At 37.2% G+C, this 60948-nt stretch overlaps 3 protein-coding genes and 1 pseudogene across 7 annotated transcripts in view; 3 read left to right on the top strand and 1 right to left on the bottom strand.

Annotated features, from left to right (window-relative positions):
• The first annotated feature begins 6457 nt into the window (after positions 1-6457).
• LOC132129685 (calsyntenin-1-like) lies at positions 6458-47853 on the top strand. Of its 4 annotated transcripts, XM_059541349.1 has the most exons (19): positions 6458-6736; positions 24560-24682; positions 28368-28397; positions 29775-29970; positions 31924-32132; positions 33665-33814; positions 33919-34104; positions 34311-34559; positions 35555-35676; positions 36129-36291; positions 37378-37428; positions 38703-38860; positions 43934-44082; positions 44262-44500; positions 45051-45221; positions 45403-45548; positions 45671-45806; positions 46233-46417; positions 47622-47853. In XM_059541349.1, exons 1-19 carry the CDS (start codon positions 6655-6657, stop codon positions 47808-47810), a joined length of 2934 nt encoding a protein of 977 aa, XP_059397332.1. In that variant the 5' UTR covers positions 6458-6654; the 3' UTR covers positions 47811-47853. The 4 variants fall into 4 exon arrangements, with proteins under 4 accessions (XP_059397332.1, XP_059397334.1, XP_059397333.1 ...); XM_059541351.1 differs by lacking the exon at positions 37378-37428; XM_059541350.1 differs by lacking the exon at positions 28368-28397 and having other exon boundaries at positions 6459-6736.
• A 3982-nt stretch (positions 47854-51835) lies between these two features.
• LOC132129034 (protein LZIC-like) lies at positions 51836-52450 on the bottom strand (annotated as a pseudogene).
• Positions 52451-54452: 2002 nt separating this feature from the next.
• On the top strand, positions 54453-55928 carry rbp7a (retinol binding protein 7a, cellular). Its single transcript, XM_059540776.1, has 4 exons — positions 54453-54583; positions 54764-54942; positions 55235-55336; positions 55422-55928. The coding sequence occupies exons 1-4, from the start codon at positions 54511-54513 to the stop codon at positions 55473-55475; spliced, it is 408 nt and encodes a 135-aa protein (XP_059396759.1). The 5' UTR covers positions 54453-54510; the 3' UTR covers positions 55476-55928.
• Positions 55929-56857: 929 nt separating this feature from the next.
• LOC132129635 (ubiquitin conjugation factor E4 B-like) overlaps positions 56858-60948 on the top strand; it is a 22355-nt gene continuing 18264 nt past the window's right edge. The window contains exons 1-2 of one of the 2 annotated variants that reach the window (XM_059541277.1): positions 56858-57189; positions 58897-59104. In XM_059541277.1, the coding sequence (XP_059397260.1) occupies positions 57166-57189; positions 58897-59104 (232 nt within the window). In that variant the 5' untranslated portion in view covers positions 56858-57165. The remainder of the gene's footprint in view (positions 57190-58896; positions 59105-60948) is intronic. The other variant, XM_059541278.1, reaches the window with a different exon arrangement.

The following is a 60948-nucleotide window of genomic DNA, read 5'->3' as shown; positions in this document are numbered from 1 at the left end:
AGAAGGGACCACTTATCCCAGGCGAGGGGCACCATATGGCACCCCAACCCAGAGCCTTGGGACCTGCATGTGTGGCAGATCAATGTGGAGTATATCAGCAAGTGCTGCAGACAATAGCAGAGGCTAGAGCCCCTTCGACGAGGCGTTTATACACTCTGAAGTGGAAAGTATTTGCTAACTGGTGTGTTGACAAAAATGAGGACCCCAGGAGTTGTGATATCTCCATTATTCTGACCTTCCTACAGGAACGTCTGGATGCTGGCAGTTCCCCATCTACAGTGAAAGTCTACGTGGCCGCTATCGCCATTTTCCGTGACTTGCTAGATGGCCATTCAGTGGGGAGGCACCCCCTGATAACGAGCTTTCTTTGGGGAGCTAGGCGGCTTAATCCACCCCGCCTTCGTCAGATGCCGGTCTGGGACCTGTTAGTGCTTAGTGCTTAGTGCTTAATTCAAGCATTTTGCCCCGAGGAGGACAGTAATTCAGTGTCTCAGAAGTGCGCTTTGTGCCCCGTGCATGCCCTGCGTGCATATGTGAACAGAACTAGCCAGTTTAGAACTTCAGAGCAGCTTTTCGTCTGCTACGCGGTTGCCAAGAAGGGCAGCACGCTGTCGAAGCAGAGGCTATCACACTGGATAGTGGAGGCTGTGCGTCTAGCTTATGCTTCCCGGGGAACCGCCTGCCCAATCGGGGTGCACGCCCACTCCACAAGGAGTTTGGCGTCGTCATGGGGTTGGGGAAAAGGCATGTCTATTCAGGACATTTGTTTCGCAGCGGGCTGGTCGTCTCGCAACACGTTTGCGAGATTCTATAATTTGGACATTCCCACGTTCGCATCACATGTGCTGTCAGTGCAGGAGGAGGGAGTTGAGCAGTCATTGGACTAGGCTATGGGCACGCCTCGCCTGGTGCGTGCCCTAGCCATGGTTTCGACCAGGTCATATAGACAACGTCAGTTATTTTAGTAATAGCTGCAGTTGAGGTATTCATTCACTATCTAATGTGGCCCCTTTATTATGCCCGCATTATAAGCCGGCAGTGTATTCCCAAACACCAACATATTGCTGCATTTTCCCCATATCACACCAGTGTTGCTTTTCCTGGTGCACTGGATTGCGATGGTGTAGGAGCTGATTTGGCTCTGTGCCAAGAGGTGTTTCAACCAGGTCCGGTACCCGACCTAGAGCTAATGCGCTGTAAGAACTCGTGCTTATGCTCTTCTGTGGCTCGATGCGAGTTGGGCCGGACAGTATTTCCCACACGGCGGGGGTTTTATTGTTCCCCATACGTAATGTCGAGGGACCACCTCGATAAGGGATGGTCTCTGGTTACTCACGTAACCTTAGTTCCCTGAGAGGAGGGAACGAGACATTACGTAACCTGTTGTGTGGAAAACCTTCCAGCCTCATAACTCTCGTTCAGTCGAAGATTCTGATGTTTTTGGCACCCCCGTCACCTATATTGTTGGCTGTCAGCCAATCAGGTGAGTGCGAGGGCGCCATTGGCTATTTGCAAGCAAAAGAGTTATTCAATCAGACTTCATAATTCGAGGAAATGGATTTCTCCATATGTAATGTCTCGTTCCCTCCTCTCAGGGAACTAAGGTTACATGAGTAACCGGAGACGTTTTCAAAGCCAACACACTTACAAAACACACAGGAGCGTTTACATGTGAGATCTTACCAGTATTGCCAGATTGGAAATGTCAAGAATGGTTTTCAAGAATACAGCTCCTGTCTGCAGTTCTGTTTTGACTCTGACACACCCTGTCTTGTTTTTTGAGGACACCTTTGCCAGGCAACAGATGAAAATGTTCTCCACAGCAGAGCAGCAACACCTCAGAAGAGAAAATCTCGATAAATGGCAGGCCTCTGACAGCTCGGTTTCACACAGTTTGCGAGTGTGTGACATGTTTGTACAAGAAGATCTCTTCAGCTGCTTAAAATGCTTTGCATGCCAATCTAAAATATGATATTGGCCTATCATTTGAGCATGAAAGTATAAATCAGCAATCAATTGCAGCTAGGCTATATAAATACAGTTTTGATCTCTGTAGTCTCCTTTCTCAATGCCAGGGAAGCTTCCTGAAAAAGAAGATACATCCTAAGTTTCATGCTCTCTTTTAAAGCGACAGTTCACCCATAAAATGTAATTCTGTCATCATTTATTTACCTTCATGCTGTCTCAAAATTATATGACGTTTTTCTTCTATGGAACACATACGGAGATGTTTTAAAGACTGCGCTAGTCACTATTTTCCATACAATCAATTGGTCCACATGATTATATACATTATGAAGAAGTATTTTGAGAGCTTTATGGGAGAAACTGACCATGTCTTCTTCATCTGTAGCCAAGCTAATGGGGAACATTCTGAGAAATTTGGTTGAAATTTTTGAGAATGAATTATTGAGTAATTAAGTTCTTCTAATCATCAAGACATGGGATCAACTTTGGACTGATCCAATAAACCTCAATTTCAGACTGTGAATGAATTATTTAGACCAGTATAATGAACTAAATCAACCAATTCAATGACAAGTTCTGACTGAAAAGAATGATTCGTTTACAAATCAGACATTGCTATAAATGACGGTTTCTTATTATGACAGATGTTTCATTTTTGTATGATCTGTTCCGCTAAGGAGACAGGGTTTAATAGGTAAATGACCTTGAGCAGTTGTACAGAAAGCTGATTTGAATTTGGTGTGATGATTGGAATGAATGAATGAATCATAATAGTGATGCTTTGAATACCCTCCGTTCAATATGCATGAAATAGACTTGAGGCAAAGCTAATAGGATGATCCTCCACAATCTATGGACTCATTTAATCACAAATTATTATTGTGTAATCCAATAATCCAATAATTACTCTGGATTAAAGATTCATACTGCTAGAGAAACTATAGAATAGAAAAGAACAGAATGTCACACTACAGCTTAAATATAAAGATGGTATCAGGAGGATAATTTCAGACTTTAGCAGTGTGAACTGAACGTCTGTCGCCGTTATATGACTGAATAAGTGCATCAATCTTTTTTAACTCCAGTTCTTCCTCTCTCTTTTGTTCGTGCCTCTCACAGGACCACACACAAGAGCCAAAGAGCTGAAAGCCTATTATCTACGAAACTTTCTGCAGGGTACTGTTATCTGTTTTCATGTCTCAATGCTAGTTTTAAAGACACCCACAACTGAGTGTTTCTCATCTTTTGTGGATTCAAAATCAGGGCAGATTAAAGAACAAACAAATTCTCACACTGGATTTCAAAAACAAAGAAACTTTATGGTTTAAAAAGAGTTAGGGAGGAAAATTGGACCTCTATTATAATCCAAAGGGAATCACTGCACAAAATAGACTTAGAAACAGCACAACAGAGGCGAGTGCTCAATATAGCACTGATAAAACTAATAATGCATTCAGAGCCATTACGATTTACAGTTTTCATAATAACGTCTATTTATGTGACAGGTTTGTGGAAAAATAAACTTTCATGAAGAACCAAGATGGTCAGTTGATTTACCCGATATATTTACATTCATATTATTTAGAAATGATTCCATATACATTACCATCCAAATGTATCGTAATGCTTATTCTGTAGGTAAAAACGGCCTAACCATCGACTACAATTGGAGGTTAGTTTATGTTGTAGGACATTCACCAGGCTTTTCATGCACTGGTAGGCAGAAGACTGTGGTCTTTCATAAAGACTGAAAGAGACAGAGAGAGTGGACTGAATACAAGGACTGAAATATTGTCATTGTCAAACCAAGGAGATGACAAGTAGCATTACATTTGAGACGAGAGAGATTTTCTTGAGGTTTTCTCCACAGGTCTTTATGTTGTTTTGTTGTATAAAAACATCAACAGCAACTCTCTTTATTTCTTATTCAGTGTATTTATCTCACTAGAACGAGGCCAATATCCAAAGGTCACTTCAAATAAGACAACTGCTCTATATGTTCAAATCACTTTACATCAGTCATCTAATGCATCTGCACTGATCTAACTTTATTGTGTTAGCATATAATTGTGCATACCTGTATTCTAACTAACACACACTTGCATAAAAAAAACATGCATTTTATTTTTCCAAAATCCTCCTTCACAAAAGAGCTCAGATCACCATGACTGCCTATTCTGCAGTCTGTTACTATTGAAAACGGGAAAAAAGATAGAGGCTGAAGCTTGGTATAGAGGAAGAACAGTGGCGTATCATCACTTTTCTGAAGTGATAAACTCTAGTCCTAAATCCCATCGTCTCTGAAGGGAAGGCCTTACATGAGGAGATTCTCTCTGGCTTTGAGACAGGGATGCTGAATCAAGTTGGGAGAATTGAATGATTTGAGTCTGAGGATATGGTGTCTTTGATGTGTTGAGATGTTTTTTGAGAAGTGCTGTGATTCCTTGTATACTGTGATGACTCACTGGTGAAATGGTGGAGAAAGATGAAAAACTAAAGGAAAAAACAACAACGGATCAGCATGTAATCACAGCCACAGGTGGGCTCAGCATGCAAACACAGCTCATGATACTGAGGAAAAATACCCATTATATCATTGGAACATCAGACATTTTTGTTGAATTTGTATAGCTGAAAGAGATTTCTTTGCTTTTCATTTTGCAAACCTGTTATTTTGTATATACATCTCTTTTGAGGGAATCTCAGTGTGCAGAATGTTTTGTGTTTTCATTGCTAATTCTGGGGGTGAATATAATCAAGTTAGGCCTGACGGTGACTCATGCTATAATCAATGTCTATAATCATGTTCTTTTTATGACATCAATTTCAGTGCTTTCATCAGATTGTGTTTCAGGAAGCTGTCAGGCCCTGTGCCCTTTGTTCCCTGTTTTATTTTGCATTGATGAACATGAAATTACCTTACTTGATTCTAAAGAATAGAGAAAAGCTTATGTTATTTGCATCTCTCTCTCTCTCTTTCTCTCTGTAATGGTGAATAAATTCAATAAATACATGTGGTTGTATATCCTACTGGTGGTGGATTAATTAATTTACCATAAGAGACCAACTAAAACTTAAGTATTAATGTTCCTACAGAGTATGGGGTAACATTAAGAACATTTTTTGTTTAATTTAGAAATTAAATAAGTAACGATTAGCATTTCAGTCAGTATGAAATAGTGGATGCTGTGTGTATCCTGAAATGCTCATAATTCAAAAATATCAATAGAAGACTGGTGGGCCACTGCCATTAAGACAACCACAATAAACATAATATCATAAAAAATAATAGAAGTTTGGTACTATATAAAATAAAGACGCAATGACACAGTTAGCCAGCAGATTCTGAAAGGAAAGGTCAATAACCATAACTTCCTCAAAGATGTCTGACCTCTCACCTCATTTGAGAAAATGCATGTTTCCAGACCTGTACTTCACTATCCCTCACCTTCTGCCTTGACTTTCCCACCCCAGATGTGATTTAGTGTTCTTTTAAAATGTCCTTCAAAATTAAACAAAAAGCAACTCAAAACATATAACCATATGCTGGATAAACTGGATGAAATGCAGCTTTTGTCAGCTGCTTTGAGCTTTAAAAATGATATTTCACATTATTCTTGATTCTTCGAAATCTTGTAATATCTTCTGAATGGCACATTCAACAAAATCTATTCAGCCAAGTAGGCTAGCTGGATCATTCACAGCAGGCCTGCTCACAATTTTAAAGATGGAAATCATATATAGCTTTCTTTAATAAACAGTAAGTCAGCATGGGGCTGAATAAATAATTTAACTTTGGGTCAAGAAGATGTTGTCATTTTCTTTTTATCTCCAGTTGTTAGCATACTGATTACCTAATACAAAACGTTTCAAACAAAACCCTGCAAATTTAACAGTTTTAACTGATAATATATTATAGTCTTTCCGGCCCTTCAACTTCACTTTCTATTCAAAGCCTTGTGTGTTATCCCTTCAACCAACAAAAAGCCAGGTCCTAATGCTGCCTTTGCTTAATTGTCAGAAAATACTAGTAATTGTAGATTTTTGGGTACAAGACTAAAAGAAACTACCTAATGATCTCAAGTGCAGCCATTGGGCCTATTAATGATAACCTTGATATGGCTGCATAAGTCAACCAATAGGATGTTACATCATTTTTGTGGGTAACAACCACCACAAACATGAGCAAGTGTTATGGATTTTATTAATTCTGAGCTGTTTTGTGGTATTAGTTTGTTCGACTGCACTATGATAATTTTAAAATGTCAAAAGGTGGTTAGGAAATACCAAAGCTGACACCCTCATACCAACTAACTCTAATAATCACGGAGATCACACTGTTTTACACACCGCATCTTTTCGATCCACACCCTCTTTTAGAGGTTGACTATGCAAAGGACAAAGCGGGCGGCCCGCACTCCCACTATAGCAGTCGTGACGTCAGCCCGTCGCCGCTCCCGTTGGATCATCCGCGGAGCGGCGAGAGAGAGAGAGAGACTGAACGGTGATTGAGAGAGAAGAGAGCTGAACTGCGGTGGCGGCAGCCATCTTAAACCTACCGCACTAATCCGAGATATACATCTTCTGGATATTTTTTGCAACACTGAGCTAAATCAGATTTTGCCGGGCGAGAGGAGACAGAATAAGAGTGCTTAAATCCTTTGCTGTTTTTATTACGAAGACGGGATGCGGATCCGCGGGATGAAACCTTCCGCTTCTGCGGTAGCTCTGCTTTTAGGACTATTATGCGCGGTGGAGGCAGCCAAAGGTAAGATTCAAGACCTTGTTTTGTTTATAATGAAAATATATTTTTTATATGTAAATGTTTATATTTTCTGGTATGCCAAGATAGTAAAATATATATTATTAATGTTCCCGTAAGTATCCTCGGTGCAGTTTCTAGACAATGTTCTGAAATAATCGCTTAATCTCAGTGTGTGGATGTTGCGTCCAGCAGTCTCGTGCGCGCTGCACATCGCAGTTTATTAAAAACCAACCTCTGCACTTAATTCTCCGTCTCGTACTGAAAAAAATGTCATGAAATAATTGCCGTTGCCTGTCAGCTGTGAAATGTCCATTCTCCTTTACGGTTCCGCTTCACTTGACAGCTATTTTTGAGTGTCAATTCTTCAACACACGAGTCTTCTGTGCACACACCCCGCGGCCGAGACTTCAGCCTGCAGTTATTTGTACATCAGTAGTGTTCAGTGCTTGGAAATCAAACTTGATTTCTACTCCATTCTCAAAGGCAGCGTGGGACGCTTTATACGATAACGAAGTTGTTTGAATTTGTTATAAATAGCGATAAAATTATGTGTGTCGTCCGCATTGCAGATCCTCTGTGAAATACTATGGGTTTAAAAATTCATCTTTGAAATGGCTCACGCGCAGCTAAATATGACTGAAGGACATCGCTGCAGGTGCACGCGCAGACATCACACAGATGTGCCAAACATTTGCTTGTGAAACGCTGCCTTTAGAAATATCCTGCCGTGCACTTACCTTGTTCATTATTCTCTAATTTACAAGTGCGAATTACTTTTAAGGTTAGACCTTAGTATGTGGATGTTATTAAAGAAATTTAGCAGTTAAGAAACAATTAAATTGTTTGTTTACATGGGTCAATGACGTCTTTTTGTTGTCTAATTATCCTATAGCCTATAATATACAAAAATACACTATTTTCTTTTTACTTAAAAGGCATTTTGAATTATTTTTTTGAGAGGTCAGAAATTCAAAATGTGTTTAAGGTGCAAGTAAAAGATTTTGAAGGCTACTAGATGGTCACAGCACTTTTGTAGATATTGGGTGAATGGCTTTGTAGAAAACAGAACAAAAAAAATTAACATTATTTCTAAGGTCTTGTCACATTTAAGAGCAGGATTTTTTTGGACATCAAATCCTTATTTGTATTTGACCCACATACAAATCAAATCTTGGATATCATCGTTCGTTATTAGGAGTGCTAATAATCGTCAGTCATTATGTTGTTGCCATGTGATTGTGAGACAGCTGGGAATGCATAATTCATGGTTGAGACTTAATTTATAACTTTGTATGTATATGTGACCATCTTGACTTCTGAAGCTTTTTTTAATAGTTTGATCTGTGGTTTTCACATATTTTACAATTTACATCAAGTAATTAACCAACATCAGTTAATGTCCTTGAAATCAAACATTGAATGCATTAGTATTACCTTGACCTTCATAGGCAGAGCAATAGGAACAATTATTAACATGACATTAGCTAAATAGAAAAATGACGCATATTCATAAACAACAACAAAGGTCTGGTTTACCAGACACTGGGTCAAATATTGCATTTGTATTATCCATACCAGGGACTAGTTACTCTGCATTTAAATACAATTGAGTTTGATTGGACGCAGAGGCATTGATGTCAACAACAAGTCATATGAGACATTTTCTTCTCTCTTTCTCTCTTTTTTAAAATGAATAAGCATATTCATCCACAACTCTTATCAGAACAGACCTCCAATCCATTTTTTGGGTTGCACACCACCACCAACAGAACCACTGGTATAGGTTTACTTGCTTTACCAAAAATGTCTTCAGTCTGGTGTGTTGCATAAATTTGCAGTCAAAATTGCAATAATTTTGTGCAGTCTCTAACAATTTATGACTTGTTAGGATTATGATTACAATACTAAAGTACTCTTTGGATCTGTGGATTTTGCTAGTTTTTCATCACTGGAAAATTGAGATCGCAATTGAGATTAGCAAAGTCCTTCATTTTCTCTCTTTTACAGAGTCTGTGTATTCACAAATTTAAATGTCCACCTCCACAAATTATTACCACGCCTCACTCAGTGTTTATTAGCCTTGGATAACTTTATTATCCTTGATGCATTTGACAGGGTCTCTTTTGAGTTTGACTAGCTTTGTTTAAACACACCTGCTCCCTTCCCTGCTGTAATCAGTTGAGTGAAAATCCCACCTTCACACTGAATTACACTCCCCAAACGATCACGAGATGTATAGGGATCTCTAAAGTAATATTGCATTTGTTTAGTGGATATTTTTACGGTTTAATTATAAAACTTCTTCGAAAGGCTGCCATATTTTCTGTTTCTGGAGAATGCTGAGAGGTTAATTTAATGCTTTAATTAAAGCTCTGCTCAAAAAGCAGTTAGTTAGTTATCAGATTATATCAGAGAAGCTGTTACCAAAGTATATCAGAGAAGCTAACTTTCCCCCTGCAGCTTATAACAGTGATTTATTTCTAGAATTTGGCTTCTAGTGACAGAAGGTTGTTCGTTTGGTACAAACATTGATACATTTGTCTGGTTAGACGTGCACAATTTCTCATGTTAAGGAAAAATGAGATGAATATTCATTTCGTAGCTTAGTTCACAACATTTCAGATTGGAGAAGGTTAACAGCTGCTTTGTTCGACTCTCATGGCCCCTGGTGAAATGTTTTGTCTGTTTCAGCAAAGTGAATCCTGTAGCAGAAGAATGTCTTAACTTACAGATGGCTTGATGGATAATCTTCCCATAGGAACTAAAACACTTTTGATGTGTTGGTTTTGCAGATAGCTAGACGTCCATTAGGAGCTTTTTGCTTCAGTGTAGGGCCCATTAATTCTGGGAACAGTGGGAAGAGAATATACACAGCATAGAGGATGGATAAAATAAGCTGAGCAGACTTTCTCTCAGGAGGAGGTATTGGACTCATTGTTCCTCATGGTGAAGCAGGGAATGCACGGGGAATGTTGTTGATGCACGCTGCTCGAACGTAATTACTTTTAAGCTTTTAGTGTTTATTTGAAGTGTTTTGAAAGCATTTGGCTCATTCATTTATGAAGTTATTATGTTTTCTAATGGAAACATTGTTTTAGTTTCTCTTCCGAGTCTGTTGCCCTGTGTATTGCAGTCGTTTAATATGTGTAATCTGTTGTGCTGTTTATTCATGGAATTTGTACTCTGGGAAACAAAGGGTCTCTTGGCAGAGAGCTCAGAGCCGCGTGCCACAATAAGCACGTCACAATGCGCCCACTGTTAGACGCAATTATGTATCTTGAATTCCAAGGACTTTATAAGCATAACAGATAACAATGCATTGCTCATCTTTTTTTTTTAAATTGCTGCATTTTCACTTTTAGTGCAGCCAGTGTGAGAAAATTTCTTCAGACAATCAGCCCTTAGTCAACGTGGTGGCTGGGCAGTCAGTGATAATTTCATTGACCGCTTTGCGAGCTGAATTGAGTCAGTGATCTGTCAAGAATAGGTCATTATGTGCTGAATATTAGGTCTGTTTCTTTGACTCGTATGGTAGCTGCTTGACTGCTATTGCTGATCTTTCTAAAACAACACTGTGCATTTGAAGTATACAGGCCAAATTGCGTGTATGTGTTTGTATATTGTAATAGAAGATCTTTCTTTTCTGTGCTATGGTAAGTACTGGGTAAGGATGTGCTAAACGGCGTATTACAAAATAAATTAGAAGGTTAGTGGTTTGAATAACAAGTTCTTTAAACTTATCGGCCTGTAAACTGGATTGAAAGTCTGTATATTTCAAAATCATCTGTCCTCAGATTTGTTTCTTAGAGTGGATGTGAACTTAAAGTGAGTCATTAAGTATAAGTATAAATTACATACTCTACCATTCATAGGTCCCGGGTCGGTAAGTCTCTCATTGGACAGTAACCCTACCCATAACATCATTACCTGCTTACAATTTTAGGTCAACCCAGTCCACATGCTGAGTGCTCTGAAGAGAGCCCATCCATTCAGTGTCTGTCATGGTTTGTGCTCTTTGTTTAGCCTGATAAATGTGACCCTCTGCTTCATCGCGTCAGCCCCACAGCTCCATGGGAACAGGTAACCAGAGAGTAGGTGTTACCTGTGGATAGAGGCCTCTAGAGACATGAAAAGCAGCTCTGTGTTCTATAGCGACGGCTCACTTTCACTCTCACTGGGCCTTTGTGCGCTCCATACTGAGCTGTGATTGAGCACCATTCACACGCCCTGCCCCCGGCCTCCCCAAAAACGCCTGGGCCTTGTCGTGCTGTTGCGACTGCTCCGCTGGACAAACAGATACTTCCTTGAGTACACACTGACCCCCTATTTTGGTTTGGCTATGAACCCTTCCTACTGGGAGATATATTGGGCAGTAGAGCCAAGAGATTTTCCTTATGAGACTTATACCTCTATTAGGGCTGCTCCGATCACGATCGGCCGATCATTAATGCGCATCTCGTCAGTAAAGCCGGTTCTCTTATCAGCAGTACATTCCATCAGGTGCGTGATTTCACATAGAGCAGCTGTTACTACACAGCGCCGTTGTTAACTGAGAAGATGCGCAAATAAACGCTGAAAATGAACGTGGATTTGCGCAGCTTCTCAGTTAACAATGGCTCTGTGTAGTAACAGCTGCTCTATGTGAAATCAGCACCTGATGGAATTTACCGCTGATTAGAGAACCGGCTTTACTGACGAGATGCACATTAACGATCGGCCGATCGAGATCGGAGCAGCCCTAACCTCTATGAAGAATCAATTTCCTGACTGATGAGGTCTGTTTTAACAGGTAGTGCTTTATTTGTTTGCAAACTTTTAAGTGTGGCTGTCAATTTTAGACCAACTTAAAATTTGTTTAAGTCCAGGTACCAATTAAATTCAAGTAGTAAAAGTTATTAGGTGCTTCATTCTCCCTTCAGAAATTCACATGATGCTTTTGAATATTTGTTGGGTGAATCATTATCATAGATGAGCTAAATTATGGATATGTCTAGTAATTATTATTACTGGTTATTACATTGTCTTTTGGCTGTGAGGAAATTTGTAAAAAAAAATCATATACAAATATATTTAATATTATTTTATTATAATATTTTTTAAAAAATTGCAGGAACCAGGATCTAAATAAAGTTTTGGGTAAAAAAATGTCCCTCAGAAAGTCCCTGCTGCTGATTTGCGTCATCGTGGACATCACACTCCCGAGTCGAATATGCAAAGTCTGAACTACCGAGGATGCAAGTCCGAAATTTGCATACTTTTGTATTGAGAAAAGCGCGCAGACGTCACCACATATGTCACCAGACTATTCGCATAATCTTCACGGTACTTTAGACCGCGGTGGAAACGCAGAAAGCAACAAGTCTGGGGGGAAAATAGTTCCTGGGGAAAAAAGATCCTGGTACAATTGTTTCTTTCAGAAGTAACTGCAAATCCATCAAGTGTGAAATCCAATCCATTTTCAAGTCTGCTGAGGTGTCGATCAGTAGTTATCTTTTACTACCACCGATAGATCTTGAAATGTGAAGCAGCTGTGTGCTCTGTGAGAACTGCAGCTCGCTTGCTCTCGAGATGAGAACGGAGGCGTCTGTGGTGATAATTGACAAAGGCTGCAGTAGATCGCACTCTGGGTGTGATCACTGTCATGAAAAGGTTTCTAGGCCATACTGACCGGAAATAGCCACCCTTCGTTAAACCATTTAAACATGCTGTGTGTGTACAGGACACCGGAGGAAGTTGGGGCTCGGCAGTATATCGACGATATATCTATTTATATTTTTTTATAAACAATATGGTGCAAGAGAATAGCCTACTGTTTTATTGATATACAGTAGTTTGATATGAGCTAGTGTTGTCACGATACCAAAATTGTTTCGATACCGATACCTAGTCAAAGAATTGCGATTTGGATACTTTTTCGATACTTTTCCTGAAAAGGGAAAATACACCCTTAAATATCATTGCTGTGCTTTATTTTAAAACCGAGACAACATTCTAATCATATAAAACACTCATAAATGAACATATGAACAGCAGATATATTAAACATTTGAACAAAATATGAAATATCAAAGTATAAAAAATAAATTAGAGCAATGACATTCAAGGTAAAGAAAGAATAAATTTAGCAGCATTATCTCAGTTATCATAAGAAACATAAGAGTAATAAATTTATCTTGATTCTGAACTTTGAATAAAAATATGAACAGCGATTATATTAAACAATGTTTCTGAACTCAGAAGATTTAATGTCAAAAGATAAACAATATCAATTTAAGCAATGGCATTCAACTAAAAAAAAAAAGCAAATAAAATTTAGCAGCAATATCTCAGATATTGTAACTTATTCTGTCAGTTGTGCAATCTTTTCTTTCAGAGGAGAAAACTCAGCTAGTGAGCTTTAATGAGCGTCATCTTTTTCTACCAGTCGTGGACCGGTGGCCACAGTATCACTTGTGCTCACACATGCAGCCTAGTGATGCGCGGGTCGGGTTTTTTTCCAACCCGCGGGTCCCGCTTTTATGAAATTATTTGGCCCGCGGCCGCCCCAGCCCGCAAAGAAAGTAACATTTCTTTACCCACCGCGACCCGCGCATCTGGGACATCACGGAAGATACGTTTCTACTTAGACCTTCGTATTGTAACCTTATCAAAGAACCTAATAAAATATGAAAATATATATTCCAAATATTTAATATAGGCTATATGAAATTGCACTAGTGATTGTTCGTCCGTGAAGGAATCGTTCTCGTTCAGGTAATCCACTGATTCATATTTCTCATTCACTGAAGTTCCTCTCTCCACAGCAGCACGCGAGCACGGCGCTATTAGCAGCGCATGCGCAGCTCATGAACAGCTCTGTGAACTGTTTCATCCTGTCAAAGAGTTACTCAAGATGTGACAGAGCATGTGATTTGTTGAATGGAGTGAACCCAGATCGAGAGATCTTCTCATTCATGGATGAGTTGAATGAACTGATACATCTCATTATGAACTAAATGAATGAGTATACACGGTCAGTGAGCCAAGTATGTAAATCTCTTCATTGAATGAGCTCCACATGTGTGCACCAAACAGACAGAGCGCAATGAAATAGGAGCGCAAGAATTCTAACTAAAATATAGAGTTTGCTGAAATATTTGTAGTTGGAAAATAAATGTAACGTGTAGAATTTTAAACCTACAAGTAAGTGTATTTTTAATCAGTGTCTTCAGGATCATTAGAAAATCACAGGTAGGTGAGTTTGATCAAGGTTGGAGCTAAACTCTGCAGCACATTGGCCCTCCAGGACAAGATTTGAATAACCCTGCTGTAAAGTGACTATAATGGGGTAATCAACATAGGCAAACACAATTAGTCTGTGCTTTTGTTTTTTATTTATTTTCATATTTAGTTTAGTGAATTTAACTTATGCATTAGAAGCATTATTTTTGTTTTTAAATTGTAAGGTTAGAATGTAATGTGATTTTAACCGTTTTTGTACATATATATGTATATAGCCTATGTGCTTTATTTCATAGCTTTTAATTTGTATTGTTTTGTTGGACAACATTGGGCAGGATGTGAATTTTTTTATATATAATATCACCCAGACTTAGAGGAAGCCCTGTGAAGATCTTTCAGATAAAGAAAAAAAGGAAAAAAAATTCTAATGGTCTAAAGTGTCATTTTGGATGTTATTTTAGCTATTTATGTGGTTTTGTTTCCCGGTTGTTCAGGCTGTTCTGTCTGTAAAGATCTAGAGGGATTCCAGCAGATGGATGAACAAGCATGGCTGACACCATAACCTTTGGCCTCACCTCATCAATCAAATCATAATGCAACAAACACGCATTCACACTCTGCTATTGTTTTGGAGGTCTGCCAGTTTAATGCAGATCTCCAAAAATATTATCCAGTCTCGCTCTCCATTTTAAGATGCCCATTCACCGGCGTGTACCCAACCCCCCATGTCAAATAATGGTAAAAATTAGGTTGAAGAAAGTATGTGGCTTAATTGCTTTATGCTCAACTGCAATAGAAAGTATTTCCTACGGTTTACTGACCTAGCAGCTAATTCATTGCTTCTGTTTGCCATAACTAAAGACTGTTGTTAGCCCTGTAGAGTTCAAGTGAAGAACAGCAGGAAAAAGTCTTGATGGTTTCCTTTGGAGTGCCACCACCCAACAAGTGATATTCTCAAATCTTCTCAAATCTTTAGCAAGAGTAATAGGCATGTGTTCAATGATATCATTGTAAACAATATTTTTGCAAAAGTTTAAAGCCACGGTTTGTAATGTTAATTATATGCTTTTGTCAGTCAAAATCAGAGGTGGGTAGTAACGAGTTACATTTACTTCGTTACATTTACTTGAGTAAATTTATATATATATATATACATACACACACACACACACATACATACATTACATACATTTTATCTATATATCTAAATAAAAATAGACTCAGTATATATGACCCAAAGTAACTAGTAACTAACTACTTGAGTAGATTTTTTTTCCGATACTTTTTTTACTCTTACTCAAGTAACTATTCAGACTAGTACTTTTACTTGAGTAAATATTTCTATAAGTACTTTTACTTGAGTACAGTTTTTGGGTACTCTACCCACCTCTGGTCAAAATAACGTCTTTGAATTATGTACATTTGAAGAGTTTTCTTGACAAATATTGATAAAAGCAATTTATTAGAATAAATGTGTTTGCCAGTTGTATGTAATTTGATTGATTTTTAATTCAAATAACAAATTTCTATACTTAATTACATTTACCTGAATTATTTTTTTAAAAGTCTCTTGTGAACAATAATTCAGGCTTCCCTTTCTTGTTCCAGAAAAGTGAGAAATGAGAATAGCCTACTTTGACCATAATTTATCGGTGTGTACTTAAAACCGTCTTACAGTAAACTTTTGACTTAAGCATATGTGATACACCACAGCACTTTGTAAAGTTGTACAAGTCTGTGACCTTGTAAGTGAATGAAACAGGAGCATCTCATTATGGGATTAGGTGTCAGTGGGTTAACATGGTGCCTAACAGGATTGCTTGCCAGGCATAGCACAATAGTGCCTGGCCCAGACCCCCATCTGTGCTCAGCGCATGCTGTCTGACAAGAGCCCCTGCTGTAATATTTGTCATCGATCAGATGACGTAGTGATAGCTTCCTATCTGGTCATGGTGACGCAATCTGACTGGATGGCTGTGCTGGATAAAGCACGTAAAAGACTGTGACTAGGCTATTCTCTGCTTGCCAACTCCAATATGTAATGTGTTTGGATATAAAGCCGCTGGCTTGTTCCAGATTCCTCTGCTTTAGTATGACAGACAGGGTTTATTTATCCCTTTAGACATGCAAAAAACGCACACACACAGGACCCGGTTAGTCTGATGTTCTTAAGTATTTGTCTAAGATCTCCTAATCTTGTGTGCTGCTGGGATGGAGGCAGTTTTAGGCCAACAGTGTTTCCTCACTCGGCTGCATCATTAGCCACTAATTTGTGCCTGCTAGCATTAGAAGATTTGATTACGGCTAAAAGTAGGTGCTCTTGCTCTTATGACCATGTTCTATAGATTGGTGAGGGAGGTCATTTATGTGCTAGGATTCTGTTGTCACCCAATGAAATTATAAAACAATTGATACGTAGTAATAATAATAATAATGTGTGATTTTAATATTAACCTTAACATCCAAAAATGAAATTTTAACCACTATTATATTATTACTTTCTATTCTGTTCCAGACTGCTTCAGCCTTCAAAACAACTTCAAATATACATATTACTGTCCTTTAACTTTGCTGTCAATTAATAATTTTGAATGAAAACAACATATTTACTCCACTGTGATCAAGTGTTAGTATTGCTTTAATGCACCAGTTAATAAAACACTCTGCTGCATCAACCTCTTCAGACATTGAATGACAAAACTGAGAGCTTTTCCATCTATAGTGACCTTTAGCCTTTTTGGTGTGTTGTACTCATTTTAGCCTATTTATCAAACAATTCTATCTGTTGCTTTTGTCGCAAGTTCCGCAAAAGTTGCATTGTGTTGCTGTTGTGCAAGGATCTAAAGTGTTTCTATGCAAAATGAATGTAAAAACAGCCAACTGGCTGCCTTCCGTCCCAAACGCTTGCCTTGTGCCAAAGCTGCAGGGCACTCAGAAATTCTATCAACCACATCAGAGCTCTTTCAGTAATCAGATTAATTCTCTTCCAGCCTGGTAAGCAGCCCTTCCGTTTTGATACACGCTCGTTTAGTTTATAATGATGCACACCAGAAATCAGTGTGGGCTTTTCAAACATAACATAAGCTGTTTTAAATGGTTCATTAAGGGCTTCAAGGAAGTTTAAAGAAGAAAATGATTGCCGTTTGATTGGTAAATGTGTTTTTGGTGAGAGAAGGAGTGATATGTGTGTCATATGTTATATGAGTGTGTGTGGGAGTGTGGCCAGTGTTTAGCAGGTGTTTGGCTGCTGTGTTTAGTGGTTTTTTCTAGCTGGGATCACTGCCATGGCTGAATGCTCTCCAAGAGGTCTCAAGGTCCCTTATTGAGATGTACCAAAACATTTTCAAATAAAGACTCATTCATTAAATTGTTGTCCATTGAGCATCTTTATAATTCACACCATGTTGCCTGTTCGTGAACAGGTTCTCAGGGGCGCCCCCAAGGGGTGGCCAGGGGTGGCCATGGCCACCCCTGTATAAACTCTGGCCACCCCTGCGGCCACCCCTAGGATTATTTACAGTGGGTCCTATTAATTTAAATGCAGAATGTAAATTCACAATAGTTTAAGAAGTGAAAAAAAAGTGCAGCACCTGCTGCAGCCACAGTTTTGCGTCTCTGAGCACAGGGCCGGCCCGCGGTATAGGCAAATGCTAAGGGCGCCACTCATCCATAGGGGCGCCAGAATGAGTGAACCAGTGAATTTTTTTTACATATATATTTTTTTATAATAGGCTACTATTTAAAAACCATTAATTCGAAATACTACCAAATAAAGCAAAAAAAAAAAAAAAAAAAAAAAAAAGTCCGCCTATTCAATCTTCCCCTATCCATCGAGTGCTTGAAGTGCGTCAGAAACAGAGCGCGCGCGATCAGTTGTTGGTAATTTGTTGTGTAGCGTGCCCGACGCCGCATCCAATGTAGACAGCACTGCTTTTGTTAACACACAGCTCGTAGAAACGGCCTGGCAGCTCGCGCCAGTTCTAGACACGGTGAAAGTTTCCTGATTGTGACGGAAGGCCGAATTTACATGACACATTATAAATGAGCATAGTCTGCGATAGATACAGTGCCAAAAAGAAGAGAAGAGGATAAAGACAGAGGTAAAGAGATGTAGTGAAAGAACAATTTATTGCATAGGAGTAAGATACTATAATTTCATGGCAGTTATTTTTACCTTAAACTTAATGTTAGCAGTTGTTCTGAGTTCTGAGTCCCCAGACTGTGATTTTGTACAATCATGTCAGTTTTAAGACGCATTTTTTATTATCACTTTTTTTATTAATGTTTTACTCTACAGTTGTGCAGGGGATACAGTACAAGCCAAAAGTTTGGAAACATTACTATTTTTAATGTTTTTGAAAGAAGTTTCTTCTGCTCATCAAGCCTGCATTTATTTGATCAAAAATACAGAAAAAAATGTAATATTGTGATATATTATTACAATTTAAAATAATTTGTTTTCAATTTATTATACTTTAAAGTATCATTTATTTCTGTGATGCAAAGCTGAATTTTCAGCATCATTACTCCATTCTTCAGTGTCACATGTGACATCCGGTCTATCACATGATCCTTTAGAAATCATTCTAATATTCTGTTTTATTATGAGTGTTGGAAACAGTTCTGCTGTAATGTGTGTGTGTGTGTGTGTGTGTATATATATATATATATATATATATATATATATATATATATATATATATATATATATATATATATATATATACAACCCGAATTCCGGAAAAGTTGGGACGTTTTTTAAATTTTAATAAAATGAAAACTAAAAGACTTTCAAATCACATGAGCCAATATTTTATTCACAATAGAACATAGATAACATAGCAAATGTTTAAACTGAGAAAGTTTACAATTTTATGCACAAAATGAGCTCATTTCAATTTTGATTTCTGCTACAGGTCTCAAAATAGTTGGAACGGGGCATGTTTACCATGGTGTAGCATCTCCTTTTCTTTTCAAAACAGTTTGAAGACGTCTGGGCATCGAGGCTATGAGTTGCTGGAGTTTTGCTGTTGGAATTTGGTCCCATTCTTGCCTTATATAGATTTCCAGCTGCTGAAGAGTTTGTGGTCGTCTTTGACGTATTTTTCGTTTAATGATGCGCCAAATGTTCTCTATAGGTGAAAGATCTGGACTGCAGGCAGGCCAGGTTAGCACCCGGACTCTTCTACGACGAAGCCATGCTGTTGTTATAGCTGCAGTATGTGGTTTTGCATTGTCCTGCTGAAATAAACAAGGCCTTCCCTGAAATAGACGTTGTTTGGAGGGAAGCATATGTTGCTCTAAAACCTTTATATACCTTTCAGCATTCACAGAGCCTTCCAAAACATGCAAGCTGCCCATACCGTATGCACTTATGCACCCCCATACCATCAGAGATGCTGGCTTTTGAACTGAACGCTGATAACATGCTGGAAGGTCTCCCTCCTCTTTAGCCCGGAGGACACGGCGTCCGTGATTTCCAACAAGAATGTCAAATTTGGACTCGTCTGACCATAAAACACTATTCCACTTTGAAATAGTCCATTTTAAATGAGCCTTGGCCCACAGGACACGACGGCACTTCTGGACCATGTTCACATATGGCTTCCTTTTTGCATGATAGAGCTTTAGTTGGCATCTGCTGATGGCACGGCGGATTGTGTTTACCGACAGTGGTTTCTGAAAGTATTCCTGGGCCCATTTAGTAATGTCATTGACACAATCATGCCGATGAGTGATGCAGTGTCGTCTGAGAGCCCGAAGACCACGGGCATCCAATAAAGGTCTCCTGCCTTGTCCCTTACGCACAGAGATTTCTCCAGTTTCTCTGAATCTTTTGATGATGTTATGCACTGTAGATGATGAGATTTGCAAAGCCTTTGCAATTTGACGTTGAGGAACATTGTTTTTAAAGTTTTCCACAATTTTTTTACGCAGTCTTTCACAGATTGGAGAGCCTCTGCCCATCTTTACTTCTGAGAGACTCTGCTTCTCTAAGACAAAGCTTTTATAGCTAATCATGTTACAGACCTGATATCAATTAACTTAATCACTAGATGTTCTCCCAGCTGAATCTTTTCAAAACTGCTTGCTTTTTTAGCCATTTGTTGCCCCCGTGCCAACTTTTTTGAGACCTGTAGCAGGCATTAAATTTTAAATTAGCTAATTAAGTGGATAAAAGTGTAAAATTTCTCAGTTTAAACATTTGCTACGTTATCTATGTTCTATTGTGAATAAAATATTGGCTCATGTGATTTGAAATTCCTTTAGTTTTCATTTTATTGAAATTTAAAAAACATCCCAACTTTTCCGGAATTCGGGTTGTATATATATATATATATATATATATATATATATATATATATATATATATATATATATATGCTAAATCATGAACACAATGACAGGGTGAAATGGGATGTGATGCATGGGGCGCCAGGTAAAATCTTTCCTAGGGCAGCAAATTGGTCAGGGCCGGCCCTGTCTGAGCAACATTAAAGTGTTTCGTTCCTGAATGAATCAACCGTTTAAATGATTCGGTTCAATCGCAATGACTCACTTATTAACAGTGACTCGCTGCCACCTATTGGCGGTTTTAATTTCACATTTAATGGAACCTTTTCATTTTTTTAAATAATTTCAAACATCAGTTTTCAATGTTTTATCTTTAAAATATCAAAACATTATTTGTTCATTTGTAACTGCAGGTTAAAGTATTCCATGTTCCACGGAGCTGCATTAAACAGTGTGTAAAAACATCTAAATGGCACTTCAGATGCAGCTTCTGTTTTATCTACATTGCAAAGATCAATTTTGTTGATACTGATTGCATTTGCTTGGTAACAGCCCAAATGCAAGTATTTGACCTAAAATATGGTGCACACTTTTAGAAACAATGGTGTAAAGGTAAAAAATAAAAAACTCAGGTGTCTGCACAATTAAAAATAAGATATCAGCACAATAACACTCAGCAAAATAGTGTAATTATCGTTGTCGATAAAATCCTAGAACTCACAGAGATATAACTTTTTGTCTATATTGCAAACCCTTATTTTTTTTTCTTTATTTTAATGTGCCACCCCCAAAATTTACTGTGGCCTCATTTGGCCACCCCTGTTAACATTTTCTGGGGGCGCCACTGCAGGTTCTTAGTGATTAGTATTTATTTTCATGTTAATATGTGATGATAAACGTGTTATCAGATTTTTCTGTGGCAGAAGGGTAAGTGAGTACAAGCAGATCTTTGTTGATGTAAACCAAGCTTAACCTCGAGTGTTTGACCACTCAGCTACAAATGTCCCATGTTCCTGCTTTGATTTACTTTCTAAGGCATTTTCAAATAGTGTAGCTTTTATAAGCTTTTAATTTACTGAGGAGCCAAAGCCATATCTAGTCACCACAATAAAATAAGGTGTGTTTCTATCTAATTTGCTAATTGAATTATCGGAAAAAAACTGTTTGTGAATAAGGTCGTATTTCAAAATTGCTCTACTGTTCAAAGGTTTGGGGTCAGTAAGATGTTTTAATGTTTTTGAATGAAGTCTCTTATGCTCACCGAAGCAGAATTTACTTATTCAAAAATACACTAAAACAATGATTGAAATATTATTGCAAATTAAAATAACTGTTTTCCATTGTAATACATTTCGAAATGTACTGTAATATATTTATTCACTTATTCCTGAATTTTCAGCATCATTACTCTAGCCTTCAGTGTTGCATGGTCCTACAGAAATCATCCTAATATGCTGATTTGGTGCTCAAAAAATATTTATCATTATTATTATCAAGGTTGAAAACAGCTTATAATTTTTGGGGGAAACAGTGATACATTTTCTTCAGTATTCTTTGATAAATATCATGTTTAAAAGAACATCATTTTGAATGGTAGTGTATGGAAAATTAGCTGTTGAGACTTCAACATCCTAGTATCCTAGTAACCATCCTTATCTCCATGGCAGCACCCTAGTAACATTCTACAACACTTTAGCATCTTGGCGCTTAGTTTTGCATGGGCAACAACCAAACTATTTCTTCCATTTCTAATTAGTTAAATTGATACTTATCCTTGATTCAGAATAGCTTTTAATTTTCCCCTCAAGTGTTCATCTTTAAGAAATCACATTTAAGTGAGGTATACAATGTTATGTTCTGGTCTTGTTCTCATTATTAGTAGCGTTATGCCCCAACATGCCCTTTCAGCATGTGAATTACCTCGGCTCTTAAGGTTTTATAAACCTGGGATTTTAAAGCAGATTATCAGGCTAGTCTGGTCTGACAATCTGTCCACAGACAACCTGCTGCAGCAGCACCCTTAGGTCACATGAACCCTCTTTACTAAGATGATTTATGAGCCAGATCACAAATTTCACAGACAATACCAAGTCTTGGACTTCTCAGCTCTTGTTGTATGGATACAAAGCATGATTCTAATGCTGTGTTTGTGTAGCATTGATAGACATGTACAATTGTCGGTTCCTGAACCATGCACAGTTTTAAATCACAAATGTATTGCAGCTGAAAATTAACAGGGTAGAGAAACATGAAAATGAAGCGGCAGTTCTGTCAAGCATGCAGTTTTTTAGAAGGTGTGAAATTGGATCTGGCGTGTAATATGAATGGAGGTGAGCATTATGGTGTTATTGCTGTGGAGGTTATATCCTTCAATTAGTGTCACTGATCAGGCTTCTGCCTGCGAGGCGAGTCGTAAGACATCGGTGCACAGGAACCACGCTGAAGCCAATAAATCATCCGCATACACTCCAGCTGCTGCACACAGAGCAGATATTTTCAGACAGCAATTCTGAACAGTAAAAGGGATGGGAGCTGTTAGCAAAGTGGATGTTGATGGATTGTAATGCACAAGAGTCATGGATTTAGTTTATTATGTTTAGCTTGAGTGAAGATATTTTTCAGTCAAAGTGTATTTTCGTATGATTACAGATGTTAGATTTATTCACTTAGCAGTAGGGTTTGCCTGATAGACGATGTCATCGCCGATGGCTGACAGACATCACAATGTTGAGCCGGCATCGTGATGGGGTGAAGACTAAAATATCTAGTGGAAAATGTATGTTTTTAATGATTTAATTGTTTTCAATGTTTTGGCAGATGGACATCTAACTTCTGCATAGCGATTGTCTGCAAGCTGTGGCAACGACATAAATAAAACAGGAACAAAAACTTAATTGACCTAAATTTTATTTAATTTGCTTATAAAACATTCATCACCGAAATGCCAGGAACAAACAGACACACTTGCACAACTCGAGAAACAAACTGCATCCACTGATCCCTTAACGCTGCGCTCTTTGGGAAGCTGAACAAGGTTCACATAATGAAAACATATAACAAAAACATAATGACAAATCCTTCTCGAGCAAGTCCTGTGCAGCTCTGTCGACGACGTCCGTAACACGAATGAAGCATGCCGAAGGTGTTCTCTTGCTCTCGCTCGGTTGATGCATACACGTGCTCTTCCTGGAGAAGTCCCATACAAGGAATTCCGCCCTTTATGACATCATACAGGGCCACGCTTGAAAAAAACTTTCCGAAGCTTATATTTGGTACAGAAATACCCTCATATGTCCAACTGTTTTTTTTTTTTTTTTACTTTGGCTATGTTTTGCTTATGAAACCAACTCTTTAATAGTGTAAATAAGTCAGAATGCATGAAATAGCATTAGACCCCCTCTTTTTTATTATATAATGTATAAATTTACTCTAATACTGTACTTTGGTACTGCTAATATTGTTAGATCCTTTATGAAAAATGTTTCTCATCTTTTTCCTCAATCACTTAATGTAATAAATCTGTACTTTGGGACTGCGAAGACCATGAAAAATAAGCAATATACACAGAAACTAGTGAACCGTTATTCTGCATTATAGCTTATACTAAATTTTGTACTGGTAGTCTGTATTGTCCAAATAGTATAATTATAATCTGTTTATAATTATGGTTAAATATCAGCTAAGTGCTCGCTGAAGAGCTATGTCTTTTAGCTTGTTTGTTAACAGCTGATTCAGTCAGACAGCCTTGTGGATGGACCCTGCTGTAGACGACATCAGTCTGAGCTCATTTTGTTTCCCTACGGCCTCCTGCTTCCTGCTGCTGCATCACTGTCAGGTCTGCACACAATGAGATCAGCTCTGCAAGAGTGTCCCCTTTCACCCAGCAACTGCTGATGTACTCACATTTCAGGTAGAGGCACTGATTAGCCGTTGAAGAGAGCAATCTGCCCTTCACATCAACCTCTGCGTCCGGACAGTGCAGTTACTGCAGTGATTCTGCAGTCTCAAGCTAAAGCACACTGTATCTGTCCTCTCTGCTTTCAAAGCTCAGAGCCTTCAGTCAACACTAATGAGTCGCTGAGCTTCTGTCTGCTCTCAGCCGAACAAACTGCGGCGGCAAATGTCACTGCGCACTACTTCTTCGTTATGTCAGTGTGTGATTTTGTGCCCTGGCTTTTATCTGGCGTACAGTTGTGCTGAAACATAGTGCATCCTCACAGAAACCAAAATAATTGGTTGTTGTCTGGGCTTGGTTTTATTCAGCAATAAAATTTATTTCTATGTTCCTGTTTTTTTTCTTCCTGCCAACAGTAAATAAGCACAAGCCATGGATTGAGACCACGTATCATGGTATCGTAACGGAAAATGATGACAAAGTTCTCCTGGACCCTCCGCTGATAGCCCTGGATAAAGATGCCCCGTTGCGCTATGCAGGTAAGATCCTCCATCTTCTGGTCTCATATGAGGCTGTCAGCCATTTTGCTTCCTCATGCTTTCCAAACCATGAAGAGAGAGTTCACCTAAAAGTGAAAGTTCTGTCATTATTTCTTCCATTAAAATGATTTTCTTTTCTAAGTGTGCTTTTCTGTGTAATTAAAAGTGAATGGGAACTGGGGCTGTCAAGCTCCCAAATAACAAAAAAGTGTGATAAAAGCAGTTAATATGGTTTGAGCATTATATTCCAAGACTTTTTTTAGCCAAACAATAGCTTTGCGGGATAATCAGAAAAATTTCACCCATTATCTATTAAAAATGTTCCCTTTGCTACATAGTTATCGTTAACTAAAACTAAAACCATAAAATAAAATCCATTATTTGAAATAAACATTAACTGAAAAAAAAAAGTTTTTATTTCAGCATGCTGCCAATGCAACTTTCTTCATTTAAAAGCCTAATAAAAACAATAGACAAATAAATAAAAAAATACTGAAATTTACAAAAACACACAACATAATTGTTAAAATTAAAAGTAGATTTTTTGACATGATTCATTTGAAACTCCATTGGTTCTTTTTTTTTCATGTGAGCAGACATTGTTGGCATCAATCTTATTTGATGTTTTTTTTATTTATTAATTTTTTTTGTCATATTGGACTTTGACACCCTCAGTTCCCATTCACTGAGCAGGAGAATCTTTAAAAATGCACCGTTTACACAGATGTCATCATACAACTCTGGAAATGGACTAATGACAGAATTTTCATTTTTATCATAAGAAGTGTGTTGCAGTGAGGACCGTGGAGTATATGCACCCAATTTGTCTCCAGTTATTAAAGCTGTCAAATGAGGGTGCATTGATGTTATTCATGTTTTCATAGAAAAGTCAACAGAAGGTTTCAAAAGGTAACTTATCATTTTGAATATTTAGCTCCCTAGGAAAAAAAGTATTTTGTGAATTTGTTTTGAATGATTTTTCTCTTGCTCTGGACTCTTGATTCTTTAGTGTGATAATGTATTGATGGTATGATTTCCTACTTCCATTTTGTCAATTATCCTTTGTAAACTGTATTAAAGCATAACATAGCTCTATAACAAACCATAACTTTATTTTGAATAAAAGACCTAATATCTTCAGCTTGCTGTTGAACTTGTTATAATGTACTGATGTGATTGGTGAAGTCAGCTCTTGTTGGTAATTAGGTTTGTAGATATTCTTATTAATGGTTTCTAATGGTCTAGCTTCTTGAGTTTATATCTGTTTGTGTCCCTAGACATTAAGCAGTAAATGTAGCACAAAACTGAATTTCTAATACGCTGGGTTCCACTGATCCCTACAAAATCCTGGTGCGAGCTATGATGGATGTTGGTGGTGTGCTTTTCTCTTATCTTTTTTTCCACATATTGGATAGAATACGTTTGAAGATCCAATTGAGGCATTTTTAAGCATGCTGGAGTAATAAGCACATATTTAATTAGTACAGATGAAGATAGGCAGTCTAGAAACCTTTCATTTTATTAATTTGCCCCTTCATTTGCCAGTCAGAGCTCTTCTGACTCTATCAAGATCAGTGAAATTTCTTCTTACTCTGCTTGTTTCCTGTGAGAGGGAATGTGCAGCCCTAGCATTGGCTCTGGCCATTTTTAATCACTTAGAGATTTACTTTGACCTTCTTTTAAATCTCTTTATGCACTGGTCCATTGTCATCGCACTCCCTCCTTTCTTACGGTTTTAGTTCCAGTCCTTGTTATTCTCCTGGTGCACCCTTTATATGGGACACTGCTATCAAATGAGTGGCAAAGATTTGGGAGGAAGATGGGTCCACAAGTACTAATGTGGTTTACCTTGAGTTATTTGTATAAATATCAAAGCACTTAGGTAATTTTTCACTGATAATCTTCCCCTCAAGCCGCAGCGCCTCATAAATGTATAATTCCTCCGATAGTTCATAAGCAATCATTTCAGTAAGCGTTGTTTGTGTGAGCCAGCAGTGCAGACATTTGGCACACTGATTATATTAACAAGCTTTCTTAAATTGACTTTGAAGCATCACATGGCTGTGTGGGTGACTGCCGCATTCTTAGCATCTCCACTGCCATGCTGACTAACTCACTTTACTCTGATCAGAGAACTTATGTGCCATTTACATTCATTTATACCAGACCATGTTGCTAAAGTTAACCTTAGAATTGCTGATGTACACAAGCATCCATATAGCTTTTCATTAATGGCAGAAATGTACTTATTGTATTGTTTTTGCAAAAAAATAATCACATTAATTATTTAAATACAATGTTTTATTAACTATTTTCTTTTTTCTATTTTCCAAGTTGCTTCAAAGGTTACAGTGTCCCATTAGGGGCAGACATGCAGCATCATTATCGATGTTCTGCTGGTCTATTATAAACCAGATCCAAGCATCAATTTCCACCGCTGAAACGTGATGTACTCTATAGAGGGCTCTTACATTCCTATCAGTTCCAGTCTGTTGTCAATTTCAATATTTCCTCTGACTCATTGCGAGCGAGTCCTTTAACTTTTTAGACCTCTAAAACGAAGCAGCAATGAAGCAGCAAATCAAATAAACAATTAAGTCCCTCCGCTAGTCTTTTTTTTTTCTCTCTCTTCACTGCTATTCTTACATCTTCATTGATTCCTCTGTGCAATATGGCAGTCTGAGGGAACGAATCAATATTCATTGTGTTTTGCCTGATGGGAAATGGAGGGTTATTGGAGTTGGCAGTCGGCATGCAGGCTGAAGCGCCAGTCTGGGTTTTAGGGGAAGTGTGGGGATATACAGTCATTAAAGCTCCAGAATGCACTGATGAGGCACAAAACTTCCACCGCATGACTTGCTCTGAACAGCAGATCCTAATGGAAAATCCATCTCTAATTGTGAGGGTAAAAACAGGGTGGACAGGTCCACCAGCAGAGGCCACCGATAGGGTCAAACTGGACCCTTTAGCAGTCAGCCGAGCAGAATTTTTTGTTGTTGTTGTTTTTAAATAACGGTGGCTAATTTTAGTGCCTCAACAGGGACTCTTTGACAATTTCCTCCAGTGGTCAAGGCTGTTTTTGGTGTTTCTGTGACTGTTAATGTGGACTCTTCAAAGTATATTGTTTTATGTTGTATAAAGTCATAATATGGCTCAGAAAACCCTCAGAAATAACTTGATGCAGATTGCTACAAATGTTAGGGTCTGTGAGATACTGCAGTGCAAAGAGTCTAAAAGCGTGCAAATCTTTTAGTGATGATGCAAATGCACTTTTTTTTTTAAAGTTTTGAATCAATTCACTGAAATAGACAGGTGGAACCGATCCATAGAAACGAGTCCCAACTTTAATGGCTTTTTTTTTTTTTTAAGTCAGAGGCACTATTAAATCATACCTGTCCCTATGCTTTCATAAAGACGTTGTGACACACACTTCAAGAATCCTAATCGCCACATTAAAAGCTGTTTATATATTCACAGAGTTGTTTAATTTTATATTGTAGCAAAGTGATCATAAATATTCAATATATATTTGCCCAACCTTAGGCTCTCCCAATGTGGAGTCAAATGAGGTATTTAGAGTCCTCGGCTGCTTCTGTGACATCTGTCTTCTCTTTCTTGTCTGTGTTTCTGTGCATTTCTTTCTTTCTCTGACTGACCTGGGTTTATCTTTTCTCCCTTCTTGTAGAGAGTTTTGAGGTGACCTTCACCAAAGAAGGTGATGATGGGCTCTTTCTACTGCCTTGTAACCGTTTTATTAACCCACTAACGCAAATACAAAAGAAATTGGCACTTCATATGGAGACTTCTATCATGCACTTTTTAATCTCTTCCCAGTTCTTCTTTTTGGTTTTGTTTTCTGTTTTCTCTCACCTTTGAATTTGTTGGAAACAAAAATTTTGCAACTGGATGACAAGTGTGATACGGGGATAACAGAATCTAGAAATATCTATGCATGAGACATCCATTGAAGTTTGCAGATCCTAACAGTACTTCAGCTCCAAAACAGAAAAAAAATATAGGGGGGAAAATGCACGTACACCAGATTCTCAGGGGGGACGTCAGTCTGAACGTCTTCTGAAAGTTTGTTTTTCAGAGTCTTTGTAAAATGGTTCACTTTTAGCACTACAGATCTTAAATCTGTGAGACTCTGATGTTTCAGAGTTCAGTTCCTGCTCAAAAACGACTTTGCTGAGATTGTTAAATGATGCAAACTCTCTGCTGTCCGGTCTGTGGTGTTGGTTTGATCTCTAGTTCGAGCCTCTTCACCTTCTCCTCCACTAATCTGAAATACACGCATGGCAACTACTGCTGATTGATGTGGATGTCAGGCAAATGGATATTTCTAACCCCGACTCTCATCCAGCCTTTAAGTTTACTGCCTCTGCTCCTTTATTTTGTTTTATTGTTTCATTCTTTCCGTTTTTTAAAGGTTTGAGAGAGACAACATTGCACAGGAAGACTTCCTTCATACCAAAATCTAGTTTTAAGGGGGAATTTAAACTCCAAATGAGGGGGTTTTGCTCGTTTGTATATTTGCTTTGATTTGTGAACTTCGGATGCTGGATCTCTGTCATAAATCCTTCTCATCGCCCCATGATTAACTTAACATTTTAACCTTGCTTTCTTCTCTAAATGTGTTATTTTTAAGCAAAAATCTGAATTAAACAACTTAAGTACTTCTTTAAATATGTTCTGCTATTAAAAACAACAGATATCTGTTCATTGGTTCATATCATTTCCTTCCTGTCCTTGTAAGTATTCCTGTGAAATGCCTGTCCACATTCTTGGTTTCTTACTGCATGACTGGATGCAATGTGATCAAATGGCTTTGATCAGGCACTCAGTATCCCTCTTTTAACTCTCCCTTCCACTTCCCCAAATACTCACCCCATCCCACAGAGGTTCTGGCTTCCTCCACAGACACCTTCACCTCCCACTTCCCACCTCCCCTCAGTGTTTCAATCCCTTTGGCTGTTTTTATTTGAGTGTGGCGTGTTATGAGTTTCGTTGTGGGTTTCTTTTATCTCATGAACAGCAGCTGGGGCTTTGACTCACGGGTGGGCTTGACTAAACACGTGTGTGCCGTTTGCAGGGGAGATCTGCGGCTTCAGGATTCACGGGCAGAACGTACCGTTCGAAGCGGTGGTGTTGGATAAGTCTACTGGCGAGGGTGTGATCCGGGCCAAGGATAAACTGGATTGTGAGCTGCAAAAGGAGCATACCTTCACCATCCAGGCCTATGACTGTGGAGAGGGACCTGATGGCGGCAACATGAAGAAATCTCACAAGTGCGTATCTGATTTAGCAGCTTTTATTGATAAAATAGAGAGAACTGGAAATAATGGAGGGAATGGCACTAGAATGGAGGTAAAATGGTCCGCATAAGCGTCCTATTTGCTTCTCTGTGTCAAAATATGATTAAAAGTGCAGAGTTGGTAAGATTTTTGCATACATATATTTGACCAAAAATGCAGTAAATATTGTGAAATATTAAAATCATTTAAAATAAAATAATAGTTTTCTATTTTAATATATTTTGAAATGTCATTTTCAGGATCAAATAGTCCTTCAGAGATAATTATTATAAGTGATTTGGCGCTCAATAAACATTTTTCTTTTAATTATTATCAATGTTGAAAACAGTTGTGCTGTTTAATATTTTTCTGGAAACCATGACTTTGTGTCTTTTGTAACATTATAAATGTCTTTCACTTTTGATAAGTTTAATTCATCTTTGCCGATTAAAATTATTGTTAAATTAATTATTAATTATTATTAATATGCGAATTAATTGTTAGTTCATTAATTAATAATCAAAAAAATAAATTCTTATTGACCCCAAACTTTTGAATGTTGTGTATATGATATGATGTATATGCAAATAAAACAAAAATGATTGAAGCATGATTTACAAGAAAATGCTATTCCTGTTTTCCTGCTTCAAAATTTCACACTTAATTCAACATGTTGCTTAATGTTTATTTGTAATTTACTAGCAATTTCTGATTGAAAAGTTTCTACACCATTTTTTTTCAGTGAAAAAATTAATTAATGAATTTTCTTAAACACTATGGTTAAGTCAGCTGTAAGTTAAGTTTTACATTGGCTGTATTGCATACAAGATTTGCTGCACACGACAACTTTATATTAATAATATTCATGATTGAAAAATTTGTAATTGTGACCCTGGACCACAAAACCAGTCTTAAGTCGCTGGGGTATATTTTTAGCAATAGCCCAAAATACATTGTATGGGTCAAAATTATCGATTTTTCTTTTATGTCAAAAATCATTAGGATATTAAGTAAAGATCATGTTACATGAAAGATATTTTGTAAATTTCCAACTGTAAATATATCAAAACTTAATTTTTGATTAGTAATATCGGTAACACTTTGTTTTAAGGTGTCTTTATTACACGTATTACATGTACCTACTATTATAGTTACAATTAATAACGCATAATTACATTCAAGTAACCCTAAACCAAACCCTAATCCTAACCCTAACCATATAGGAAGTACATGTAGTTAATTAATATTACTCCGTACTTAAAAGTATAACTACCCCGTAACAAGGACACCTTAAAATAAAGTGTAACCCGTAATATCTATTGCTAAGAATTCATTTGGACAAATTTAAAGGTGATTTTTCTCAGAATTTTGTTTTTTTTGCACCCTCAGATTCCAGATTTTCAAATAGTTGTATCTCGGATAAATATTGTCAGATCCTATTAAACCATACATCAATGGAAAGCTTATTTATTCAGGTTTCAGATGATATATAAATCTCAATTTCGAAAAATTGACACTTAAGACAATTTAGTAAACCTATTCTATTATATTATATTCTATTCTATTCCCACTTGTAGTTCAGTTAAAAAAGGTAATTAAAGGCCATACACCAATTATGTTTAGATCTATCATGTATATAGAGAACATATAGAGATTCATTTGACCCATTCTTTTTTATTTGATGTTGTCTTTTAATTTCTTATATATATATATATATATATATTACTTAATATATGTATATATATATATATTTGTGGCATTCAGCAGCCATAGACCCATGATGACACATTTAAAATATATCAACACTAGAGGGTCCTTTGAAAGACTGTCCCATCAGATCATGAATAAATTGATCATCCATCTGTTAACAATCAAGAATTGCGTCACTGGCCTGCTTGTTCCCGCTTGTCCAATTCTAGTTTGTTAATCAAGCTTGATGTCCCCTAGGGCTACCGTCCACATCCAAGTAAATGACATGAACGAGTATTCACCGGTGTTCAAAGACAAGTCCTACAAAGCCACAGTGATCGAGGGCAAAAAGTATGACAGCATCCTGAAGGTGGAGGCTGTGGACGCTGACTGCTCTTTCCAGTTCAGTCAGATCTGCAGCTATGAGATTGTCACCCCCGATGTGCCCTTTACCATTGACAAGGATGGTAAGTGTTGCCAATTCAGATCTCCTGCCAAAACTACAGTGATACAGTGATATTGACTTCTAGGTCATTGTTATTTATGTGCCTATAAAATAGATTTGTGGAAACAAGCATCCATTTTAGGATCAGTAGCATATCTTATGTTGACATTAGCAATCTGTCACCTTTAGTTTTGGCCTGAATTTAAGCATGATCATTTCGATTTGGCTTACCTAGCTGTAGGGCTGGGTATTGTTCATACTAGTTCCTAACGATACTTTTTTTCGATACCATATGTTTTAAAATCCATTTCAACATCAACACAAATACATTAAACACAAAACTTTTATTTTTCACCTTAATTAAAACAAATTCTGGTAACACTTCACACTCAGGATAACATTATTAATACAACTGGTTGTGCTTTTTGAATAGGGGTGCGCCAGCAGACACTCAGGATTGGTATCAATCCTTACTTGGCCAAAATTAACAAAAAAAGAGAAACTTTTTTGCCACAACATGAACAAATTATAAATAAATAAATAAACAAATGACATTGTGTACAGGCTAATATTGAACCAACTAAAATGCAAAGGAATGTTAAAAAAAAACCTTTTTAGTGCAAAATCAAACTGTATTTGTAGCAAACCTTTAAAAATAAACCCTGTGACTGCTCTGTGGCACTCATCTCATCTTTGCGTGGACATTTTCCCTCTTGCTGCCAGTGTGAAGGGATTGGCACCTTCTGGTATTGTCTTCCTATTCCTAACATCAGGGTGGACCGGTGCAGAGGCTAATGTGAAGGGGGAAATAACGGCGATAACGCTACAGCAATCGACTAGCAGCACAAGCTAACATTCATAAAGTTGTAGTCAACGTCATGGGGATGCATTCGGTTTAAGTAGTGAAATTCAGGAGCAAACGCCCCTGTTTTGATGTCATTTATTAATTTAATATTTAAGTATACAGTTTGGGGATTTTAACCAATAGGGCAACTGATCCTCCGTTGAAAAAAAAAGAACAGCAGCTGTTCATTTAGCGACTCCTAGTGAGCGATATTCAAGCTGATTCAAGCGTTTTAAACAATTCGCGCGTGTTCGGAGCTTGCTACACACACAATTATCTCAAAATAATTGTCTCTGCAAGTATTCTCGTAAACACAGTCGGTTATGTTTTAAGTGAACGTATACAGTGGCCTGCTGCTCAGAGAAATTCGCTGTACCGGATAAATCTGTCTCTCTCTCTCTCTCTGTTATTTAGACGACGTCAAGATATGCAATGGAGTAGACCAAACTAAACAGGGAGGGAGGGCAAAACACTAATCCAAACAAATGCTTCATTAAATTGGTGGTATTGCCGGCTTTGGTTGCAATACTCTTATCGCATATGTTGCACTTTGCTGACTCGGCATCCACTTTTATAAAGTGTAGCCACACTTTAGACCTCTTTGGCATTGTAAAACGGAAACGTTTTGAGAAAAAACAACTACACTAGCCCTACCTACTAGCCCTACCTAGCTGGTGAGGTCATTGCTTTTTAATTCTCCTTATAAACAGGCAACATCAAGAACACAGAGAAGCTGAACTACAGCAAGGAACGCATGTACAAACTCACTGTGACCGCATATGACTGCGGTAAAAACCGCGCATCTGAGGACGTTCTTGTGAAAATCAACATCAAGCCCACCTGCAAACCAAGCTGGCAAGGTATCAAAGAACTCTGGATCTTTTGTCCCTCATTGTAAAGCATTACTAAATACTCGTTGTGAGTCTGTTTTGTGAAAGACACATTTTCTCTTTGATGTTGATAGGATTTAATAAAAGGATTGAATATGAGCCTGGTACAGGAAGTCTAGCCCTGTTCCCCAGCATGCACCTGGAGACCTGCGAGGAGCCAATCACTTCCATTCAGGCCAGCATCATGCTGGAGACTAATCACATCGGCAAGGGTTGTGACCGCGACACATACTCCGAAAAATCCCTGCACAAGCTGTGCGGTGAGTCCAGATATCCTTACTGTAATTGAGTTACATTAACATCAAGATCTTTAAATGTGCTTATTACATTGAGCAACTCAAGTGTAAAATATTTTAGACTAATTTACATAATCGTATTACCTCCATAATCACACAAGGCACATGCTGACCATGATGCAAACAATGTTTTGGGATACTCTAATGAATAACTTTGTGTGCCCATCCAGGTGCCAGCGCTGGCACTGTGGAGCTGTTGCCTGCTCCCAGCAACTCTGCCAACTGGACTGTTGGCTTGCCCACTGACAACGGGCACGACAGCGACCAGGTGTTTGAGTTTAATGGCACCCAGGCCATCAAGGTCCCTGAGGGTGTGGTGAGCACCACCCTGAAAGAGCCCTTCACAATCTCCGTGTGGATGAGACACGGACCTGGAGGCAGGGAGAAGGAGACCTTACTCTGCAACTCTGACAAGACCGGTAATGACATTCTCACACTGACAGTGTACTTTTACTTCAAGTAGGGCTGTCAAAATCATCATGTTATTTCATGCGCTTAATTGAATGTTTTATTAACACTGATAACACATTTAATTTAATTAAATAATGGATAAAGTGATGTATTTGTACTTGCAGATTTCTTTTATATCTATTATTTTATTTCTGTTATAGTTGTATTTTAGTTTCATCTCATGATTTCAATCAAAAAAATAATCACTTTAATAATTCCTTTTGTTGGTTTTATCTAAGTGTGTATATACATATATATGTAATATACACAACTGTTCAAAAATGTGTGGTCAATAATTTTGTAAGAAATTAATAATTTTAAATTGTTTAAATGGGACAGTAAAGACATTTCTTATTTTTTTTGTCTGTCAGACAAATTTATGTAATATTACAAAAAATAATCACTTATAGTTTTTTTCCAAATATACAGTGTTCCAGTGTTCAAATTTACATTCAAACACCCACACATTCTGAAATACGTGTCATAACACAAATTGCTGCATTGTTTTGTTTTCTTTCCTTTAAAAGGAACTGAAAGCATTAACTACAAAAAGTATATAACAATATATTAAGCGATGCTGTAAAAATTTCACTGGAGTATGTTTTTGAAAGTTATGCAAGGTTTGCTAATAGTAGTTCTGTGAAATGGGAATCTCACTCTGGTCATTGAAGCTAAATTCCCAGTGCTACAAAAAGCCCATCAGCTGGCCCTTATGTAAGGCTGATTACATCACAGTTCTGCCCCCATTTATGGGAAATTGCTCAATGTTTTCTAGAACATTTTCTGCGGCTGCAGCAAACCATGCATACTTGGATATGTGCACAGTGCAATGAGTGCATATTAAATCTGTTTATCCGCATTTGAGTGTGACAATGTGAAATATGCAATCTGTCATGTGATAAACAAGTGTATTAACATGAATTATCATTGACAGAAGTTATTCTTGTATATGTGTCTTCTGCAGAGATGAACAGGCACCACTATTCCCTGTACGTACACAACTGTCGGCTTGTGCTGCTGCTGCGTCAGGAACCCACCGAATCAGAGAACTACAAACCTGCTGAATTCCACTGGAAACTCGATCAAGTGAGTCAACTTTAGCCTCTTCACTCAGTTTTTAAAAAACGCATTTGTGTTACTAAATGCTAGGTTTAGCTACTAGCAGTGAATAGGTCACCTCATGTGTTGAATTAGGGCATAAACATTCTCTAAATGGCCCATATGACCAGTAAAAGTGCATTTTTATGTGTGTGTGTGTGTATATGTATATATGTGTGTATATATGTGTATATATATATATATATATATATATATATATATATATATATATATATATATGCCTGCCAAATTATATTATAGGAAGGGGGTTGTTTGCTAGAGCATCTTCATAACTGAGGGTCCTTAGCATTAAAAACATTAATATACCTGCTTTAAGCAAACCTAACTGTACATTTAAGAAAGTACGGGTTTTTCTGAATGCTGTAGCTGATGCAATCTGTGGTTAAACCGAGGCCCTGATCTAGTATCTCTCCTCCCAGGTGTGTGATAAAGAATGGCATCACTATGTGTTGAACATTGAGTTCCCAGCAGTGACTTTGTTTGTGGATGGTGCCACCTTTGAGCCCTTCCTGGTCACAGAGGATTACCCTCTGCATGCCTCTAAGATCGAAACCCAGCTCACCATCGGCGGCTGCTGGCAAGGTACTCTCGCTAATGATCTATTGATTCTCTTCACACACAATGATGCAACCTCAGGTTTAGACTTGAAAGCTCTTTGTCACCAGCTGCAGCTGAAATTTAAGCATGCTCTGTTTTAGTAAGTAGTTCATCTTTGCAATTTGTAGAGTTGCTTATATCATAACCCCAGTCGTAGATGTAATACAACATTTTTAACACGTCAGGAAATAGATAAACTTTTAAAGAACTCATTTAATCTATAAATGTTTTGTGGCTTTTATTCCATGTAAATATTTATACTGATGTACTTCTAAAATTTTAATACAAAATAAAAAAAATTTGAGTATTATTTTTATTTAGGGTACAAGCACGAAGAACAGAAACCCTATCGTTTATGTAGGGATTTTTACTCTTATTGTTATTACTATTAAATGGCAGTATTATTATTAATAACCAGTGTTGGGGGTAACACATTACAAATAATGAAAGGTATGTAATCAGATTGCTTTTTTCAAGTAACTAGTCAAGTAATTACTTTACAAGAAAATATCTTTTTTTATTTTAATTTATTTTATTTTCCCATTTATTCACTAACATCTCTCCATTCGCCATGTTGAGAGAAATTGGAAGTCAGTCTTAGGCTGAATGATTTCACTTTTCGTGGAAAAGGGCCTTTACAGTTTCCAAAAATCTAACTTTTTTTTTTGTTATTATAAATTAATAAGCAAGCCCAGCTCCGGTGACAAAAAGTAAAAGTAAATAACGTAATGCATTACTTTCCATAAAATGTAACCAAGTAATGCAATTAATTACTTTTTTTATAGAGTAACGCAGTATTGTAATGCAATACTTTTAAAAGTAACTTTCCCCAACACTGTTTATAAGAGTTGGTAGTTGTTCAATATTTTTTTAATAAATTACATTTAATCAGTTGAATTAGATGCTTATATAAAATATTTATAAAGTGTTTTACATATATCTGTTCAATAAAATGTTTTCTGAATGATTTCTCAGGGTATTTAATGCATGACACCATGTATCAAGTGACTTTATTTCCCTTGACTATATTGAGCCCTGGTCTTTCCCTGCTCTTCTGTCTTACCTCCACAGACCTCTCAGGACATGACAATGATACTGAGACTCTCTCAGAGCCTTCGACAGGTTGCTCTTGTCTTTCCTTATCACCCCATTATGTCAAAAGAGCAAGTCTATTAACGCTCTGTGTATATGCGGTTCTTCTGCAGCGTGACATTACGGCTGCAGGAGGACCGTTTATGCACAACTTCAGTCTGCAGTGGCATAATATTTGTAGCATGATGCGACAGAGTTGAGAGACACCATTTCATATACCCTGCCTGACTTGTTCTTCATTCTGTTTTCTTAATTCATCAGTCTAGCTCCATCTAATTTCAGTTTGCTTCCAGAGATGTATACAGCACACAGTATATTTTAGAAGCAAACCAAGTCCAACTGACCTAAGGGATCTGCATGTTTTTGATAAATCAGAGGGTTTGGCTGCATTCCTTGCTGCAGTTTGCAGGATTATTTATGCCAGTGGTATCAGTGCAGCAGACAGTGTCTCATTTCTCACTGTGTAACCTTGTTGTCTCTGAGAGCCACTTTACAGCATCACTCAGTGTCACGTTACTGCGGAGGTTATTCTGACCGCTCCTGTATCTCTCGGTGTTCTTCAGACACAGTCATACTCTAGAGAGGACATTACACACAGCTAGAAACATATATGCTTTGATTTTCATCTTAAAGAGACTGTTCACCTAGAAATCAAATGTATATAAAATTTGTACACAGGGCTTTTTCATAAAACAACATCTGTCAAGCACCCCCCCCCCATATTTTTTTCTTAATTTATAATAAATTACATTGGGGCCATTTTTCAGACTGCATGTATGATGCTTTTTTGGTGGGTCTTATGTCTTTTTGAAGCTTGACAGAGGTGGTCAATATTAACAGTCATGTCATAGAAGGAGCATCGTAATATTTTTCAAAAAAAGTTCTACTTGTATGTTTTATGAAATAATAACCCCATTTGGAACGGCTTAAACAATGACCAGTTTTCTTTTTTGAGTCACATTCCTTAAATGTTGATAACAAGGCAGTTCAAAAACACATAGCATTACCCCATTAAACCATTTAGAAATATGGAAATATGTGTAGATTTAGTCAGTCATGTTTTATGTGCCACTTTCGGTTCATTCCCATTCATTTGCCTTTTTTTTGTCCCACCAAAAGTTGCATGAGGCCGCAGGCCTGAATCAGGTCATCCATCATCTCGTGTGACGCTCTGGCCATCACCAGCACTGAACACTTAACATGCATGACTTCAGTCACACGGCCTGTGCACACTGAGCATGCTTGAGCTCAGCAGACTGTACATCTGGTATCTAACAGGTTCTGTCTCCCCCGGGTCTGTGTAGGTGGCAGCGCTCTCATGACTCAGTACTTCAGGGGAAATCTGGCTGGACTCATGATCAGATCTGGCAAACTGGAGAACAAGAAAGTTATCGACTGCCTCTACACCTGCAAGGAAGGTCTTGATGTGCAGCTTCCAGAGGAAGTAGCCTCTGCTGTGAAGGTGAGAAATGTGAATGTGTGGTCTATGTAAATGAAGTTTTAAAGAGACTGATGATCATAATGCCTTGCGAAAGCGTCAAAACCTATGATCTCTTAGAAATGACTCATTGGTATTCTACAGTGTTATTTTAGTATTAATTATATACCATTAAAGTGTTTATTAATTAATTAATTATTTTATTATTATACATTTAAATTTTAACTCCAAAAATAATTTTTAATTCCAAATTCTGTCTTGAAACTCTAGATATCGAAGACTGATAGATCGTTAACACAGCGTTAACGCATTGATTCACAGCATTAAACCGTTTGGCACAAGCTGATTCATGTTACATACGAAGCTAGTGAGCGTACTGCTTGACATTTAAAGGTCCCATGACATGAAATTTTCACTTTCTGAGGTTTTTTAACATTAATATGAGTTCCCCTAGCCTGTATATGGTCCCCAAGTTTCTAGAAATTTTAATCGGTGTAAATCGAGATTTTGCTATCTTTCTCTGCCTTTGAGAAAATGGAAGCTCAACCGGGCTGATCTTGAATCTCCTCCTTGTGACGTTATAAGGAGAAATTTTACCTCCCCTTTCTCTGCTTTGCCCGCCCAAATATTTACATATAATTCAGTCGCAATGTCAGCACAGGCGTAACAAACAGACTTTTATGATATGGATTCGACAGCACCGGCACAAACAGTGAGTAACAGTGTTCATTAATGCCTGATCTGTGATCAGTGATTTCTGATGTGCATCTAATTATTCAAGTTCACACTGACTTTCTAAATCGTTTAATACTGTTTATGCATCAGTGAATCAAGCCAGTGACTAAACGATCAACTTCACGTTGTTTCTCTTAGTAGCATGAAACAAATCTGTTATTTAAATTGTGATTTAACTACAGAGAGCGATCAAAGAACGCTCCCTTTATTTTTTCGGAGCTGTCACACATCGCGAGTATATCTGCACACTTGCCTAAACACTTGCCTAAAAAATATTATCAACACTTCCACGATTCATTAATCTCACAGCTGTAATAGTAAAAAATTATATATATATATATATTTATATATATTTGCGAGGGGTTCCACATGTAATAAGCATTTTGTATGCATAGATGTCAGCCAATCACAACAGTTGTCGTTTACTCGGAGTCTCACAGCAGACACGCCCCTTCAAACAGAGCAATCAAGTCATAGGGCTAATATCAGGATATAAAAATGCTTTTTATTTCTAAGTTTTAAATGTAAAAATCATACTAACAATATAAGTACACCTAAGGAAACATTAAAAAAGCATTTAAAAAAAAAAAGGAAATAATCCATGTCATGGGACCTTTAATTGGCTGGTTAGCATTCACTAGCACAGTTTCACAGTTTAATTCGGGGAGTTGGCCTGGTGGTTCGAGAGTTTGACTCCTAACCCTAGGGTTGTGGGTTCGAATCTCGGGCTGGCAATACCATGACTTAGGTGCCCTTGAGCAAGGCGCCCCCGGGCGCCACAGCAAAAAATGGCTGCCCACTGCTCCGGGTGTGTGTTCACAGTGTGTGTGTGTATGTGTGTGTGTTCACTGCTCTGTGTGTGTGCACTTTGGATGGGTTAAATGCAGAGCACAAATTCTGAGTATGGGTCACCATAATTGGCTGAATGTCACTTCACTTCACTCAATTCCTCTGAAACCCTCCACCTTCCCCAGCTCCAGGGCCGGCCCGTGGCATAGGTGACATAGGCAGGTTTTTTTTTTGTTTTTTTGTTAGGATAACAAATTTGTGACCATTGTGCGCTCCTACACCCATATATGAAGCAAAATAATTTCTGACCGTTAACATAATTTTAGAAACCTACTGATCGATCATCGAACTGATTAAAATGAATGTTTGAATAAAACAAAATTGACTTCAACGTAAAATCATAAGATCTGACATTGTCATGTTAGATTATTTTAAACAGTTTCTGCGTCATGACGTAATTATAATACATCGTCATAACGCATTAATTATACATGGCGCATGCAGTTAAAACAGTTTTGCCATTTATGTGCTCTTAAAGTATCAGTTAAAAAGTTTGTGAAAAAATAAAATTATGAAGGACAAAAGGCAGGAAGTGATGCAAAGAGGAGCAGAAAAATATCAATATAGAGGTAAAAATCAAAAGTTAACGACTGTGTATTAGCCTGTGATGTTTATGCAGTACTTTGAAATAGCCTTTTAGAACATCTTAACTGACAAGTTAACTGCTTATTTAATTTTACTTTATTTTCTTTAAAATAACTTTAAGCTTCTGTAATGTTTTAATTTCAGTTACATTTCTGCTTGCTTTTAAGTCACCAAAAAGTGTCTAAATGTGTTTTGAAAAAAGACCATGACTAGGACTATAATCTGGCAGTCATAAAATGAAATAATTAAGTTTAAGTATGTCATTTTCTACTGTATGCACAAAATTAAAATGAAAGGTATGGGTATGCTAATTAGATTAGCTAGCTGGCTAACATCCATAATAAATAACAAAATGTAGCCTTTATTTTGTTGCCTTTGTTGTCTGTTAGACTATTTTAGGTCTGTTAGACTATTTTAGGCTTTTCATATTGTTCATATTTCTTTTCATATTCTTTTGTTATAATAAGTACTTGTCATCTCCATTTATTTAGCCTGTTATCACAATTTATTTACTACTTATGTTAATAGCCTGATCAGTATTTATGTTATGTTATAGTAAAGTTTAGAAAAATCTGCATTTTCTAAAATCTTGCCTAGGGCACCAACAGAGCCTGGGCCGGCTCTGCCCAGCTCCACCTGTATAGATCTGCTACAGGTTATTATCTATCTATATCAGCAACCTTTTCGGCATGACGTGCCATTTTTTATTTTTATGGTTAACCACTGTGCCAAATGTGCACAGCCCCCCCCCCGATATAATTCTGTATTTAAACGGTACATACACAATTTTTTATTATACGATAAAAAAGTTTTTTTAACGTTTAATCAACGTTAATGCACTGCTTTAATTGATGAACGTGCACACACAGACACACACACAACACACACCACTCGCACACAGAGATCTGAGATCGTGCTGTGCAAAAAGTAGCATTCAGAAGCTCATAAACCTATGAGTGTTGTCACGCCACTTTTATTAATCGATACTGAATCGCTACGTTATATTTCTCAACAACAAAGGGGCAAAATCGCTTCATTGTCTGCAGAGAGAGACAATTTACCCCAACCCCCCCCCCCCCCCCCCCCCCACTTTCTTTCTCTCAAAATGGCCATGTTTCAGAAAATTTTTCATCACTGGATATAGCTTTAGGTCATTTAACATTTCTATGGTAAAACATATTATTAAAAGTTGACTAATGTTAATTGATTTGCAGCTTTATCTTACCTCACTCTCTTTAACGTTAAACTGACGCTTCGCGCTCTGCTTCTGTGAACAGTAAACCCCACCTACTTTGATCTGATTGGCCATCTCAGTCATTTTGACATTGACGAGTGCTGTTAGACCGAGGCTTTGATCTGAAGCACCTAGTACAGGGGTCTGCAACCTTTTTGTGAGTGAGGGCTCCCTGAAGGGATAAAATAGTCTTGAGGGCTACTTGTTTGATATAGGCACACACACACGCACACACACACACACACAGTTTCAAGTTTTGAAAAATACAACAACAAACTGTAATATAATATGACAGTTTGTTGTTGTATAACAACAAAAAGCCTATATTTTTAATATAGTCATATTTAACAATATTACTAATATTGTTAAATATGACTATTGAATATATAATTACCTTAGTTTTTCTGTCCTAACAAATAGGCTTTTTTTGTCCTAAAAAATGGGGGGTCGTCTTATATTCGCGATATAGAAAAAATCACGGGGGGAAAGGGAGAAAGAACAACGGCATAAATATGAAATAGTGACTGAATGATATACTTTACATACTTGCATGTAAAATTAGAAAAGCAACATAATATCTGTGTTTAACTAAATTAAAACGCTGCTCCTCTGCCGCGCGATACGCAGAGAGAACAAGAGAGGTGCGCGCACGAGACGCAGAGCGAGAGAGAGAGACAGAGAGGTGCGCGCGCGCGAGACGAAGAGCGAGAGAGAGGTGCGCGCACGAGACGCAGAAAGAGAGAGATAGAGAGACGTGCCGATTCTATTTTTTTTTTAATTATTGAATTATTTTATGTTTTAATGGTATATGAAATGTCACCAATAGTTATTTTCTCATTTTATGCCATTATCATAAAAAAAAATGAAAGATTACAATTCAGGCTATTTATAGAACGTGCTCGGCGGGCGACTCAGAGACGCGGGCACCACGTTTGAGACCACTGAGTATGTGCAGTGTTTGCACGTGCATCCATGCAAGTTAATTCTCACACTTTAATAGTATTTGTAGCTCCTAACAGGCTGTGTGACTATGAGAAGTTATTACATCAAACTGTTCGTCATTATACAGTTTTCCTTATTGCTTGCGTGCCAGCGATTATCCCTCTGCGTGCCACTGTTGGCACGCGTGCCGTAGGTTGCCAACCCCTGATCTATATTATCCAGTACTTGCTTTGCAGCAGCAGCAATAATCTACAAATACAGCAATAACCAACAGCAGCAGTAATTCAGCAGTGTAGCTAATCTGTTCCACCAAGACCAAATACATTAACATTGTCATTTCCATTACCATGCTAAAATCTTCTGAGAGTTGTCATGATAAAAATATTTTATTTGTAAATTTTTAGAAGGATAGTTCACCCAGAAATGAAAATCCTGTCATCATTTATACACCTCATGTTGTTCTAAAACCGTAGGAGTTTAGTTACTATTTAAAACACAAATAAAGGCATTTTGAATGAAACCTAAAAGGTTTTTGTCCATTCGTTGCAAATCCAGGTAACCAAACCTTCACTTCACAAGTTCACAAAGGCTTCATAAAAATTAGTGGTTTAACCCAAGACTTGAGAAGAGATATGATCACTTAATATGGAGAGCAGAATTACTTCAGGTCGACATATTTACATAGAGCGGATTTAATTTAAAATGTTCCCAAGGTTAATCAAATGGACACATGTTTCCCTGTCTCTCTGTAGGTGGAGTTTAACCCCAACCAGTCCTCGCTGACGCTGGAGGGAGATGACGTTGAGAGTTTTGAGAAGGTCATGCAGCACATCTCCTACCTAAATTCCCGGCAGTTCCCCACCCCAGGAATCCGCCATCTGCGTGTCACCACCACTGTCAAGTTAGTTTCCATCATTTCAGTTCATCTGCATCACTCAAGCAAGTCCCACCCACTTTAAAATATTATTGCTCCAAAATAACACAGAAAAGCTAATAATGAAACACAAGTAATCTTTTCATACTTTTAGTACACTTGTAATGATGAATGTATTATGCTTTATCTCCTTTGTATTTCTTTAGATGCTTCAATGAGGAGACGTGCATCTCTGTGCCTGACTCTGAAGGCTACGTGATGGTCCTCCAGCCAGAGGAGCCAAAGATCAGCCTCAGTGGAATTGACCATTTTGCCCGTGGAGCAGTTGAATTTGAGAGCACGGAGGGCATTACGCTCTTCCCTGAGCTGCGCATCGTCAGCACCATCACCCATGAGGTGGAGGTGGAAGCTGAGACCGAGACCGAAGGCGAGGATGATCCAACAGGTACGCTGGGAATGTGAGAGTCACGTGGTTTGTTGAGAAAGCTGGAGAAAGGGGAAATTGATCATGAAAGAGAAAGGAAGTTGTAAGCAGATTGACCAGGAGTAGTTTCCACATTGGCCACAAGAGGCATTTTACAGGGACAAGTTACCAATGAAATGAAAATTCTGTCATCATTTATTCTAATTCTATATGACATTCGTGTTGTACATAAGAGAGGATGTTATATTGATTTGGAACAGCATACTAAATGGAAATGCAAATTGTTAAACCGTTTCTTTGAGCAATATTTGGGATGTTTATATTCAAATAAGTGGTAGAAATACTCATGTTGTCTATATAATGGATTATTGGAATAAAAGCTTTAGGAAAAGAAAGTCTTAGATGTTTTCCCTTTGTTTTATGTTTTAGTGCATTTAGTGATTACTTTGCTCCTTGCAATCGATATTTGCAATAAAATTGCACGGTGGACTGTTTTTGAACACTCAAGTCGTTCCAAGATCAAATGTAATCAGATGTATAGGTTCTGATGGATTTTTCTTTTTTTTGGCAGTACAAGAGACGGTGGTATCTGAGGAGATAATGCATAACTTGGACACGTGTGAGGTGACTGTGGTGGGAGATGAACTAAACGGAGATCATGAGAGTTTGGAGGTGGATCTGGCCCAAATCCAGCAGAGAGCTCTGGAGATGAGCTCTTCCAACGTGGGCATGGTCATCACAGGTGCTCATCCATCTACATCAACAATATATTTGCACACATTGTTTTGATTTTATTTGTGAGTTTTGTTCATGGTAGCTTATATCCAGCATCTTGCTGAATGGCTGATCTAATGGTATTAAAAGCTTCAGTAATCTTGTACCTGTAATCTTGACAAATGGTTAAAGTTTGTCTCTGTCCACAGGGGTTAACAGCATGGCGAACTATGAACAGGTCCTGCATCTGATCCGCTACAGGAACTGGCACACAGAGGCTCTGTTTGACAGGAAGTTTAAACTTGTCTGCTCTGAACTCAATGGCCGCTACATCAGTAATGAATTCAAAGTCGAGGTATAGCTATATCAAAATAAGACAAATAAGGATATAAAGAGACTGATACTGCAGCAAACTGTATTGTATTGTACTATGCAGATGCCATTTGTGTGAACATATTTATTGTTGATTATAATCAGGTCAACGTGATCCATACTTCCAACCCCATGGATCATGCTAACAATGCTATGGTACAGCCTCAGTTCATCAACCAAGTACAGCATGCTTCAGTGGACCTGTCTGGACACAACCTGGCCAACACCCATCAGGCCTCAGGTATTTCTTCTTTATCCCTCCATTTCCTTCCCCCCCCCCCTCTGATCCATCTGTTCAGCTTCTCTTGGAGATAATGGCGTTTCATTGGCTGCTTCATCTCTCACAGTATCTCTCCTAGATTATTGCACTAATCTCTCATTAAAGATAATCCAGACTTTGTAATCAAATGAATAAGCTGTTTAATGTCGAGCTCAAATCGGAATTCAGTTTCTTTCCATGATTTTTTCCAGAGCTTAGAGTCAATTTAAAAACTAGGGCAGTTATAGAGCGCTGTGTACTTGTTTTTAATGGTGCACTTTTAGGGATTATATACAAGTGCTGTGTACAACATCTGGAAAGCCTGTGAGGGGCACCTTAGACAACCTCTTTTAGGTTTTTATCACCCTAAACACCAAATGCTAATCTGTGTCCATCCACTCTTCACAGTTGTTCCCAGCGCGGCCACCATCGTTATTGTTGTGTGTGTGAGCTTCCTGGTGTTTATGATCATCCTTGGCGTCTTCCGGATCCGTGCTGCCCACCAGGGCACAATGAGGGACCAGGAACACGGCAAAGAGAACGAAATGGACTGGGATGACTCTGCCCTCACCATCACCGTCAACCCAATGGAGGTGTGTTATAAAAGAAACAGAGCTGGCTCGCTCAGCGCTTTTAAAGCACTCTTGCACAACTAATGCAGCAGAGGACTAAACCCATCAGAAACTCAATGTTCTGTTGTCAGAATGCCCCTTTATTACCATCCCTCCTCCTCCTGTTCATCTGTCCAGTAATATAAATTTTCAGTCTACCAAACAGCTACTTTTTTGTATTCTGGTGTCATTTCAGGGATATTGCCCTTACAGAGAGATCATTGGATGTGATTCATAAAGCATGGACTTCCATTATAATTAGAATAAAATTATTGGTTCACTTTTGAAATCATTAGTTTGATTTTTCATTTTAACTGTTATATATATATATATATATGATATAATATAATCACTATTATTTAGTGGTTATATTATAATGTAATATAATCACTATCTATATATATATCGGTACTGTCAGACAATTAATTGCAATTAATCGCATTCAAAATAAAAGTTTTCGTTTACATAATATATATGTGTGCACTGTATATTTATGTATATGTAAATACACACACATACAGAATATATTTAGGAAAAATTACATGTATTTGCATGTATATAGTTGTATTCGTAATTTATATTATATATAAATATTTAATTTATAAACAACATTTTTCTTAAATATATACATCATGTGTGTGTATTTATATATACATAATAAATATACACTGTACACACACACACACACACAAACAAAAAAACATTTATTTTGATGCATTTATATATATATATATATATTGTATATAAACTTTACCAGAGTTCCAATTGCAATTGCACAAAATTGCAATATATGATGTCAAAATCACAATATATTTTTTTTTCACAAAATCTCTATATAAATAACATTTATTCTAAAATAGAAACAATCAAGATAAAACACTGCAAAAAGTTAGATAATTTAACTGTTTACTTTCATAGCATGTGACATTTACCATTAACCCTGAACATGCAGATGTGTCATTAAATTAATAAAATATTAATGTAAAATCTCATAGGTCCAACTTAACATTTGGGGTATAGTTAACAAAAAAAAGTTTGGTCCCCATTTTTTTTGTTTGTTTGTTTGTTTTTAGGTTTTTTTTTTTTAAGAAGGATTTGTTTGCTCATAAATCTAATCTTTTGAATAGATCTGCAGACATCTATTATGCAGTTTAAAGAACATCCAGTTTTCTCTTTCTCTTACTAGACTTACGAGGATCAGCACAGCAGCGAAGAGGAAGGAGATGAGGAAGAGGAAGAGAGCGAGGATGAAGAGGAGGAAGATGACATCACTAGCGCAGAGTCAGACAGTAGTGAGGATGAGGGTGGCGAACAGGAAGACCAGCAGGGATCGAGCAGACAGCAGCAGCTGGAGTGGGACGACTCCACCTACTGATCCTCCTGAGCACACAGTACACACACACACACGCACACACACACACAATGACAAATCCACCCATGCACAGTCACATCCCTCTGCAGTGTAGTATAGTTTCACAGCTATCTCAATACAAGTTCCTAATTTATTGAATCTTTTTCTGTCCTATCCGAGGGAATCCTGGCCTTCATTTGCATTTTCTTTAAGCTCTGTATGGACTTTAAGCCCTGCACTTTTACTTTTCTAATAGAGCTTTGAGAATGATTTAATGTATATTCCTCGCACATGACATTTAAGGTTGATTTGCTACAGGAATTTTGATTTCTGATCATTTTTTTTCTTCTTTGTATTGCATGGCAAGATTTGGAATCATGGGTATGGAAGAAAACAACTGCTTTTTGATATTTTGTAAATAAGACAAAACCATGTAATTAGTCAAATGTGTTAGTGAAAGCCTAACCAACGGTTGCCGGTGTCTAAAAAGACACAGTACCTGCTGTAGAATATTATTATGTCAGTTGCTCTTAGCATGTTTCAGTAAATGTCATGCTCGTACAAAAGACGTCCGCAGAGAGAAACCCATGACAGAGGCTGAGGTTTCTGTGGCAAAGTGTCATTCATATTGTCTTTTCTCTTGGAGGACGGTGTGCATCTTTTTGTTTGTTGGTTCAGTTTTTTTTTTTTTTTGCTTTACATATGTCAATTCTAGCTGGGCTTGCAATCGCACAAAAGCTACTCCAAGGCTTTAGTGCTTTTATTTCAGTAACTAATAATCATATTCAGGTGATGAATATACCGTTGTTGTTTTTTTTCTCGTGGTACTGTAAGTTGTACAGTTTAGGCACACAGCAGTGATGTAAGCCATTCTTAAGTGATAATGCTTGTGTTTTCTGTCATAAATAGAGACCAATTGGAATCACAGTATGCACATTAATAACCCAGTCCGAATAACATTATGACTGAAAAGACGTGGAAAATGGGTGCGCTGGTGATTTATAAACAATGTGTGCATTGAAAAGTCTGTTGTGTACTTGTGTACTCTTTCAACAGACCTCTTGTTAAAATACTGGCTTGAGATGGTCAGTTACATGAACTGTACTAAACAAAATTATTTGCGTTGGGGTTGATTTTATTATATATATGTAGTATTTTTTGTGATTTTTTTTTTTTTTACATTTTATTTTCAAATTCAGGGTTAACCCAATTCTTATTCTTGTCATTTCAAGGCCCCTAAAAACATTAAAAGGTCTAATTTGCCTATCAGCGCATTAAAAGAAATGAATTGAAACTCTTAAAGCATAACACATTTTTTGCAGTATGGCCGTTGGATTTCATTGTACATGGAACTGTGCTGTAGAGTTGTGTAAAGATATTTGTTTACATTTGGTAAACTTGTATTCCTTTTTGGCGATGCTATCAATCTACTCCAGATTTGCAGGTCATTTCTCCTCGTAGACATTTTCAGAATCATGCCATAGTTGAATTTTCTTACCGTGATTGGACATTTTGGGACACGCCCCTTCCAAAATGGTATTTTATTGGAGAAAATAATACTCTGTTCCCTTTGGGCGCGAAAAAAAGAATGTTAATTATTTAGGAGATTGTACATTGTTTAGTAAAGACGGACGTGAAGCTTTAGGGTACAGATTTGTTTTTGTTTACATGCATGAATTTTCTCAGTTTAAGGCCTAGGCTACAAGGCTTTGTTATGATTGATGGTATGAATATAATTTTATGTCATGTCCGGAAAAGATACAATGCGGGAAGCTGTAGAGAAGGTCTGTTTTTGTGACCCATGAAAGGGCAACGGTAATATTTTTGTAGGTTTTAGTTTTTATTCTATGTTTTGGTCTTCAGGTCCCCCTTCAAAATTGACAGGAGCTTTAAAAAGAGGTCCAGAATTCAGCCGGTGGAGTTGGGAGTGCCTTTAGCCCGTCACAGCACATTAATAACACAACTAACCAAACAATCATCTATGCCATTTTAGTTGTTGCAATTTCCTCTTTTTTTTATAATTATTTTCTATTAGATTTCTTACATGTATGGGGAAGTGATTTTAATTTTGTTTTATTTAATTTTCTGTTAGGGATCAACAGCTAGTTTTATCAAGAGTGGACGTTTTAGATGTCTTGTGTTCATGTTGATGTGTAGAGAAAATAGTCCATACTGTATCATCAATGAATATTGTACTAAATCATGTTTAAAAAATGTACATTATTATATGCAGCATATGTGGGTATGAGTTTAACAATATGTGTATAGTGAAAGGTGTATCTCCTGATAACGCTGTAGAGGGCAGCATGAAATTCACAAGAAGCATACACATGATGATTTATCACACAAATGTAATAGTCTCTCACAACTTGCTTTAAAAACTGTTTGATCCATTCAATGAGACCAAATTTAGTATAATCAATGTTTGTACTGAAAATCGCACAGTTGTTTGTATCTTCCCTCCTTTCCCCTGATGCAAGTATTCATCTGCAGGTTCTCGAGGAAAAACTCATGTGAATTGTTTTTCGAACAATGTGATTTTGTCAATTGGTTTTGAAGATTTTAAGGCACATGCGCAGAAACTTTCCATAATAAATAAGCAGTCTGTGCTGAATGTGAACAGCTGCAGATGGTGGTTGTCTAACGGGGCATTGTCTTTGCATGTATAACACAAGATATAAATATTTCCTGTAAATGGCACATGGTACTGTGGGTTTGGAGCGGAGTAGATGGGACGGGAGACTGGTGATACTACTGAATCAAAGATTACCTGTCTCCGATTTGCAGTCTTCAGTGGTCATTGTTCACATTTTGAATTACTTCTATTTTTTTGCTCTAGAAATGAAATTGGGGATGTTGTAGAACTGTTGGATGCTGCCTTCCAGCTCATTCACTTTTCTATTATTCAGAGGAATAATTATAGTGAATATGCTTGCTCATGAACAAAATAAAGGATGAGATGGGAATAAAGTTGGAGTTCCGATTATTTCTTTAGATAATTATATATATGATACACTGTTTCTGTTTATGCCCACCTTAACGTTAGCACGAACAAGTTTTTGTTTTTTTTTGAGCCAAAAAGACAAAACAAAAACAAAACCTACAACCCCATCACGCTCAACTGTGTCAAAAAATATGTACATTTCTTTGGGGTCTATGATTAATGTGAATTACAGACCACAGTCATGTTGCCAGGACTAGAGTGCCACCTAGTGCTTGAAAACTGAAAAATATGAATTATCTAATTCATAACGTCTCAAGAGAAGCCTGCTAATATCATAATCAAATAATTAGACTGACAGTCTGTTTGTTATTTTTATGTTAACTTGGCAGTGCGGAATTTCTTATAAGGTTTATATTAAACATTTACAGATTGATAATGATTTTCCATAGATCACAATGGAATTTGCAGAGATTAAACCTGCTTTTAAGATCTTTTTCAACCAAATACAAACTAGAGAAAGATGGTTATTGTAAATAGAGAAAAGAGAAAACACTGGCAACGTTTCAGATGTTGATCACCAAATATATTCAAATACAAAATATTTACAAATATCACACTGGATTAAAAAAAGGAATGCCAAACAATATTAAAATGCATAGTAATCACAGTCTGTTCTGCTATCAAATACTATACCAAAATGCTTATTGGTGAACAGCTTGATGAAAGAGTTAATAAATAACATTATAACCAAAGGGTTAAAAAAAAAAGAATCCAGACCTTTTTTGAATAACTGTATTCCGAAAAATTTTAATTTAGAAATATATAAATACATCTGATCTTGTATTTTTTGCAAAATTGACATTGACATAAATGTTTTTTTCACTGTACCCAAATAAAATGTATACAATGTATACAACACAAACAACTGTCTGATGAAACCCAATGTATATACTTCAGGTTGAGTGACCACATGATGTCATTTGACAATTCTGTTCCTAAGTGTACCAATTGCAACCATTGTTTAAAAAAAATGACTGTGAATACTGTAAAATGCACAGGCATCATTTAAGCCTCACTCACAATAAATGTCAGTCCTAGTAAGGCTTTATGTCAGGGTCTTCCCAACACCAGAACTGGCCAATGCCATTGTCTTCTCTTCAGATCCTGGAAAGGTAAGATACATTTGATTATTAAAGAAATATTTAGTAAGCAAAGTATGCTTCATTAAGAATCATTAGCTGCTTCTCATCTTACCCAGGCTCGCAGTCACCTTCTCAGAGTGGCACTAGCATTTGCAACAAGAAACAATTCATCCTCCATCATCAGCTGTGCATTCAGACATGGTACAGATATCAGAAACAGTTAAACATGTGAGTCTTGAAATAGATGTGAGAGTATTTGCGTCAATAATATCCTTCTCACCTTCTTGCTAAGTTTTCTCAGAGCCGTGAGGATCTCCACTTTCTGCTGAGTGTACACATCTCTAGGGAGCTTTCCAACCATCACATCACGCTCCAACTGAATTCACACAGAATCATATGAATGTATTTATGTCTTTGCATATTTATTTGAAAATGTTAATATTTAAAAATAAAAATAATCACCTCAGCCAGTCTTCTGTTGCCCTGGCTGTTTTTTTTGTGAACAGCCGAATGACTTCAGGTGTCTTGAATGGCTGACTGATGGCAGCTTGGATCACCTGATAAATATGTGCAGTCATAAATGATCTCTCAGCACACATAATTATTTACACTAGTGATGTCTTTGTACAGTAATAAAAAAATAATCTAGAAATATATATATATATACATCTGATCTTGTATTTTTTTGCAAAATTGTCATTAAATCTGATCATTCTGATCTTAGGCACCATTAAGCTAAACTTATTTCCAGGGAGAACGACAATGATGATGTGGACACAGTGGAAGAAAGCTGGAACAAAATAAAAACAGCTGTCAGAGCTCTTCTTATATTAAAACAAAAGCAGGTGTTATGTTCCACCCAGTCTAGGAAAGGGGAAAGCAACATTAAAGTAAAAAAAAAAAAGTAAACAACATAACTGTGATACAACAATTTATTTGATGTAACACAAACAAGGAAGTATTAAGTCTTCAGGAGTGGATGAAAATCCCAAAGAAAATACAATAAAAAAATGCCTCTAACTATTGCGACCAAGTCTACACTTACCTTACAGAAATAAAAAGGAAATAAACAACAATATAATTCCCTTACTCCCTTTCTAGTTTAAACAGGAGAAAATAGTTCAAAAATAAAAAAAAAGAGGGCACCCACTCTGTTGTAAAAATATTATTTAAAAAAGAATATATAAAATGTTAAATACAGATATTACATAAAATAAAATGTAAAATGAAAACGTAAACGTAAAATGTAAATGTATTATAATATATTATACAGTATTTACTCATTTTATTTACTCATTTCAAAACACAAAATTTATGTCACTGCCAAAACTTTTGTCCATGACTGTATACAAAATGTCATTTAAATGTTTTTCGTCATTACAACATGATCATAATCTGAAGACCTGTTAGATCAGTGCTGATTTCTGAAGCCCTTTGTTTTTCCACGCCTACACTTAATAAAAGTGGGAATTCCCAGGAGTAGTTTGTTTTCCGCGGAAGTCTTATCCGTTGTCATCATTCTCCCTCAGACACTTGTTCTCGTGACCTTGTATTTATAAATAGTAACAAGAAATAGACTTTAAGTGAGTTTCCCTGACATCGTCAGAATAGTCCATCTGCCATCAGTGGTTCAACCATAATGTTATAAAGCGACGAGAATACTTTTTGTACATGAAGAAAACAAAAATAACGACTTTATTCACAATGGTGATGCGGAGAGACACAGAGGAGATTAATTGTTATTATTTTTGTTTTCTTTGTGTGCAAAAAGTATTCTTGCATTTATAACATTACGGTTGAACCACTGATGGCAGATGGACTATTCTGACAACGCCTTTCATACTTTTCTGGACTTTGACAGTGTAATTTACTTGGCAGTCAATAGGACAGTCACAAGCCTCCCGGTTTTCATCCAAAATATCTTATTGTGTTCCGAAGACGAATGAAGCTTTTATGGGTTTGAAACGAAATGGGGGTAAGTGATTATTGACAAAATTTTCATTTTGGGGTGGAGTTTTCCTTTAATTCAGTTTTAGTTAACACATTTATCCACATATGCTTAGAAATAGTAAGTTTCGGTCTCTATATTTATTATCTTTTAAGAAATTCACAGTAACTTGCGTGCGCAATTGTTTTGTGGCGCTCATGTGATGATGTTGTCGAATGTGGGATCGATCATTAGATAACAATGGATTTTTTTTCTTGCTGCTGCTGCAAAGAAACCTTTGTTCAAATTACAAGGAAGACCAGAAGAATGGAAGGCATGCAAATGAAGTTAATGAGAGAAAAGCTTAGTGTGTGACCATCTTATGGGATGGAATTTAAGGACTTTGTAATAGTTATATTGCATATTTGAATCATATATCAAACATTTTATTTTATGACTAACATCATATGAACAGTTAGTACTATGTTAAATGGTGTGTTTTGGCAAAGTATTTGCACATAAACACCTGCCAGACACGTTTTACTTTACATAAGGCATGACCTTGAAGTGTTGACAACGTGCAAATTAGAATACTTACAATTAGAGGAACCGCCCACTCAGCTCTAAACACATATAAGTGCTGGGAATCGTTCTGTCTGTCACACCTTGTAAATTGTTTTCTATTGGAATAATTAGGAGACAGTTAACACAATGCCTGTAAGCCTCTGTGGTTCATGGGACATGGTAAGCAATGTCAACTTAGAGGGATACATGATTGCTTTAGGTAAGAGTGCATTCTTTTTACCTGTTGAAATGGATAATTATTTTTAATTCTGTTGCAATGATTTATATATCTTATAGTTATTTTTTTCTTATTGTAGATATATTATATTATGTGTAAACCATTCCATTTGTTTTTAATGCATGTCAGGGGTAACAGGTCCTAAACTTTGTCTTCTCACAGGGATAAGTCTATACACCCGCAAGATCGCCCTGAAGATAAAACATCGTAAAGTGATCGAGCAGGTGGGGGATCAATATGTCGTCAAGACTCTCAGCACCTTTAGAAACTACACTTTCTCCTTCAGAGTCAATGAGGAGTTTCAAGAGTTCACCAAGGGACTGGATGAGAGACACTGCAAGGTATTAAAAAGTTGTATCATTGTATTGCAACACATGATTTACTGTTATTTCTATAGTAAGAAGCCTACATGTAGCATGTGACAAGGACATGGTAAAATGAAATGTTACTTTATTTATTATTTTATTTTCATGACATTTAATAGAACATTTCATGGAAGAAAACTGACAGTCTTATAGCACAAGAACACTGAAAGCCTTTTAGGCTGAGGGAATTCAAATATTTTCTTAAAAGACAATATGGAGGATGCACCTAATGCACTGTTTTAAATTAAACCTTAATCTATTTCTCTAGTCTCTGGTGGCATGGGAGGGGAACAAGTTGGTGTGCGTTCAAAAAGGTGAGAAGAAGAACAGAGGTTGGGCACACTGGATAGAGGACGACAAACTCCATTTGGTAAGTGTGAAATTAAGCATCTTATACTATAAATATCGGTGATACACGTCAATGAACTGATTTCATACCTCTCAACCCTTTATAGGAGTTGCACTGTGAAGATCAAGTCTGCAAACAAGTTTTCAAACGGGTTGTTTGAGGCCCTGCAGTGACGTTTACTGCAAGAAAAGGTGTACTCCTGTAAACAAAGCTGTTTACACTTTAAACTCACTTCAGAGTTAGAGGAATATGAGGGAAATGAGGGAAGAAGAACCACGAGCGTCAACTTGTGCTTCAAAACCTGACTAATCAACTACATTCAGTGAGAGGCTTGCAGAGTGTTGAGCCAGAGTGTCTAGGAGGGTGATTTATAGTGCCACTAGAGGGCGCCATAAGACCATGAACAAACAGAACTGCGGTCAGCAGCAGTTTATCCACTGGTAACACTGTATGTTGTCCGTAGTTGTGCCAATATTGCCCAATCATGTTTACATGTAATACAAGAAGCACATTCAAAGACATTTAGCAATGTGTAATGTGCTTCTGTATTTCTGCATGCCAGAATCATTATTTCAACAGAATATGACTAATTAAGGACCATGCCTCTTTTTGAATACAAAAAAAAAACATTTACATTTATTTTTGTTTATGTATGTGACATCTAAATATACACACTGAGTTCATCCAGTTACTTGAATTCAACACTGTGTTTGATTACTTGAATGTCCCTTATTGTGCAATACAATTTGAAACAAGTTATTATATACTTTGTGTGTTTATTTGCCAATACTGGGATGCAATGTTTATTTTTTTAGGAATTACAATCAACAAATCATTTATCATCTCTCTTTTTAAATCAACAACAAATACAAACAGCTCATTAAGCCATTATACAAAACAAATTATTCATATACTTTGAAAAAAAGAGTAGTATGTAAAGAGTAATGAAAAAAGAGCCAGTCAAAGGACTGTATTAGTAATTTGTGTGCTTATTGTCAACCCCTTTGTTTGAAGCGTCTTTATCCTGGGGATGATCAATCAACAAATTAATCAGAAAGATAATACATTTGATAAAAAATAAATTTAACCAGTAAAGAAATGGAGCGGATAAGAATTGCTACATCACTTACGTCTAAATTATGCAATATATTATTTTTTCAAGTGTGAATAGAATTGCTGGCATGATTAATCCTTTTTAAGCTATCTAATAACTATATAGGATATATGTATAGCCATTCATTTCACCTTATAAGACTTGGGAATGGTTTCATAAGCTGCTTAGACTAGTCTTAAAAAGTTTGTCATCTAATTTATTTTCTTCAAGAGTGGCCAAAACTTTTTTTTAAAATTCAGTTACAAAAAGGTAGACTGGCCTAATTTGAATCCGAAAAGTAACACCTATTACCTCTTGACTAACTGCTAGTTATTCAAACTAGTTCTTAAGACACAGTCTCTTATCATAGTGACTATGTTGATGCAGCTGACTCTTGATACTGAAAAAAAAAACAAGTCTGAGGTCGCCTCAGCAGTGAAATCAGTTTCCTGAACTGCCGCAGCCTGGAATGTGTCGATCTCGCGTCACGTGACTCCAGATCCAAAATGGCCGCGTCGGTGTTTTGACGAATAATACTTTTGTGTTTGTTTCATTCTTAATAGAAACCGAGTATAACCCTTACATATCGGGAAAAAATCGGCCACGCGCGTTTGATGTTTTAATATAAAGATTTAAATTAGACAATCACAGCACATTGATATTTGTTTTATGGTTCAGACTATGTACTTTTGGTGTTAATAAAGAAGCTAGCTGACTGGCTAGCAACATAATTAAGCTGAAAATTAAAAGAAAGGCGATGGAGCAGCTCAGTCCTGAAGAGGTAAGGCGGTTTCCACGCAGTGTAATGTGTTTCCAGTCGAAACGGCTTCTCTGATTGCAAGACTGTTATGTTTTGGGGTTTTATTAAATGCTTATTGGCTTGTCATTGTCACCTTCTTTTCAATCGCAGTAATGTTGGGATAAGCTAACAGGACACCGGCTAACCAACAGCTCAGTATATCCAGATTACATTTATTTCGCATGAAAAAAGAGGCTAGGTTCTGAATCTCGTTTTCAGCCGCTTAAGTGCCGATATATAAGCGAAATGAAATGCGAATGTGGAGGTTATTTCCAGTCAGCTCGTAATCAAGTGATATGTTTGACAAACTGGATCTGCTACAAGACTCTATCACCTGATTTTTTTCTGATTTTTTATTTTCAAAATTAAAATAACATCCTTTATCGTTTTCAGTCGCTGGGGAGCGTGTAACTAGTTGACAAGTTAACATTTCTTTTGTGAAGCTTTTCTTCACTGGAAATCCAAAATGGCTGAAAGACTGTCGTGTGAAGAAATACAATCATTTTGGACCAAATGTTTGGTCAATTTAACTTACAGTCGTGATAAAATGTACAATTATCAAGGTTATCTTTGCCATGGGTATGCTTTTGATTAAATGGCATGTGGTTTGGAAACTGAAATCATGCGCAACAAGCTTTTGTCAGGCGTCAGGTCAGTATATTGATCATGGGGTCAGCTGTTGAAGCTTAAAACCTTTCGTCTAACTCGACAAAACGCAGTGTTTTATGGTAATATTTATTGTAAGTGCATTTAAAACCCATAAAGCTCTTGGTTTCAGGTTTTGGATAGCATTATTTGGCACTAGTTGTTTGTGCTGTATGACACTGGTGTGCATTTACAGACAGGGCTTTGTGTTTAGTTGTTCTGCTGTAAAATAAGACCAAACTCAGCCCAGCTCTGACCTGAAATAAAACCCGCCTGACCCAGCCTGTGCAGATTTGCTGGTCTCACAGTCTGATCATTTCTGAGCTGGTCAGGCTGGGAGACCAGCAAGCCGTCTTAAACTGGTTCAAGCCTTTTTTTTTCATCAGCTGCCTTCTATTAATTTAAAATAATAAATTATCAAAAATAGGTAATACATTTATAAAATGGAAAAATAAAACCATTTTGAGTTTTAATTCATGTATGTCAGTCATTTATCTTAGATCTTAATGTCAGCCAGAGCTGATATACATTTTCAAAATAAGCTGCTATATTGATTTATAATGCATTTATTCTCTTGTGCTACAATTATTCCTTGGAAATCTGAAATTAATACATGTGAGCTGCAGGAGCATTATGTCTGTGAACTGAGATTAATAATCCTTTGCTGATTCAGACTGGGTTTGACCATTTTTTGTACCTTTGCTTGAATTCATTCAGTCATGCGTTTTGCCTTTCCTTGCCATTTCACTGACACTATTTGCTGTGGAAACTGAGGCCTTCTCCATCTTAAATGACTCCATCCACTGTATAGACATTATTTGCCACTGCTGCTGAAAATAATGATGCCTATAGGACTTTAAAAACATACTACTGTTTGATTGCTTTGAAAGCATGTGTGAAATAATATATAGAAATTCCCTTTTTGCTTTTAAGGGTCTGCCCTTGTATTTGCCAAATAAGAGCAGTTGAGGTCATCAGACTGTAAACTGTTGCTCATTATTGATTAGCAATTAGATTAAATTGTAATTAATCTGCCATGTTTAGATCCGTAGAAGGCGACTGGCCCGGTTAGCTGGAGGGCAGACGTCACAGCCCAGCACCCCTTTGACATCTCCACAGAGAGAGACTCCCCCAGGACCCTTGCCAGGGCCCTCCGGGGCCTCGTCACAGCCTGTCCCACCAGCTCCAGCTCACACTTTGGGCTTAAATGCCCAAAATGTCACCCCTGCCACCTCTCCTATGGTGACCTCGGGTAAGTGCTGTGCTGTTTTTATCATTCAAAAAGATTCAGTAAGGATGCATCGAATTAGAATGTCAACAGCAAATCAGCATATGATCTCTGAAGGATCTTGATGACTGGAGTAATGGCTGCAGAATATTCAGCTTTATTACAATTATGTACCATGTAATAATGCAGCACAATTTGACCGTTTTAAATGTATTTTTGATAAAACCATTGCATTATCACTGACAAAAAAACATTAATATTATTGACCCCAAACTTTTGAACGATAATGTATATTTGAGAGAATTAAATGTTATAGACTTGCTAATTTTCTAATCCCTAATTTTCATTTTTAAAAATGCAAAGCAGATTGTTTGTTTTCAGATAAAGCCTTTCTGTACAGGGGAATTTGCAAAGCATAAAACATGGTTTTTATATTACACCTGACTGGATCAATATATCCATTAATTTCAATGTTATTCATTCATTTCAATGTTATTAATTGTAAATGTTGGGTATTTAATGGACACATTTTGCATTTGAGCTGAGAGATGTGAGCTGTACCTGAAGCCCTTTGTAGATTAATTGTAATTACATATAACTATGACTGTAATCTTGTCTTCGTATTAAATGATGAGGATAAAATGACCAGTGTAATAGTGTTGAGGATCTAAGTGGCCTATATGTTGTCCTGTGTGGATGAAGCTACAGTTTTAGCTGTTTGTACTACACTAATGATTTAATCAGCTGCCTGATTTTTGGATCAGTGTTGATATCAAGGTAAGTGATTTTAGGCTCGCAGCATCTTGTTGTGGTGAAATTGCACAGTCATGGAGGTGGCACAGCCTTGGCCTGGGTTTAAATAAGGCCACATGGGCAGGCAAGGCTATGACTGGTTTTGTTTTTGTGGTGCCGTAGTCTTTTTTTTGTTGTTGTTAAATGTCAGTGTGCATCGTGGTAAAGTTCCTCTTTAGTTTAATTTTTACAGTGTAATAACCTTTGGTCTTTATTGTCTTATAAATGAGCTGTAAACGACTGTAATTTCAGGCTGTATTATGTATTAAGACGTTCAAATGAAGCTGTATTGGTTGATTTTGGATGATGCTAATTTGTTTCTTATTCTCCAGTTAATTCATTTTTGTTTGTATGATCACACATTAGATCAAAACAAGTTTTGCTTGTTTTTTCCTTTTTGGTTTTTGGCACTGATCTGCGGTTCATTTAAAAAGCATTTCAATTAAAGTCTTTATGACTGCATGCTTAATTACCTTGGTTCTTGCTAAATCGAATGCTTTGAGCTGGTGTGTGTTGTCTTTGGAAACAACAATGCCCTGTGTCCACTGACACACATTATTCCAGGTCTTTAAACACATAATATCCACAGTTACATAAAAAAGCTGTTCTGGCACAAGTCTGCTCTTTGTTGTAGCTTCTTTCTGGAACATACAGCACTGAGATGTAATCAGTCATAAGACAGAAACCAGGTCCAGTGCATTCACTCCTCTATTAATATCCTTTAAACATTCTGGTTCGGTTTGTTTTTAACCTCAAACTCAAAGTATTAAATGACTGCAGTTATTTCATTAGGGCATGTTCTTGCATTGAAATGTAATATAGAAGGCACATTTAAGGTGCGGTCAGATAAGCTAAATTTTAGGCAAAATCTGCTGACCAAAAAAAGGTCATTTGTTAATAGTGTAGCAATATATGAATCACAGCTGAAACAGAAGTCACTTTTAAACCAAGCAGCTTTCTCTTGGTCAGCACAGCAAATTCACATGACCAACCCCGAAGGTGATGCAAAGATATCTGAGGAGATCTTCTGTCATCATATCAAATTCTTGAAAGTGGGAATTCTAGTTGAAGTGGGT

Source organism: Carassius carassius, chromosome 46 (genome assembly GCF_963082965.1).
Source record: "Carassius carassius chromosome 46, fCarCar2.1, whole genome shotgun sequence".
In the NCBI taxonomy this organism is placed as follows: Eukaryota; Metazoa; Chordata; class Actinopteri; order Cypriniformes; family Cyprinidae; genus Carassius; species Carassius carassius.
This window is presented reverse-complemented; position numbering and strand designations above follow the sequence as displayed.

Excerpts from the sequence above, each read along its gene's own strand:
- LOC132129685 (XM_059541349.1), top strand. The coding sequence starts at position 6,655 with ATGCGGATCCGCGGGATGAAACCTTCCGCTTCTGCGGTAGCTCTGCTT. Across the intron at positions 32,133-33,664 it reads CTTTACCATTGACAAGGATG|GCAACATCAAGAACACAGAG; the intron begins GTAAGTGTTGCC and ends CCTTATAAACAG. Across the intron at positions 45,222-45,402 it reads CGTGGGCATGGTCATCACAG|GGGTTAACAGCATGGCGAAC; the intron begins GTGCTCATCCAT and ends CTCTGTCCACAG.
- rbp7a (XM_059540776.1), top strand. The coding sequence starts at position 54,511 with ATGCCTGTAAGCCTCTGTGGTTCATGGGACATGGTAAGCAATGTCAAC. Across the intron at positions 54,584-54,763 it reads GGGATACATGATTGCTTTAG|GGATAAGTCTATACACCCGC; the intron begins GTAAGAGTGCAT and ends GTCTTCTCACAG. Across the intron at positions 54,943-55,234 it reads TGGATGAGAGACACTGCAAG|TCTCTGGTGGCATGGGAGGG; the intron begins GTATTAAAAAGT and ends CTATTTCTCTAG.